Source organism: Gymnoscopelus braueri (genome assembly GCF_963280865.1).
Source record: "Gymnoscopelus braueri genome assembly, chromosome: 19".
NCBI lineage: Eukaryota > Metazoa > Chordata > Actinopteri > Myctophiformes > Myctophidae > Gymnoscopelus > Gymnoscopelus braueri.
In genome coordinates, this window is record NC_137621.1 from 18,130,503 (window position 1) to 18,200,626 (window position 70,124).

Below are 70,124 nucleotides of genomic sequence, written 5' to 3' on the forward strand. Positions count from 1 at the left end.
TCAGGGCACAAGGGAGGTGTGCAAGCGCTCCTAAAAGAAACCTTTCCGAGCGCAGTTTATGTACACTGCAATTCTCACCGGCTGAATTTAGTGCTATCCGCTGCCGCCAAAGCATCCTTGGATATTAGCAGCTTTTTTGACACTGTAAATCAAATTTTAGAGCGCCACCAGGAGGCTGACTTTTGTAAAGCAAATGTTTTCTTCTTACTCCTTCAGATTCTGTCCAAAAAACACGTAAATCGGTACACAGTATCTCTATAGTCATGTGATCAAGATGGATGTGTCCGATATTTCATATTCCATCCTACTTGCCTAACATTGCCTTACAAAGTTTGCAAAATTCCTCAAATCATGAGCGCTAAAATGAAATTTTGTACGCACATTCCCACTAGGCCGAGGAATAAATGCCCCCCTTTTCACATTGGCCTGTTGTAGCGCCACCAGCAGGTCTAATTTAGCACACCACATTTTTGGAACAAAATCATGAATGCAGTGTCCGATTGCTGTGAAAAGCCTAAGAAGAAATGGAAACATTTTCACATTGGCCTATTATAGCGCCACCAGGAGGCCATAATAACCTACCTGACCTGGCGGAGACTTGTGCTCCGAGGAGCACTTTTTCTAGTTGTAACTGTACTGAACAGAGCTTATTATAATTTGGATAGCATATTTTATTTTGTGGTAACCTCATATCAGTTTCATTATACTCCTACTCTTACTCTTACCTACCCCACCTGTGTTTCATTCTCACTTCTGTTGCTGCTATGATACTTGAATTTCCCTCCGAGGGTCAATAAAGGTTTACCTTCTCTTATCTTGTGAAGTTAGAAATGTTATCACAAAAGTTCAAGTAGAAAAGAAACTATATACATTTATTTCTTGCAGAAATACAAAATGCATCACATCTTGTGATAGCTTATACGCCTATATGACATCATATACAAAAAGTATAAAAAACCATAAACATAACTGGGAGCAAAGATATGGTAACAGGAATAAATTTCACTATAATGTAAACAGTACATACAGTATGTGCATAAATGACGCCTGCGCCATTCAAGATAGACAAAAAACAACTGATCAATCAATGTACCACAAAAGGCCACAAAAATAAAAAAAGACAATCTGTGTATGTCTAATAATAGTTGTGACTGTGCCTATGGGCTAGAGAAATTGTGCATGAAAATTTGGTACATTTATTTTCCTGTGTAAATGTGTTAGGGTACGGTCACACCTAACTTTTTTTCTGCCTATGTGGCCGTGTTTTTGCAATGGTTTTCTATGGGAACGGACCGTTTTGTTTCCATTGCGTGGCTATCCGCTCCATGCCCATTGAAAACCATTGCAGAAAGACGGCCACATAGGCAGACTCAAAGTTAGGTCTGACTGTACTATTAGGATATGGTCACACACGTGCGACAGGCGAATGACGATCGCCTGTTGAGGCAAAATTCGAGCCTGGTTCCAGACGAATCTGCATTTGCAAAATTGCATCGCACTTTAGCCCTCGGCAGATTAGGTCTGGCCCCCCTCAATAGAGATTTCATTTCTCTCCCTCCGAAGTCGTGAGGGACCAATCAGGGCCCAGTATCCAAATGTGGGCGGGCTTATCACCTTATTTAGAGCAATGACGTACAATGCAGGAGACTCATTTTCAGTTTTTCTCAACAAAGATGGACGCCGCCATAGCATCGGTAAACGCGTTAGAAAATATTTATTTTCTAAAAGACGAACAAACAATTGCCCTTAAAGCTTTTGTTGGAAAGAAAGATGTGTTAAGAATAGTTTCATCTGGTTACCAGACTAAATACGAGTGGAGCTAGCTTTCGTTGTTTACTATTTCAGCACCGGCGCTTGTGTGTGACGTAGCAGGAAGCACTGCTCTGATTGGTTTTAGGTCTAACCAATAGGTTTGGATCTTTTTGTAACCACCCCTTGGGAAAAAATCTATCGTTGATAGGGACCAGACTAATATCCACGCAGTGTGTCGTGTGATATTGTCTGGCCACGCGAGGCTAGCAAAATTCCTATCTTATCGTGCTGAATGTGGACAGTGCAGAATGTGACATACACGGAAATCAATTCACTGGTTTGTAGTCCGTTTGAGTTGATGTGGTGGTTGGTCACACAAGAGCACTCACTTAGAAAACGGCAGCCAATGACAGCCAAGTGGGGTCATCCACACACACTTCTTTGCTATTGGTTGACGGGTCTAGATCTTATGCATCTGTGGTATGTGTGTGTGCAAATTACCGGATACAGTAGGTGGGTTCTAGACCAGATAAGATTGGTTAATGTGGCTTTCCACAGCTACTGCGGAAAGTGATGCGAGATTAGAATGAAAGTGAACAGGAGGAGAATATTTTATTCGCACATGTGTGACCGTGCCCTTAGCCCGTTGACTCCAGCTACTTTAAATTGACAGTGGGTGAAGTTATGTGACCCTGAATGACAACCACACTGAACAGCAAAAGAAAGAATGACATTTTTCAACTGCCAGTACAGTATCCGATCTCATGTGGTTTAAGGCCTGTGTTTCAAGGCAGGAGTGCTTAGCTGGGCCCCCTCTGTGGCCAAGACCTGGAGATAAGTGCTGCTTCTTGACTCTAAACAGAACCCGTGGTAAATGGTCACACTTTAAAGCCTGATTCATACTTAGTTGTGTGATGCCATCGTATGACGGAGCAAAATAAAGCATTACTTGGCCTCCAGCTGTTCCAGTAAGGGGTTTACTTCGCTCTCTGGGGTTTTGACGCTGTCCGTCCTGACAATACATGTGGGACGATGGCGGTTAAGCAGGACGATCAGCTGCTGACGCTCGTGCTTCAACTCCTCAATCTGGGCTTTGAGGTCAGAGTTCATCATCTCTAGTCGTTCTGACTCCTAACACAGGCAGAGGAAAATTATTATTGAAACCAAAGCCAAAAGTTATTTTAACCAATCGGTAGAGTTATCTAGTACATATGCAGTGGCTGGACGTGGTCTCCCCTATTATTTAATTGAGAAATGTTTACCCTGGCGTCAGGTAGGTCTACTGGTTGACAGGTAGAGTTGCCTAAAGCTCATAAGCTCAATATCTCCCCTGACCATGGGAATCTGACTGGAAATTTGGGAGACCCAGGTTCGAATCCCAGGTAGGACATAAAAGATAGATTCCAACTTTAAAGAGGTAAGAAAATGAAAAATAAATCAACAGGCAAATAAAGGCAGGTTAAAGAGGCAAAAGATTGTAGGCAGGAATTCAAAAACATGAATGTCTTACCTTTTGTAGATAGTCTGTCCTCTCCTTCTTTTTGTTTCGACATCGTGCAGCAGCCACCTTGTTCTTCTCTCGCCTTCGTTTCCTCCTATCGTCCTCCTCATCTCTCTAAAAAGAACAAATAAAATAGTTACAAATGTAATATATGGGTTGGATAAAAATTTCACTAAATGTTAGTCGCAATTCTCACTTTGCCCAGACATCACATCTCTGACAACAAAGACTTTAACATAAAACAGAATAACTGTCACAGTAGGCCAAGTTTACATAATAGCGTATTGCCTGTGTAAGAAATATGTAATATGGTATTGACATCGGAAACAATGTTCAATTCTATTGTGATTGTTAAACAAAAAAAGGTTAAGGTTAATTTTGCAGCCATGCCATGGTGTAACCCAGATTTTACTTATATTTCCAGTGTCCAGGCAGGGCTACTCTGCTACACCCGCTAGATGGAGTTGCAACTCTAAGCACTCCTCACCTCTGTCTTGATGGCCAGGGATCTCTTCCCCAGCTTGCCCAAGAAGTGCAGAGGTGAAAGCATGGTCCCCAATTCCTGGAGGTCACCGAATTTGAACTGGTCAGTCAGCGTAGTGGCTGAAATTCCAGCCAGAGGGCCCAGGCTGGGCAGAGAGCCAGCTGTTACAGATGGATCTGGGATTTGTCCTGGCATCGTGTCAGGCTCGGTCGTGACCACAGCTGGAGGGAAATGGGGAGAAACTCTCAGTAAGGCACTTAAAACCAGTAATGTGCCAAATTAAAAAGGTGTGTTCCTGCATGCTCTCCTCTGACTAACGTGTCACTGTCAAAGTTGTTAGGTACTGTGAACAATATTGTTATTGTACACCTTTATCTCTATAACATACATACATGTACATGGATTAGAAATGGGATTGGAGCCAGGTATAATCGGTCCCCTTCAACTTCACTCTGTTAAAGGGCTTAAAGGAGGTTCTTTCCAAGGTACACTCAGTCTTCCTGGCAGTCGGACTGGCCATACTCTAATGAATCGCTGTCCTGTTGTAGGAGCAGCAGGCAGAGGCTGTCTCCCATTAGGCCATTTCATTATTTTTGCCTCTCTTTTTTCTGGAATGGATGTATACTTCCATTTACAGAGATCTTGGCAGGGTTTACTATTTTTTTTTTATCCCCAAAGAGGCCCAGACAGAGATGTACAGCGCTGCACAAAAGTACACTCAGACAAATTCCCCTCTATCCCATAGAGGGCTAAAGCCGGTCCTTGCCAAGAAACACCCGTCACCCATGTTTTCCTCCCTGTGAGGCCGGCTCTTCATGTCAGGGAAGTGGAATGTGGCTGCTGGAATAAAGGATAATGGTTCCAAAGCATATGCCCTATATTTAATACCAAGAAATGAATATCTAACCCAATGGCACTTAGAGTTCATGTTATGTTTAGAGTTGTATTGAATTCAGTTCAACAGGCTCTGCTCAAACCTACACACATAATTACAGGATTTATAGCACCTGCTTAAACTTACACATAATAGGCCTACTTTATCTGTGAAATGCCCTAATTTCAAGACACTAATTCCTCAACCAAGACCAGAGACAGTGAGAAAGGTGTGTGAATAGAGGTAAACAGGATATAAGAATAAATTATGTTTCCTGTTTTGTAAAAAAAAGAAAAAAGAAAATCTTTAATGCAAAGCACTTTGAGCTGCATGTTTTGGTATGAAAGGTGTGTTACAAATAAAATGTTTTAAAATATTATTATAATTATTATTATTGTTATGATGATTATTATTATTATTATTACCATTCAGCGACTCTTGCGCTACAGTTACAGGGCAAGATGTTTTTTTCAAATATCACTTGATACACAACAAAGCAAATTTATCTTGAGTTCTTGTCCGATTTTGTTTTTATAATAGACTACTTAGATTACTTAGCTGTCATTAAGACTGAGATACAGACACAAATTATCTGACATAAATAAGTCTTTTTAAAGTTCCCCAAAATAAAGGTAAAGAAAACCCAGTGAAATCTTGGTCAAACTGGGTGGTGGGTGGGCAGGTTTTGAAAGATGTGAATAAGTGTGAAATTCGTAACAAAAATAAAATAATGCATTCTCTCACTCTCTCTCTCTTTAGCTGATTCTTGATTTCCCCCTAGCCTACTTCGGCTAATAATATTACACCTCATATGGTATCTTATGTTAAAAAGCATTTGTGGAAAGTAACTAAGTAGGCTACATTTACAATTTTGAGGTATTTTTACTTTACTGAAGTATTTCCAGTTTTTTTTACGTCTACTCCACTACATTTCAGAGGCAAATATTGTACTTTTACTCCTCTACAAATATTTGAAAACTTGAGTTACTAGTTACTTTGTAGATTTTGATTATTGTTACATTTACTTTTGAAAATTGTGAGCTTGTAGATCTGCTATTTTCAAAAGATTTTTATACAATTTAAAAGTTGTGAAATGGGACATTCAGCATTCTGAGTACTTTCTACTTTTGGTACTTTAAGACATTTTGATACCAATACTTTTGTACTTTTACTCAAGTAAATTTTGAATTCCGGACTTTTAACTTGTAACAGAGTATTTCTACATTGCAGTATTGATACTTTACTTAAGTGAGTACTTTTTCCACCACTGGACAAGACATAACAGTCCTATATAATAAGAATAACAGCACTATTGTAACGCGCCAGACTTTGAGTCATGGGTCAATTTCAAAGCGGAAGTTTTTCCTTCAGCGCTTGCATTCATCTGATCTTACGTAACTTTTAAACGCTCGCGTCGTACTTCGTCGCGCGCCGGTGTCGCGCGCCGAAAATAGCCGACCTACAAGCTCACAACGCGTCGCGGCAGCGACGCGCTGTGAGCTTGTAGATCTGCGTATTTTCGGCACGCGACACCGGCACGCGACGAAGTACAGATCGGGCTGTCTTTACCCTTGCGAGAGAGAGAGAGAGAGAGAGAGAGAGAGCTGCTCTGCAGCCATAAACCCGTCAGAGCCTCTTGTTTCGGGGGATTCTTTTTTTTTTGTCTCCTTCCCCCCGTGGCTGATCGCATCCCGAAAAGCGACATCCAAAAATACCACCACGACACATAACAACACATACACGGAATAAGAACATTGTGTACAGAATAGTGTGTGAGTCACGAATCTTGCACACATATATATAGGCTATTAACAGCATGCAAACAAAAGAAAATGCAACGCTCCAGCATGCTCAAGAACACAGCATGTTGGTGCTGCCGTAACGCCGAAAATCACATCGATCAGATTGATGCATTGAATACGAAAACAAGAGATCGGTGCTGTTTTTTTAATACGGGGCTCATTAGGACCCATGCGTGCCGTGGCGCGCCAACATGCACTGTTTTTTTCTTCTTCTCAAGATCGCAACTATTTTAGTTGCAGACAGTTGAAGTTGTTTTTTTTTGCCACCGACCTGACTTTGATCCCAGGTGCAACAGATGTCCTCCTCTCTTCTGGTCGGATGAAGAAGAAGGTCGAGAGTAGATTTTAAAAAGTGGAAATCGTTGCATCAGCGCGTTTAAAATGTGTGATCCCAGTCTGGGAGGATTTTTTGGGGAATGCGGAAATTCGGTTGTGTGTGATGCCAGCCAAACGTAAGAGAGAGAGAGAGAGAGAGAGGGGATGTTAAAGTACAAGAAGAAGTGGTGGGGGCAGAAAGAAAGAAAGTAGGGAAGTCCTACCGCTCCTCCTCCCATAGAAACACAAAACAAACGCACCCACATAATATGTGTAAGGATGAAGCCTCACACTTGAATGGCAGGCCTGCTGTCAGTGGTATACATTAATGCAGTGGTTGTCAAACTTTTTAAATTTCAAGATCCCCCAGTTTGATAAGCATTAGGCCATGGACCCCCATTTGATACCATTTTGATCTCGGGGACCCCAATCTGTACTACGACATCCTAACTCTGAGAGTGTACAAATGGAACCAAATGGGTCCATTTGGTTCCATTTGTATCAGAGTTACAGTTATGTAACTCCTCAAGGGCCCCTGGGGGTCCCTGGCTGGACCCCAGTTTGAGAACCACTGGTATAATGTAACGCTGCAGAGTGGAGTGAATGAATAGGCTAAGTAAACAAACAAATGAATAAATACAGCAAGATATAATTCTGTTGCTATATACCTAAGCTCTCTCTCTTTCTTTCTCTCTCTGCATGTGTGTGTGTGTGTGTGTGTGTGTGTGTGTGTGTGTGTGTGTGTGTGTGTGTGTGTGTGTGTGTTGTGTGTGTGTGTGTGTGTGTGTGTGTGTGTGTGTGTGTGTGTGTGTGTGTGTGTGTTATCCTTTGTTAGTCCAACTGTGCTCTAACTGTATGGCAACTCTTTCTAAGAATATTTCAGGTCAGAGATTGATAATGGCATGTTACAGTGCAGTGACTGGTTGAGCTCACAAGAAGATCCAGCACTTTTGTGACACTGTTTTTTGTGTCAATCTCCTAAGAGTTTTGAATTGTGATGTTTGTGATGTTGAATTGTGAATATTCATTAATAGCCAATATTGGGACCTGACAACAAGGTCTACAAAAAACGTGCATTGACACAATCATGTGATTTAGGAATTCTAATCTAGAGACTGTTATAAGCATGCTCACTCATGTCTCTGAGACAGTCTATCTGACTCTATCACATGTATGTAACCTGAATTCTGAACTCTGCTTTTAAATGGTAACCTGGTCCTTTTTCTTCACTCTGGGGCACCCTGCTCTTACAGCAGCCCACAATACTGCCAAACACCCATTCAGTCATGATCACTTACAAAACCAATCTTTCTGTCACTTATTTGTTAGCTGCCAGTTTGCCACATGTTTCATCACATTGTTACAGGCTGGCTGGGCCACTAGTCTGAAAGATCATATCCCAATACCAAACCATATGACAATTACATACAAGTATTTAAGTTGAAAAGAGCAACTCATGATATTGTTTGGTGATTTCAAAATAATAAATTGGAGTCACTCAACAGCTGTGTCCATGCTGTGTGTGTGTGTGTGTGTGTGTGTGTGTGTGTGTGTGTGTGTGTGTGTGTGTGTGTGTGTGTGTGTGTGTGTGTGTGTGTGTGTGTGTGTGTGTCAGCACCAAATTTTGGATGAGGACATAGTGAAGATGTACATGTAGACCTACAGTAAAGGCAAAATTTGGATGAGGACATGGAGTGAAGATGTACATGTAAACAGTAAAGGCATTTTTCAAGCTTCATGTGCAAAAAATCCCATCATAATAAATATATAACCTAATTTAATTTGGTTGGATTCCAAAAAAGGTTGTTTTGGGAAAAGGGGCAGCCTACCCACAAAGTGCACATATTGAGCACAGGTCATATCTGGTGGTTGTACAGCCTGGAAAACCAAGGTATAGACATATGAAGCTAGCATGTTCAGAAGCAGAGATATGCACTTCTTTGTGTGATGCTGAGAGACCTGAAGGACCCAAATTTAGACCCCTATATTTACCTTGCCTCTGAGATAAATAGTGGAGATGTACAGTATAAAGTATAAAGACACCTAAATACTCAAGTAAAATTGTAGTTAAGTATGCAGTACTTGAGTAAAATTACTTTAAAGTTACTTTCCACCCCTGAATGCCTGTTGCAACCTTTCCCTCGTAAGCAAGGAAATAACAATTTCCTTGTTATTATCCAGTTATATTCCAGTTATTATTCACCCAAATAGACAAGCTATATGGTAGATAGATATATAGGTATAAAGCTATAGAAAGATATGGATATACTGAAAGAAATATGTGTTTACATATAATCTATAGACACCAATATTTAACAACCGGAGGGAGGGGTACTGTAATTGCTGGTTCATTGTCCCTCCACCTATTACAAGTTTAAACAAACAGCATTTGGCTAAATCATCTATAATAGAATAGAAGCTATAATGAATAAAGCCTTTAACTGAAAAGGAGATCGCAAAGGCCAGCATCAAATGCATCATACATCACTCAAAATGATTTATTGTGATTATTCAGCATAAATAAGCAATCAATGCTCATTTTACATTTTTTGTTTTTGTTTTGTTGTAATTTGACAAATAAGTCAAAATCTGAAAGGTAAAAAAATAAATCATCATAAATTACATCTTGATAGATATAGCACTGGATGTTTTCATGGAAAACTCTAAACATTTGAACAATGAGGTAAAACCACAGTCGATGACATTGAGGTATGCATGTACTTAACATGGGTGGATACTTTAACACAACATCCACAACTATCAATATGCTATTGACATCAAAACACAAAACCATACTATAACATTCAATTCCACGATACAGCCTAGATCTCATAACAGATCAAATATATAGATATATGAGCTTTGAAAATTATTTGGAATTTCTCAGCATGCGATTAAAACCATAACTTATTTCAACCCCTTCTGTAAAATTAAAAGCCATGCTTTGAGCTACATCGTTCTGTATGTATCAGGAGAAAGTTTATACTTTGCTTAGTCACACACAAGACATTTCATGAATGTAATCCTTGAAGTGTTACAGCATACTGTGGCATATATGATCAATATAATCTCAAAGTCAGGAATCTGAGAGAAAAAGAGAAAAATAAATCACAGCGATAAGATAAGACCAATAGCTTCACTCTGTAAATTATAAGGCAAGGAGAGTTGGAGAGTTGAGGATATCAACAGATTCAGCCTTGCTACCTCCACCTCTATGACTGTCTAATTCCTCTGCGAGGGAGTCCAGTTCGGGACACGAAAATGTGAACACAGACAAGTAACTGCTACAGGTGGGGGTCGAGGTTACCACAGGAGTGCTCAGGGGCTCCAGATCCCCTGAAACAGACTTGTATAAGGTCTCCCAGTCCGAAACCCCGAGAGAGCTGCTCAAGTCTATGTCTGGGACTGACCGCGCTGTCTCCATGGGGGTTTTCTCCTCCACGCTGCAGGCTATCAGATTGTCCAGCAGACCCTCCTTCATGTCCAAAGAAGGTTCGAGGTCGCAAATGTTGATTTCGGCACTGGCACACAGCAAGATGTTTGAGTTCCCAGAGATTGCCGTGGACGGGTCGCTGGGGAGGTCCATGTCCTGGAGTGATGGTGCTTCCTGGGTGCCATCATCTGGAGGCTTGTCATCATCTTGATTGGGCTGAAGCTCTGGGGACCCAGTGGGATCCTGGAACATGGACTCCAGCTCTTCTGGTATTTGACACACAGGTTTGTGTGTGGTGAGGACGTACTCGAGCCTCTCTTTCTCTTTGAGGAGGTTGGCTATTTCAGTCTGCAGGGCTGCCTTTTCCACCTCAAGCTCGTCTGTCTCCTTCAAAAAGATTAGTATCCAAATTTAGCCAAAAGGGAAGTATACCTACAGTTCAGTAATATAAAATGACAAATAACAGCTGAACAAACAGCTTTGTTTACTTACAGTCTGCAATGTATCGGTGAGCTCTCTCCGTCGGTTGCGACACTTGGCTGCAGCCATTTTATTCCTCTCTCTCCTTACTCTCTTCTTCTCCTCCTCTTCTGGAGAGAGCTGGGAGGTTTAGGAAAAGCATCCAGTCATTACCTTGAAAGATCTGGCCATTTTGTATCTGTAGGTCCACCACATTCGCTGCCAATTCACCCTTTGAAGAGTGGCAAAAGCATCTTTCTCTGCAATGCGTCTAAAAATAGACCATTGTTGCAGACTTGCTGTGACCTGAATACAAATTGACTGCCTGTGAGGAAGGCACACTGCCAGCAAACAGCTCCTGAGGAGCATGCACACTTGCACAGGAAGGTGCTGCTGTACACACAACAAACTGAGACCATAACACACTGCATGTAAATGTGCTCTGTGGCCACTTATGGCCAACAGCAGGCTAAATGCTTCATGATGTGTGAGCTAAAACCTACCTGCTCTGCTTTCCCTTTCCTGGCAGTATTCCTGCCCTTGCTCCCGCCTGCTTTGGGTGTTGCCTGGTGAGTGCTCTGTGCTTCATTGGCTTGTTTGCTGCCCACAGACGGGGAGACAGATGTGATGATGGTAGGCTGGACCATCCACTGGAAATCTGGGGTGGAGGAAATCGCAGTAACCGTTGGGACAAAAGGGGCGTCCTGTATGTTCATAATATCTTGGCAGAGCTCCTGGAAAAAAAAAAGCAATTGCAGCATTCAAAAATATCACGGATCATTTAATCACCAAACTGTTGCTCCACAATTAGAGCGCTCATATAAATCCTATTGAAACAATAATACGATAATGACCCGAATCAACCTGCTAATATGTTAATCTCAATTTACATTGTCAAAGACGGGGTATAGGCTATACGGTTTAGCAGCTTAAAATACACCCATCCCAAAATAGCTTTCCTCCAGATCAATATTTGACTTTATCATAGTTTCTGACGTCAACACTGACGCAGAGATGCTGTGGAGTCTCCTGAATGGATTTATTTTTCTCAATGAACCGCTGCATCGACACGCTCCCGTTTGGTCCCAGGACGCTGAAATCACAACAATCCGAGCCGACATTTCCCCCCATATATACGTCTGTCCGAATCGATCATCCAATACTCAATAAACAACATTTAGATTTTTTTAAAAATGTATAAGGAAATTATTGTCATTCAGTCGAATTGTGTATTCGCACTTTCAAGATATATAGCATTTGTTATTCCGCGTTAATTTAAGACCAAAACAGGCCCAGCAGTGTACGTGCTACATGTCGATTTATATCTCTCATTGATATTTTTTAATATAATGATCCAAGCCATCCATACCTTTGCATTGCTCTCTGAGGAGGACGCTGGAGAGCTCGCGTCTGGAGTCAGCTGGCAACAGTCCCCGTCAAGAGATCCAACACTGCAGGTGGACACTGTATCCATGTCAGGCGTCAGGTTGTTGGGGTACATGGAGATGAAATGTCCCACCACTTAAAGGAATAATAATACTATCCTCCTCTTTTGTTAAAAACGGAATTATGAGGGTCTTTCTCCAGGTATTATACCTGGTAACTGGATGACAAGAATGCAAGCCCCTCCTTTTATACTCTGCTAGAATTTTATGAATGAACCGAGGCTGTACCATCTGCAGAGGGGGGCGTCGCATCATCGCATGAATGAAATTCTGAAATATCAGAAATAGGCCTTCATCCTGAGATGCAAGCTATTTTTTTAGGGGTACTATCACGTTGCACAAAATGTAGGCCTTTATATAGGTTATTTGCACAGTGTTTCCTAGCTAGAATTGTCTGTGGTGTGCAGAGGTGGAAGAAGTACTCAGAATTTTTACTTAAGTAAAAGTAGCAATACCACAATATAAAAATACAAGTAAAAGACCTGTGTTCAAAATATTACTTGAGTAAAAGTACAAAAGTATTTGCATCAAAATATACTTAAAGTACCAAAAGTAAAAGTACTAAAATGTTTGAAAACAGCTCACGTGTTGTGATGGGGCGTTGTGAGCTTGTAGATCGGCAATTTTCAAATAGCCTATGTAAAAAATAAGGCTGAAGTGTATGTTTTATAATATAATAATTTATATCTGCAAAGTAAGTTTTCAAATAATTGTAGTGGAGTAAAAGTACAATATTTGCCTCTGAGATGTAGTGGAGTAGAAGTAAAAGTATTGAAAATGGGAAATACTTCAGTAAAGTAAAAAATACCTCAAAATTGTACTTAAGTACAGTACTTGAGTAAATGTACTTAGTTTACTTTGGTGTGTACAGAGATAAAACACAAATTTCTTGGCTTTAGCAAAACTGCTGAGATCTGACAGCACCGTTCATTTAGTTGACTAAGACTTTAGACCATTTTACAATTCCAGAGGACTAAAACTAAATGGTGTGTGTTATTCAAAAGACTAAGACAAAGACTAAATCAGAATTTGCTGTCAATATTAACACTGTCTGACAGCCCATGACAACCATCAGGTCAGGAACAATCTGCTTCATTCCAAATGAAGTATGTGTGCTAAAAGGAACGTGGACGTATGAAAAAAACAAAGGTTTTCTGTTACCAATTAATAGTTGCTATAACGCCTGTTTTAGTGCACATTATAAATACTCAATGTAACGTAATCATCGAGTATTTCTACATTGCAGCAGCTTGTCGATCTGTTCTTTTTGACAAGCGACGCCCACTCATCCTCGTGTGGGCGGTGAAATCACGTGATATAACCCGGAACTGTAGTGTGTGTGTGACACACTGCCAACGCACAGATCTGCTACTGACAACAATACAGCGATGGACAGCATGTCGAGCAGGACGTGTGTGTTGATGTTGATTCCTCTGCTTCTCTGTGACTCCGTGCTTCCCATCACGTTCTACCTGCCGGCCAATGTTCGGAAATGCGTGCAGGAAGAGATCCACAAAAACGTGCTGGTTACCGGGGAATACGAAGTGAGCGAACAGCCAGACACAAGAGCCAATCTGAAGGTAACACGTCGCTCTCTCCCAGTACATCCACAATATATCACTCAATATACCACAATTGAAGGTTGACTGGTTTGGAACTTTGGATTAATATGAACTGATGAGCTGTTATACGTGTTGATGCGCTATAATAACAGACTGTTGCTCGTTTCTAGTGGTGGTAAAAGTACTCAAATGTTTTACTTAAGTAAAAGTAGCAATGTAGAAATGCTGTTACAAGTTAAAGTACCACTATTCAAAATTCTCTTGAGTAAAAGTACAAAAGTATTGGTATCAAAATATACTTAAGTAGCTACTACAAGTAAAAGTACTCATTATGCAGACAGTCCCATTTCACAAGTTTCCAAATGTGTAAAATCCTTTGAAAATAGCAGATTACAAAAGCTCACAATGCATCGCAAGTGAGCTTGTAGATCGGCTATTTTCAAGTAGCCAAAGTATATTATAGATCTGAACTGATTAATGTATGTTTTAGAAAGTAACTAGTAACTCAAGTTTTCAAGAAATAATTGTAGTGGAGTAAAAGTATAGAAAATTGGAAATACTCCAGTTTAGTAAATGAACCTCAAAATTGTACTTAAGTACAGTACTTGAGTAAATGTACTTGATTACTTTACACCACGCTCGTTTCCAGATAACTAACAGCTGTTTTCTCCTCCAGATCACAGATTCAGCTGGCCACACTTTGTATCACAAGGAGGGCGCCTCAAAGGGGAAATTTGCCTTTACAACAGAGGATTATGACATGTTTGAGGTTTGCTTTGAAAGTAAATCTCAAATGGGTGGGTTTAACTTTTATATAAAATGTTTTAGAGCTCTTCATGTGATTCAAATGGAATTCAACTCAAAATGGCACTAGTTCACTTCACAAGGTGCACAAAGGAAATAAAACATGCATTTTCTATTGGTGGCACACTGGAGACTAGAGATGTTACTGAAATTGCAGAGGAAATGTGATATAGGCTACTAGACTAATAATGTCATAATTTCTTGGCATCAGGCATACTAAAAGGTCCAGACCAACTGGTCAATTTGGACATGAAGCATGGAGTGGAGGCCAAGAACTATGAGGGGGTAAGGGCGGATATCAACAGTACATTTAAGTTTTATGACTAGTCATTCTATATTGGAAAAAGAAACAATTATTATAGAAATAATAGAACGCTCACACGCTGTAATTAAAAATCAGTACAGATGTTTTGGGTGCAATAAAGCAATTTATCGTTAGAGCCCGTACAGTGGGCGAGCGTTTATTATTTCTATAATTCTTCAATTTTTCCTGCACTGATCGTCGCCCAGCACCTGGGATGTGCATGTTTGTCTTCTCTGTCATTCTATATTAACATCTGGGGTAATTAATTGATCTCTCTCTCTTGTTACATCTTTATTAGATTGCAAAAGTAGAGAAGCTGAAGCCCCTGGAGGTGGAGCTGAGACGTCTTGAGGATTTGTCAGAGTCAGTCGTAAATGACTTTGCCTATATGAAGAAGCGCGAGGAAGATATGCGAGACACAAACGGTAAGTGGTTCTTAACATGTCCAAAGCGATCAGGATCAATAATGAATAAACAGATGTAGATTATCACCCCGGGCTTTCATTGTTGATTTAACACAGAGGGCCTGTGTGACAAATGCCAGATGATAAGTTTATTACATACCCAGCCTTATTTACAGACAACAAGAAAGTTTGGTCAACAATTTAAATGAATAAATAGATAAACATTGCGGTCAATAAGCAGCAATACTGCTGTGATTCCCCGCCAGAGTTGGGAGGGAGTTGGTTAAAAATGCCAGCCTCAACCATTACACAGCCATTCTGTGAACCGTTGAAAGTCACTCTTTACTGCAGTATGTTCTGGTTCCCTTTGCGCTTGGATAAACTCCAGGGTCTTTAACTATTGTAATGCCCATACTTGTATATTACTGCTTTATGGATGATAGTAAACCTATAACTTAAATGGTCAGAGGGGACAAAAAGACATGAAACACAGGTCTTCACTTGGAATCAAAGCAGGGATGTTGTAAATATGTGGTTGACGCAGTCACGCACTATCCAGTCATCTAGTGGTGACCCAAGGTTTACTGATATTTAAGGTGTCATTTTCTGTCTGCCTTACAGAATCCACCAACACCCGAGTGCTGTACTTTAGCGTCTTCTCTATGTGCTGCTTGATGGGTCTGGCGACATGGCAAGTCTTCTATCTGAGACAATTCTTCAAGGCAAAGAAGTTGATTGAGTGAGATAGAAAGCCAAGTGGACTGGAAACATTTTAATGGACAATTTGAGCCGCACCTTTCTATTTTTCAGACCATCCATCCCCTTAAACCACCTTCAACCTGGTGTCCCTATTTAGGGCTATGTTATAATTATTGGTCAAACTAAATGGCTAATCTACAGGCTCAAAATGTGTTGCAATGCAACACGTGAGCTTGTAAATAAGCTATTTTAGCCATTTCTGAAATACATTTAAGTGGTTAAAAAAAGAAAATCAATGTAATTTATTTCAATGGTTGCCTGTTTTATTCAGTGAAGTTGTATCATTTAATTGTTTTGACAGTTTATTTTGTACTTAAAGGCAATAGTGTATGCTGAACAACACAATGACAGTATGCAATTCTCCTGTTGTACAATGGCAAGAATAAGATGTAATTTTGTATATCTACCAAGTGCATCAATTATCAAGTTATTTAAGTGTAAAATAAGATTCCCATTGATTAAAAAAATATTCCTAAATATTATGTGCCAGTCTGAGTTGTCTACTCTAAATCAGTGAGGAAAGAGTTTGTAACAAGTTGTCTCATTTAATGAAGGCAATTTCTTAATAAATTAATCTTGACCAGACGGTATATAAAAAAATATGCACACTACATTTTTTCTTTCATTCCATAAAGTTCCCACGCTCTACACATTCTTCTCAACTTTAGGAGGTTTGGTTTTGGTAATTCCTGTGGGGACAAGAATGCGTAGTCAAAACAAAAATAAATAATTCCATGAGTGTTACATGTGTTATCTTTTGGACAAAACTGAGAAAAACTAACTTTGCTGTGGATGTTGCACCTACCTCTGTTATACTTTATTAATGCATAGTTGCGTGCCAAAAACAGCCGATCTACAACGAAACGCCTTTTAAGCTTGTAGATCAGCAATTTTTGGCGCGCAGCTATCAGCCTTTAGTTTACCTCAGAGAGAATCAGAGTTAAGCTAGCACTGAGGTTGTTTTACGTGTGTACTTGTCGATGATGGTGATACCTTTTGATCGTTGTCCAAGTGGAGGACATCCACCAGGGGCACGATGGACGGACGGCCATGTGCACACTGGAAAGGCAACTGGCAGGAGGACAAGGATCCTATCAGGCTGCAACACTCGTCTTTACTCAGACTGTGGTTGAATTTGATAGCACCTGTTCCAATACACAAGCATAGCAACAGGTTGTATCAATATATGTACTGTACACAAGCTGTGTACTGAATGTCACGACATAAAAGATGCAATGAGTGCTACAGTTTGTAGTCTTAAAACTGAAGTGAGTTTGCAATGGGTTCCCTCATCAGATTGAGATTTAGGGTTTTCAGTTTATGCTGAAAATTTGGTTTGATTAACATAACATATGCCTCAAGAGAACATAAATTACATCCACGGACTCAACCGTGAAGCTGCTAGGTGCATTTTAGTGTGTGTGTGAGGTAATAATCATAAATTGTGTAGATTTGTGGAAGTTGAGCAAAAGTGAGCATTACAAGCACTTATTTGCTACAGAACAAATTTTCTTTGTTTCCAAAACTGAATGCAAATTCACTAGCAACCCATGGTGGGAGTAACTTCAATTTAGCCTACAATAATACGTTATCTGTAGCACTCATTGGAGGATAGCGAACCCTACCGTGGCATGCCAGAGAGGCGAGGACTTTCAGGACTGTGAGAGGCAGTGTTCCCCTCACTCTGCCAGTTGAGCTGAGAAACTAAGAGAAATAGGCAAAAGAATTACCCAAAGAACATTACCCATATCTGACCAATAGACATTTCTCTGCACGTAAAGAGTTAAGTGAGTAAAGAGAAGTCACTCACCTCAATCTGCTCTTGAAGATACTCCTAAAGGGCATTTGTAGAGTGCAAATAGTATATTTAAAAGACAATACATTTGTTAGACCATATCATGATTCATTGATTGATGAACACTCCTTAGCCAGGGGTTTTCATGTGACTTACCTCAACTATGGACTTGATGACGGACGGTCTCGCTCGCTTGAGTTCATTGCTCTCTTTCTCTATGAAACACAGAGGGACCTTCCCCACTAGCACCTGTGGACCCCCGATCTCCGTAAAGCCCACCTCTAGGCCTAGCCTTCTCAAACAGGACTGGAAAGACCTATAAACACAATACATTACTTGGTAGATTCATTCAGCACAGTGCACATCAGTGACATCTGCTGGTGAAATTGATGGATTTTAGTGCAGTCAAATGAGCTCCGATCCTGGGTTCTTTTGGCTGTGATGCACATTGTAAGTTTGAATTTCTTTGTTTGAGAGAACTTGAATTTGTCAGTAATGTCTGAAATAATGTTTGTGAGTTAGCAGGTCTGAATCTGTAGGCTATGTTTCAATTTCTTAAGCTAGATTAATTGACCGACCAACTGGGAGTATCACATTTCTAGAGGTCTAAAACCGCTCTCAGACTCAGAGCAATGGTTATAGCTTACAGACAGTTCAGTTAGAAACACCTGTGATCACTGGGCTTTATGGGACTTTCCCATAAGAGATTCTTTTTTTTTATATAAACAAATGGTTATGATTAGGTATTATTACAGATGGTCAAGTTTACATATACGGTTGAAAATGTTTTTGTTTATGTTAGAGATGGTTATGTTACGTTGCATAATAATCAATAAGCAAAAGTAAAAAGAAAATAGTAAAAATTGTAGAAAAGTGTTGCAATGTATTAAAAGTGATAAAAATACAAAATAAAATGAAATAAAAGACGACAAGTATAACATAAAATCAATAGCTAATGAAAGCAAGTCTAAACAAGTTTTTAGAATTGCTTTAAAAGGGGATGCTGAATCTACTAGCATAATACCTATAGGCAGTTTGTTCAAAGTCTAGGAGCCCTGGTGGCCTTTACTTAGGAATTTAGAATCCCAGAAAGGCCATGCCAGGTATATGTTAGGCAGCACTCCAGCTCATAAGGGGTTAAAAGGGTCTGAGATATTGGAAGTGGTGAGACTGAGACGTGCTTTAAAAGTGAGTAAAATCTTGACAATAATTCTAAAACTAACGGGTAACCAGTGATGGGAGGTTAAAATTGGGGTGATTACGTGCTCAGCCTTTCTGGTTGTGGTTAAAAGCCTGGCTGCTGGCATTCTGGAATAATAATCAGGAAAGGTTTCTCTGAGAGCTGTTTGGGTTTCAAGCTAATGTGATTACGTGACAGATTTTTTGCTTAATTGACTGAAGCAGTTTGAAATGGGCCTCTTACAAGAAGGAGATTATGTGATTACAGTATACAGGTAGAGTCAGCCAAATTAAATTCACCTTGGGAGCAAAAAAAGCACTGCTACGACACACATCCCAGAAGTTTCAGGTATTCAAACTATCCTGCCAGATTTTGTAAAGCTCTACCTGTCAAACCAAACCAATGCTGTGATTCACTGATGGACTATTTCTGCACCAAAGCAAGTCTCTGCACACTGGTTCAGATACAACTGCAACGTTGGCAGCATGCCTCAAAGATTTGGCATCAGACACAAACATCTGGACCCTTGCTCTAATATCAGAGCGCTGCAGTAATTATATTTTAATTGGAATTGGTACAGAAGCCAACAAACTCTCCCGTCTACTGTCGGACGTCAATAGTATTTCCAGCTGAGAGTTCAGTTTGAGAGATTGATCAGCCTTTTGTCATACTGCTAAATGTGTACAAAACCTACAATAAGACAAATATATTTATACACAATAGGTATGTTTTCTAGAGTAAAACCCTTAAATTAATTAGTGCACAGCAATGAATAGGATATTTTTAAAAAGTCCAGAGTCCCAAAACTTAAATCATGCTCAGATTTGACCATTACTACACATACAGTATTATAAATAGTTTATTCCCTCTTCTTTAAGTCATATTATATTTTCTATGTTTCGGATGTTTGTCACAAACCTGAGCAGTCTCAGCTCCTCCTCTGTTACACTGATCTCCAATGGAGGCAGAATGTTTGACGAACACAGACGTTTCTCCCCCGGTGCCTCTGGGTCATCCTCATAGGAATCTACAGTCAACCACAGACAGTCAGAAGTTACGACTTGATACAGCTAGGAGCACAGCAGCGGTGTGACTGTCCTCAGAGACGGCGTCGTTGACATTAATAATCCATGGTCTGTGTTCTGCTCTTTTACCTGCGACTAGATTCTCAAGTCGAACCCTCTCATGGGCCGCATGTTGATCCACCAACACCAGAAGATTTCCTAAAGTTCAATGGATATGGGCACATCTTTTTTTTTATTATACTGCACATAAAGTGTGGGGGAACAGTTGATGGTGCATTGTGAACAACATAAACGTACCTTCACGTTCACTGTTTGTTGTAGGCCCTTGGTCTCTCGTATCGATTAGACAAGCAAGGAACTTCTGATCAACTTGATTAATAACCTACAAGGTAAGACGTTTTTTAAATATAAACTATATGAATCAAAGCTAAATTGTTTGAGCCAGAGCTTTAAAAAGAGAAATGTACTTCAAACTTGCCTTCATTGAGTGCACCATAGCCTTAGAGAAGCGATATGGAAACAGGATGTTGTGGATCTTCACTGCCAATCCATCAGCTTGTTCGCTTGATATATTCACACCAACCTAGAGAAACAATGACCCATGTTACTTTTATTTAATGATTCGGCCCATTAAAAAGCACCATAATTTAAATAAATGATGTAATAACAATGTAAGTTACTTAAACAAAAAGACAAAAATACGAGATATTTTACTTACCATAGGAGGTCGGACGAACACAGGGTTATTCCATTTAGAGTACATTGAGGAAAGCGAGTTCACAGTCTGAGCATCATCCTCTGAAGAGACATAACATAAAAACATTACAAATACAAACATTCACATGTAAATGTATTCATGTTGTACTGTGTGTGTGTGTGTGTGTGTGTGTGTGTGTGTGTGTGTGTGTGTGTGTGTGTGTGTGTGTGTGTGTGTGTGTGTGTGTGTGTGTGTGTGTGTGTGCGTGCGTCTAACAGTGTACCGTGTACTGTAATTCTGATCTAATACACCTGTTAAGTGTAGCCTGGTGAACCACCCCCCCTGGAAATCGTATTGCAATGCGATTTCCAGGGGGGTTGTTCACCAGGCCATGCTAAGTGTACCTCTGATGTCAGGCCCTGTACTAATCACTCTTTCTGCCCTGGATTTAGGAAGGAAGGGAAACACTAGATCCATCTGAAAAGGGTAACACCTATATTCCATCCCTACAATGTAGGAAAGAGAGCAAGGAAGGCACTTACTAACATTCACCACACAAAACAATATTATCCACTGTGTAGGTTCAGTTTGGCAATCATCTACAGACATTTTATGTTACCATCAAGTCTCCGTAAGCACAAACAAACTAGAAGCAAAGCATCACTTACCTGTTTTAGAGATGACACTGACGGCCATGTTGGTGATGTCTGATGTGCAGCGCACCTGCATTTCTTCCACCGATGGGTCCTCATATCGGCTGAGACCGGTCACTTTGTTAACATAGACCGTTTTCCCCACAGAATCATCATAATGATGCAGCCAGTCTCCCATTGCTGTGAGCTCTTCTTCCTCAGCCAACTGAGGACTCGCACCGTAGCTTGTGACACCCTCAGACTTCGATGCCGTACCACAGGCTTGTTCATTGTTGTTGCCATCTTGGATATTGTCGTCTGCATTCGTGAAACAAACAACATTCACTGATGTGCTCCCTGAATGGTGTTTAAGTCCGCTTTGAGTGACACCGGTCTTTTGTCTCTGTGTAAATTGACATAGTTTTGATGCCAAGGATGCTCCACTGTCTCTCTTCTGATCTGCGATTGGCTTCATCCTGGTGAACATAGAAAGAGACGGGGGGCTTTTTAACTCACTCTGTTGTTCTTGTGTCTCTGTGATATCACTCTCTTGTTCCTCTTCCTGGCTGACAGGATTACTCTGGGGTTTCAAAGGCAAATTGTCTGTCTGTGGCACTCTGGGATGAGGTAGTGAGCTACTGTAATTAGCCTCCTCAGAGGATTGTTTCAGTTCAGTTGACTTTCCATATATTCTTCTGAACTGGTCCAGACTCGAATTGCAACTTGTTACACACTCAGCCTTTGGTGCCATACCACAGATTTGATCATTGTTGTTGCCATCTTGGATATTGTCGTCTGCAATCATGGAACAAACATTTTTCACTGACACGGTCCCTGAATTATGTGTAAGTGCACTTTGTTTGACATTGGTCTTTTGTTGCCGTTTTAAATGACAGAGTTTTGCTGCTAAGGATGCTCTACTTTGTCTCTTCCGATCTGACATTGGATTTAGCCTGGTGAACATAGAAAGAGACAGGTGGCTTTGTAAGTCTCTCTGTTTTTCTTGTGTCTCTGTAATATCACTCTCCTGTACCTCTTCCTGGCTGACTGGAACACTCTGTGGTTTCAAAGGGATTGTCGAAGGGAAGTTGTCTGTCTGAGGCACTCTGGCATGAGATAGAAAGCCACGGCAATTAGTCTCCTCAGAGGATGGTTTCAGTTCAGTAAACTTTCCATATATTCTTCTAAACTGGTCCAGAGACCCTGATTCTGTAGATAAAGACAACCTTTGACCCAATGTGACCTTGGGAATCTTGGAGGTCATGCCAGGTGGAATGTCCTTACAAACTTGTTGAGCTTCACTATGATTTGAGCCTTCTATGAGGGAGAATTTGCGTTTTGATGGTACCAAATCTTCCATTCCTTTCAATCCTGAAACGTGCTGGTGAAATCGTGGTCTACTGTACTGGCCCTGGTCCCGAGCCTGCAGAATATCATGCACATATGGATCTGACAAACTGATCTTTTTGTGAGCTACTGAAGTTTGTCCATGTCCATTTGTGTTCTGACAATGATGTAGAACTTGTGTGAAAGAGCTTGAATTGGGTTGAATTTCCTGTGTGAGAATACTTGTATTGCTCATTATCATCAGTCTGTCTTTATACATTTTCTGCTGTTCAGTTTGCTGTCCCCCGCTGACTGAACTAGGCATGCATCCAATACTTTGTGACTCTTCCCTTGTATCATGGGAATTTGACATATCTATGTTAGTAATGTTATCCTCAGACAAATGTTCCAAACCATCTGTTAACGTGACTAAATCATAATGCATCCCTTCCCGGGTAGTTTCCTCTGACTTTGATGCACGTTCCTTGTCTATATAACTATGATCTTGTTTCCTTTCTAGCTCCCTCAACGGGATGCTTTCTGCTCCAAGCCTTCCTTCTTCAACCTCTACTTTGCTCTCGATTTCACCACATGTCAGGCCAATGTTGTCTTCAAGAACAGAGTTTTCCTCAGGTTTGCGATGAACAAGTACAGATGCTACTGTCCTCCGAATATTGTGTTCCAACGGGGACTCTGCTAAAGTTGCTTGGATGCCTTGGTCATCATTGTCATGCTCCTCTTGCTCTGTGTCTGCTGTCCCAAACAGTTTTGGAGCTGCATATTCCAAATCCTCTGGTGATAGCTCACTCACCAAGTTCTCTCTGCTGAGGAATATTTTCACTGCCTCTTCGATGCAGAGTAAAACACCATCCCAGTCTTTGAATTCAATGAGAGTTTTGGAAGGATCAAGGCAAATGTCATACTCTGAGTAGGGGCATTTGATGTTGAGTACATACACACCATGCAAATCATGGCCTCTTGTGTGCTTAGGACTCCTGGTAGACGACTGCACATCTGGACTGGTATTCTTTTTAGTTGAACTCCTCAGTTTGCGAAGAAGAACATTCAGCAGTTTGTGGATCTGCGTTTTAAGGAGGAGTCTGTCATTTACATATAAGAACTGCAAACTGTTGTTGTAATGGCCCTCTCTTCCTACGTAACCGCTCACTTCAAACTGTCCATGAGTGTAGCTGATTTCTCCGAGTCTCTGTGCTCGCCCTAAGCCGTGTATTTGAACAAACCTGTTATAGGTGTCTCTAGCTTTGGACAGTTGCACCACCATGGCCCCTGTGCAGTCATTCTTCAGTGTGAAGGATACAGAAGGGTGCATGAGGGAGATGGCCTCCACGCGCTGCCTGATCCGCTCACCTTCCAAGACAGGGTCCATCCTCTTCCTTCTGACTGGCATGTTGTGGAAGAAGTTACAGATCACAATGGTGGTCCCAGAGGAGGGCCGAGTGGCGTCAGCCTCAAACACATCTAGGCCCTTGCCATCCTTGAAGACCTTCACGTGTGTTTTCACGGACAGTTTGGTCCGTGATGATATTTCAACAAGCGTTGCAAGAGAGACTATGCTGGCTACCGCCTCCCCTCTGAACCCATAGAATCTGAGGTTGTCCAGGTCTTCCACAGAAGAGCATTTGCTGGTGAAGTATCGGTCTCCAACCAGCTCCATGTCCTCCAGGTCCATCCCAGAACCGTTGTCAATCACCTGGACTTTGAACGCATCCAGGTCCATTCTCACGCCCACGCACGTCGCCCCTGCATCGATGCTGTTGAGAAGAAGCTCCTCCACACATTGCTGAAGCGAGCATATAGCGACTCCAGAACGAAGTTTCCCCTGTACCTCTTTAGACAGACGTTTAATCATTGTTCAGATGTGGGTAATGTCCTCTGTTAACAGTCAAAATGGTTTAAATCATTGTTCAGATGTGAGTAACCTCCTCTCTGTTACAGTCAACGGGGTCTCTGGCTGCCTGGCTCCTCCTTCGTAACGTAACGTTAACATAACGTTAAGTTAGTTTATAAAATAAACACTTCGATCCCAACCGACATAATTCGCCAACTATTTTCGTTGGTGTTGGACAGAGGAAGGTGGCAAGACATTTCGGTTGAGCTACCGGGCGACCGTAGTTGTACCCTACAGTATTTTCTACAAGGTTTAAAGAACCATTCTCCATGATCCCCACAGTGCTCCATCCATTGTTTACCTTCTGTTGAGCTGTTCTCTGTTACAGTCGAAAGAGCAACTTGTTTGCTTAAGATGCTACAGTTAGCCAGCACTGCCCCCCTCTGGCGCGGAGTGGTCATCAACGATAACACCAGTCAGTCATTTAATCTGAGCTCACATGTTTACTGCTGAATTCAATTAAAAAAATGCTATATTGAAACATGACAATGGTTTTATGTACAAAAATAAAAATCGCTTTACTTCAAAAGTGTAGTTACTACAGTAGTCATTTACCATTCCCAATACAGAATATTGCAAATTCTATACCCTAAAAAGATAGTCTAACCACTTTTAACCTGGGGGTCCTTATTTTGGGCATTACATATATATATATATATATATATATATATATATATATATATATATATATATATATATATATATATATATATATATATATATATATATATATATATATATATATATATATATATATACACACAAGCACCCCCAGTAACAGGTCATGTAACATAAATAATTATTTTTTTGTTTGCTAATTTTCTAATGGAAGTGACAGTTGTGTTATTTTGTCAAAAGACATTTTTAATAACAAAAACATTCTGCGCACATGGCGGCAGAGCTGATTGAGTCATATCCGCTCGAAACTAGTGTTGCCAGATTGTGTGACAGAAATAAGCAGCCGGGTCTATGAAAACAAGCCCTAAAGAAGCGACTAGGTCACATGAGCAGTTTGAAAATAGCCAATCCACAAGTAGGCCTAGATTGTAGATCTGCTATTTTCAAAAAAATAAAGTAAAGAAATTTAGAAGAATGTGAAATATTTTAAAAACACAAATCTTGTATGGGGGTCCCTGGCATAACATATTTTCAGATGGGGGTCCACAGAAAAATACATATTAATTTGGGGTCCTTGACATGAAAAAGTTTGAGAACCACTGGTTTAAACAACATCAGGAAACAAGCCCAAATAAGCAACTACACTTTAGAAACAAGCCCCAAAAAAAACCACAACTACCAATATTTACAAGCAACTTTACAGAAAAACAAGCCCAAAGTCACTTATATTAAGCGGACATGGCAACGCTTTTCCTACCACTCGTGACTCAGAGATCCAACGATCTCATTGGTCCTTTCATGAATTAAAGGGCATTTCAAACTATGTTTTCACACATAGCTACTTGTCAGTGGATCAGAGCGCTTTGGTTGGAAGGACGTACCATTTTAACCAACCACTTTCAGGTAGGTGGTTTTGAATGCTGTACGCATTTTATCTTCTACCTGCTAAAAATGTACATTTATACGTTGTTGTATAACACCGAAAATATCTGATCTTGATCTAGCCTTAGAGGGCGCGTTCGAAAATACAGCACTGAGCGCACTGGCCAATACAAACTAATAGGCGAGTGTGCTCCGGTGCGTAATTTCCGAACGCACCAAAAAGACTCTCGTAGATCGATTTTGACTTATTTTTTTCTTTCTACGAGAGTCTCTTAGCTACCACCCCCCCCCCCCCCCCCGCCAGATTGCCCTTGAATGTCAGCTCCAAAGCCCGTACTTCTCCAAACATGTAGAAATGTAAAATATAAGGGGCTTACCCGCGTGTCCCAAATGTTCAATCGGTGTCTGGCGTGTTTGTGCAACGTATTAGTCGATATTCTTTAACAAAGAAGTGTTTTAATCCCGTTTGTGGACGAACGCTATTCCCCCCCTCGTTTACTTCCTATTTACATTGAGTATAATTCTGGCTTTCGCCGGATGCGCCCCCTCACCAACGCCCCTTGGGAACTTCCGAAAGAATCGTCCACAAACGGGATTAAAACACTTCTTTATTGAAGAATATGGACTAATACATTGCACAAACACGCAGGACACTCGAGTTAACATTTGGGGTACGCGGGTAAGCCCCTTAGCCACATATTTGTTTTACATTAAATTAAGTCTTGAAAGTTTCTGACGTAAACTCGACGCCTTTGCCGTTTGTCCACGGAGAAGAGATTGAAGATTAGCATAGCAGTCAGCCCATGATCAGCAGTTTACTAGTAAATAAAACCATGGAATCGAGAGTAAGTCCTGTCATTCAGTGGGTTCACGTGTTCACTGATAATCATTTATTGATCCCCACCCTGTAATTTTACAGGATAACATAATAGGGAAAATGTCAGGGAAAACATGACGTAAACACATTTGATTCTATATCAAAACATATTTGAATATTTCATTGTATTATATACTATATTTCATAATATATCTTTTTCTTCCAAATATTGTTTCTAACACAGAATCAAATGTTGTATGGTCATGATTCACCAGAAGCCAGCTGCCTGGATGGATTGGTTCCAGGCTTCAAATAATTAAAATAAATATTCTCATTAATCTCTATGGAAGAATGAATGGGCTTTCTATCTGTGGCACCACCAAATGTTGCAGCAGATAAAGCCAATATTACACTAAAGGGAAACTAAGAAATGCAGTGGAATTCAACCATTGCGTGATGCTCACTTGGTCTCCAGTTTATTGTCAGTTGGACCCAATTGTACTTTGTCCTCAGGGTTTAGTCAGAAGTTCAATGCATCCACTTAGCTCTCCATCTCCCTTAAAACAGGATGACGTCTGTTGTGAATGATGAGAACCAAGGGCCCTGTCCTGAAGCGAAGCACATCGAATCAGTCCTGGACATCTTTGCCTTGGATCAGCCGACCGGGAGACCCTCCATTCTGCGACAGTCAGAGAACCTGCCCAGCAAGACTGTAGAAAAGTGTGAAGTGAAGGTACAGAATTGAGTACAGTACCGTATCATTTTGATTTACCTTAACGTTTTTTTGACCTATCTTACTTAAATTATGGTCACAGGTTGTGTACCCTTATCCTACAACTATTAATATTTTGTTAGTCTTGAGCAGTGAGGTGTATTCATATTTTTTTCGAGAGTGCATTGTTTACTAAAGTAGTGTTGACATTTTTAATGAGAGTAATGTGCTGCTTTTGGACATCCGTCACTAAAGTGTAACCATATAGATTTCACACTCCCATTAGAAGGATGATTGCAGGCAACACACCATTTTAGACTTAAAAGTTCCAGTTAACCAGCTATACAACACTGACCATAGTATTTACGTGTATGTATGTCAATCCAGGTTTGTTTTCAGACTCCAAGAAGAGACCCAGTCACCAAAAGAATTGTATCTCCTTCAAAGACTGGCAAGATGACAACCCTGGATGAGTGCACAAAATCCATGGAGTCCTTACAGTTGAATAACACAAGGTGACTCTTCAGTTCCTTGTGTAATATTGTGCTGACAAAACTATTAAGATGGCTTATCAGTTCTCTTTTGTATCTTATAGTACTTTGCCTCAGGAGGTCACTGAGCCAGTTGACGGGCACAAAATTGGTAAAACATCCAAATATGAATATCCTAGCATTTGCACCTCTTATTTAGCTTTCAGAACTGCTTGGCTAATGAAGTGCATCCCTTGTTCACTTTGTCCACAGAGTTGACGCCTAATCCTGATGACATGCCCATACAAAGCAAGGGTGGCTACAACTTTGATTTTGACAACTTGGATGCCATAAATCCATTTCAGGCGTCCATTAAAGTGCCTAACTCTCCAACCAGGCCTGCTCTCGAAGACATTCCTGCAGGAATAAAAGTACCTCAATGTGGCACCCCAGAGACTGTGTCAGGGGAGATTGCTCAAACCAAAATGGTACTGGATGATACAGGGGAGATTGCTCAAACCAAAACAGTACTGGATGATACATTTCCTATCACCCCCTCTATGGAAAATTCACTTGCTAATATGTCTACAGACATGCACTCCACAGACAGCAGTGTGGTCATAGTGTCAAAAGGAACGGCTGACAAGGAACCAGATTCATCCTCCAATATAAACGATGAGGAAACGCCTGCTGCCATGTCTTTCACTGTCATTCCAGAAGAAGCTACAGCCAATTATTCTGTAGAAGATGCTCCTCTGCCACCCAAAGGCTCTTCCAATTTAGATTTTGACAACTTGGATTCAGTCAATCCTTTCATGACGGGAGGATTACAAATTCAGAATTCTCCTCCGGTTGGGGAGAAAGTGCCATGCAGTGACCCACCAGTTAAAGAGTCAGTGGCAATGGATATGGAAAGCATAAACAGAGTAGATATGCCTGCAAAGTTGGTGGCCACAGTGGTATCTAATACCCCTAAACCAACGGAGGACGAATTCGTGTTCCAATCCACTGATGCTCCTCTTAGCGAAGGCCCAGTGAAACTTGAGTTCAATTTTGACGATGGTTGTAATGTCAAGCGGAAGACACCACCCAAAAGGTTTAGTAAAAAAACGCCTGGTCTGAAATCGTCAGAGAGACAGCCTGCACCTGAAAAGAAGGAACCCACCCCACCAAAAGAATCTCCAGTCAAGCCTGCGGCTGATGTCGATATGGCTCCTATTCCAAAGTCTTCTTACTCATTTCAACTTGACAAGTTTGATGACCCAAACTTCAATCCTTTTGGCACAAATGCAAAAATGAACACTTCACCAACATTTGGGGAGAAGTCCAGTCCTGTGGGCAAGGCACCAACTCCAGTCAAAGGGATTCCCCCTCCTGTGTGGTATGTTGGCCTTTTTTAACTCTATAAAATTCCTCTGACCAATGCAAGTTTTAAAGCACAAAATGCTATGTTTTTAACCCTGTTAACAGTATTCCAGCTTACGTGTGTGTGTGTATTTGCTCTCTGTAGTACTGGAGATGGGAAAGATGACATCCAAAAGATTGATGGACCCGCTCCTGTTGCCTTGAAAGAAGTAATGAAAATGATCTAAACATCAATTAGTTGAATATTTAGTTTTTGTCTCCTTGCACACTTAGTTCTGAACTCCAAAGATTGAGCACCTCTAGAAGTCTTGTCCAGCTGTAACTACTGTTACAGCTGGACAGTCGAAGCATTATAAGCAGTGGTGGACAGTAACGAAGTACATTGTTTTCAGTGTCTGTACTTTACTTGAGTATTTGTATTTTGACTACTACATTTCTAGGAAAGGAAAAAGTAAAGTACATTATAAACCACTTAGCCCTATTTAAAATATAGTGAAAATGGCATGATTGTATTTTCACTTGATTTAAATAATGCAGCAATGCTTTGATTGTATAAAGAAAATGTACTTTTGACTTCTACTTTTGAGTACTTTAGTTAAAGTACTGTAGTGCATGCTTTCATAAAGTACAAATTTGACAGAGCAACTTTCACTAGTTGAGTAATATTTGACCAGGAGTATCTATACTTTGACTCAAGTACTGGGGTTGAGTACTTTGTCCACCACTGATTATAACTCAAGATTATATGCTTTATTTTTTCTTTGTAGAATAATGTGACCACCAGTGATGAGAAGACAGAGACTGCCCCTGACTTGGGCTTTCAGCCTGAGACTGAGCAACCTGTGTTAAGTGCTCCTGATTTGATTACACTGTGTCACCTTGATCAGAACTCACAGACTGGGCTGCCAGAACCCAGTGAGGATTTTGTCCCTGGAACCATGTGTAAGTCAGATGGTCTCACATTTTTGGACACTTGTATTCAACCTACAGACCTTGAATGTTTACTATTTTTTGTTTGTATATTCAAACATAGAGGTTAAAACCTTTGTGTATCATCTATTTTTCTCTACCATACATTGAATTGAATATAAGCTACATGAATTTGTCCTCTTTAATTTAATATTGGTCTAAGGATTAAATCCATCTGAGCTTTACTTTTATTTTTATTATTCCCTAGTCATGGAAAATCACTTTGATGGTCAAATGGACTACCTGGAACAATGTGGGACTGGCAGTGTGAGTGTTGCCCTCATGTTTTAGTTTTTTTCCCCCTTTTTTTTTTTGTACAATTTTACATTGTGTTTTTTGTTGTTGCTAATCTGCTGTTAACAGTTCAAGGAATCTGCACTAAGGAAACAGTCCCTCTACCTTAAATTTGACCCCCTGATGAAAGAGAGTCCAAAAAAACCAGTTAGCCCTGGTGCACAGACGCCTATCCCTCGTCTAGCCCCTGATGGTCAAATGGACTACCTGGAACAATTTGGGACTGGCAGTGTGAGTGTTGCCCTCATGTTTTAGTTTTTTCTTCATTTTTTTTGTACAATGTTACATTTACATTGTGGTTTTTGTTGTTGCTAATCTGCTGTTAACAGTTCGAGGAATCTGCACTAAGGAAACAGTCCCTCTACCTTAAATTTGACCCCCTGATGAAAGAGAGCCCAAAAAAACCAGTTAGCCCTGGTGCACAGACTCCGATCCCTCGTCTAGCCCCCTTTGTTTCACGGTATGTATGTTGCACCACCCTCACCCTCCAGATGCCCTAGCTCGACTAATGTGTTGACTGGAATTTGGTGGCTAATTTATGCTGAGCATCAAATAGTCTTTACTTCAATAAAAACAGTCAATTAAACTGTTTGATTTCTCTTCAGTTTGGAAGCTCCACAGATGGCTGATACAAAGGTTGCACAATCAAGAGAAGAGGATTTCAAGCTAGTTGACGTCATAGCAGCAGTAAGTCACCTCTTTCACATTTGCCATTGGTAATACTTGAACCAGCAATATATGCAAGAGCCTGCTTTTCTGGGCCATCAATCACTGAACTTTTTTTCTTAAAATTTACATCACTAAAACTGTCTACCCCCCCAGTAAAAACACTTTAAACAATGTTTCTGCTAGCCACCAAGGAATGTGAAAGTAAAGGTCAGAGGGAAGCGGTTTAACCGGGTGGAACAGAAATGGGAAATAACATCAGTTCTCCACTGCACAGCATACTGTAATTTTGGAATTCACTTTATTTACAAAAACTTTAAAATGACAAATTTGTTAAAGCCTAAACAAAATTGAGTATTTTTACTACAATAATCTCAAGCTCTGAAATTCATGGGCTTGTAGTGTTAAATGGAGTGCTGATTTGAGTTGCCCCAAAGCTGTTGAATGTAAGCCTCAGCTTTAAGCTGTGTGAACTCTTCTCATTTGTATTTAGACTGTGGATCCATTTGTCCAGAACTCTGAAATGCATGTGTGCAGAGTCGCTCCTCTTCCCCAGCCAACAACTACAGAGGATGCAATTGTTGAAATGTTGAAATACAGTCAGAACGACATGGATCAAGCCATTGCTTTGATTCAGATGAAGGTAAGTTCTGAGCAGTGTAGTTTTGGTGGATTTGATTCTCATTGCCCCTGTTTATGTATTTTTAGTGTCATGTTAACCCTCTTGAGTATTACCGGTAAAAGAATTGGATTAATTAAATTCAGACATGCACTGATTCTAACAATATATTTATTCAACAGGCAAATGAAAAGGATAAGCAATGGAAAGCAAAATATGACAAGCTCTTTGAAGAATGGGAGGACAAGAAGTAAGCCATTTATTACTGTTATTTGCTACTTTATCAATTAATTTTATTCATGTCATTTTAAACTTCTTTCTTTCACAGGAGAATAATTTCTGAACTCGAGAGCTCAAGTGCAAAGATGAGATGTAAGTTATTGAAACCAAATGTATATTTGATGGCAGGGTTCTGTGAATGTGTACTAGCGCCTATCTTTATGGATCATTATTGTTTGTCAATCTTGCCTCATTGCCTCATTCTATCAGCTGCACAAGAGAAAGACCGCCAGAAGACTGAAACAAGCCTCGGGGAGGCCTTGAGGGAGGCCTTGCAGGAAAAGGAACAAGTGCAAACGGAGCTGAGCAACTTGGAGAAGGCTTTCTCAGAGGTCTTGAAGAGGGGGTACAAATATAAGGAGGCCATTGCAGGTTCCAGAAAGGTGAGTACTCATCACAGCATGACTTGGAGGTCATGCTGAACATATCAGGTGTTTAGCGTAACATGTTGAAGATCTGACGTAACACTTGCACTTGTCTTATGTCAAGAGCTAGCACTTGAAAATCCGCTCCAGCCTGTGTAAAGCTTATCGAATTGTGTCGTTTTACATACATTAGGCTGGCATGGAGAGCAAGTTCTTAACGCACAGAACACATTTGGAAGGGTTATCAGATTTGCACATGTCTTCCTCCATAGGCTGTGTGTGTGTGTGTGTGTGAAATCACCTCAAATGTGTTTCCAGTTCAAAACTGCTGCAGAGCAAAAACAAACAATGCTTTGGGGAAAATGATCCAGAACAGGAAATGGTATGCCACCTTCGAGAACCCCTGGACTAAAGATATGCACAGAGCCAAAGAATATGATTATGGGTGAAGTTTGCCTGGGGTGCCCCGGTGGCTCACTAGTAGAGCGCATACCATAAGGCTCAGTCCTTGCATAGCCGGCATGTCCTTCCCAACTCTCACCTTCCCCGATATCTCTATTATTACTATCAAATCAAGGCGAAAGTTTTTTTTATAAACTAACGTGTTGACAATGACTTTTGTTTTATTATCTGCCTAACTAGAATGAAGAAACTCTTAAAGCATGTGCTCAGGATGCCCTGGCCAGGATCAAAAAGGAGGAGAAGCGCTATCAGACACTGAAAGCCCATGCAGAGGAGAAAATTGAGATGTAAGATTTACTAGATCCTACCATTCTGTTTATTGTATGGGCCCTGCCAAGACACTGGTTTTGTAAACTGACTGCGCTTGTGCCGTATGTTTTCTGTTTTCAGGGCAAATAAACAGATTTTCGAGGTGCGGTCAAAGTTCAAGGCTGAGATGGGGGGACTTCAAGCCCAGCTACGCATGGAGCAGCTAAAGGTCCAGTCTATGGAAAAGAGCCTTGACCAGAAAGTAAGTCAACATTGTGAAGCAGAATAAAAATCTACTCTATAATCTGTTGGTAATATTCTGAAGATATCCACTTATTTTTTCTCACCATTCTCTGTACCTCAGGGGAAAGAATTTGAACAGCTTAGTAAGGTCTGTGACGACCTCATCGCAAATGTTCAGAGGAGCTGAAAACGGATCATCATATTGTCCTGCTGCTTTTGTGATTATGTCATCTAAAATGGTCAGAGAAGCTGAAAACGGCACTTTGTTTTATTGTTGTCCTGTCCTTATTGATGTATATTCTGCTTTTGTTGCTGATTATAAGATTTCATGTAATTAAAGTTAATGTTTTGATTAGATGGTTTAAAATGTCTGTTTATATTACCCATTATTAATAAAGCTGTTAAACATAATTTTGTTGCGAGTTTAAAAAGAAAAGCATATGAACATAACTGGCTTACAAATTAAGTGGTAATGTGTTTGGTAAGAATTTAATCTGTCCTTTGAAACCACATGAGGGCAGTGTTGATTTAAATCTTCACTGTTAACTTGTGGATTATTTTCTTTAGCATTCAAAGCATTTTAATTCAAAGAATTTGGGCTATCGTGGTAATATGGCTTGTTTACAAGGGTAACAGCAAAGTGCAATACTGTGTAGATTGTTTAGGTTCTATGAATGGGTGTTAAATATATAATTTACTCATCTGTCTGGAGCCAATGCTCATCTCTTCCTGCTGTGCTTATAACAAAACAAGAGCTGGCTCAATGCAATGCTACCCTTCTTTTCGGAGCAATCACAGGGTCTCTTCACTCCCAGAGCAGGACGATGCACTTCCCAATGGTGAAAGGAAATCCTACCTATATATGAGGTGGTAGTGTGGAGCAGAGGAGGAGTTATGAGGTGGTAGTGTGGAGCAGAGGAGTTGAAGAGGGTTTCTTCTTTCTTAAATGGAGATGATGCTAGTAGTTTTGCAGGGGCCATCACTCATCTAAAAACGTCAAGTCCTCTGTGTCCACACACTATTCAGTCAATTCATGCCATCAGCTACTGTCTGAGCTGGCTGCCCTCTGTGTCACCCTCTGTAGTCAACTAGGCTCTTCTCGCCATGTCGCAGGGCAGAAAGCTGACCTGCCTCTGCTGGGGCTTCCCAATGGTCCAATATCCATTAGTATGGGTCCATCTCATTCGCAAGGATTCTGTTTCTTGATCAGCAGGTGGTGGTAGTAGTAGCGCTGCTACAATATATTATTTCTATCATCAAACTAAGTTCAAGCTTACCCCCCCTATTGGTTGAATAGGCCAATGTTTTGGGCAAAGCAAGATGCCACACAAATTAGCAAAATAAATTAAATATTCATGATTGAATTTTAATATGAATGACTACAGCTTCATAAATTGTGGCTGGATAAGCTTGCAGTCCAAAATACACATTTTCTAGTTACAGTACCAATAAGAGTATATGTGGGGAAGCATTTACCTGACTAGTGCTGGGAACCTCGAAAAAGACTCCAATTAATATGCAACACGGAAACAATTCTCCCATTCGTTGCAGTCTTTGGTAACTCCAGACCAAACAGACTCGTCCAGACTATTGCAGAATAGGCAAGGTTTCCATACCTCAAAAGGGTTAGGTTAGGCTTTCTGGTCTACGTATGTCTTACTCTACTGAATGGCAAGTAAGATAACTGAAATGAAGGATAGTGGTCAGTGATGTAATGCATGTGCATTCCAAACATGTGACATTAAAACAAACGAAGGACTACCTGTATAGGAGCATTAATCCAGCCCTTTTGTAAATCATCAGTACCGCTTATTAATAGTGTTAATCAAGAAATCACTTCATATTGTTGGCCATTTGGAAACACTTTTTATAATGGTTGATGTAACTATAATTGTTCCACATTTATATAGTTTTTATACAGCTGACATGTCAGCATGCTTGTTGATGTTGATATTTTATCTATCACTGAGTTATGGGTGTCCTTGAAATTAAAAAGAGAACCACTGTGCTAAACTAAATGGAACAGAGCCTTCATTAGAATCATTGGTAACTTTAACACCTGTGAAGGAATTAAGGTTCAAAGTTTTTCCAAAATGGCTGCTATGAATAAAGCCTATGACTCTTCCAGGTTATAGCTTTGCATTTAGATCTTCACACAGCACATGTTGTAACTCATCACTGTGCTGATATAATCACCATCATTCTTAACAATAATTTTGATACAAATAACTGCGATCATATCATTTTGTTGTTTGCATTCCACGTGGGAACACAAATAAAAATGTCACTTCTGTTTGCCTTTCAGACTTAAACAGAAAAACAAACAGTGCAGATATGACAAATATGAAAAAAACAAAACAAAGGCACCGTTAAAAGGCTTTATTATACAGCCTGGTTCCTCTTTGAACAAAATTAAAAAACAAACCAAAATGTGCCTTCTGCCAATGGTTTTCAATGGGAACGGAGCAGAAAGCCGCGCAATGGCAACAAAATGCTCCATTCCCATTGAAAAGCATTGGCAGAATCCGCCGCATTGGCAGAATCAAACTCTGGTGTGTCCGTACCCTTATGGTCTTCTTCAGGGCATGCAGAAAAGATCATGACAAATAACATGTGTACTTCATGTGTACTGTATGCAAAGCCTATTACAAAATAAGTCTTTCAGGTGCTTTGCGCTTGCGTTTAGATCTTCTCAGCACAGGTAACTCCTCATCAGCTGTGCTGAGATCCTCACACATCTGCTCAGTGTCTCGATTGTGTTGGAATCTTTGACTTGGTAAAAAACTTCACAGGGACAGAATGATCAGAAGTTGCAATGAGTGGAAAAAGAGTCTCAGTGAAAGTGTGTGTGAATGTCTGTATTAGTGTGTTGGTATCAGGATCAGAGAAGGACAGCGTCCCTCCATTCCAGTCCAGTCGGACTCTGATCCTGCGAGGTTTCTGCTGCACTGAGAGAACAGTGGTCTCTGACCCCAGAAGATGGGTGCCTGCTGCGTATTCACCATAATCTAACTTTATATCCCATAATGGACCACAGCAATCTCCCAGCCTTTCGAAAGACTGTGCCATCACCCCTACTGTCCAGTGTGCATTGTCTCCAACCTCCACATCCCAGCTGTGAATTCCAGAGTCGAAGCCCTCAGAACCCAGGACACGGTAGTATCTATCAAACCTCTCTGGGTTGTGAGGAAGCTGCTGTTCCTCTCCAAGTGTCACACTGGTCAGCTCATCAGACAGGTTTGCCCCTGGACAGGCAGTGTTGGGGTCCAGAATGACAGGAGTGTGGGAGATAATGTCGTTCATCTTGTCCCAGACACTGAAGCTCAAGTTGCCGAGGTGTTTGGCCACATCCATCAGTGTTCCCGAGACCAGCTGTGGGTCCTGCGGTGTGAACTGGACTCTTTCCACTGTGGTCTTGTAGTTGTTGAGGAATGAGATGGGTTCAGCCCGAAGCTCCTCCTCTGTGGCCCTGATCATATTTGTAAGAGTTGCAATTTCTCTGTTCAGAGCCTCAATCGTCTCCTTCATCGTCTGACTCTTCTGCTGCCTTTCCTCCCACAGTGCAGCAATTCTAGCCTCCTTTTCCTCATGCAGAAACTGATGCAGCTTCTTAAATTGTTCATTAATGCACCTCTCTGTTTTACGGGTCTGGACATTAATGTGTTTCAGTGCTACATCACAGTAAGTTTTAACTTGTTTCACATTATAAACTTTCTTGCGTACTAAGACAAGTAACTCTTTGACTTCCTTCTTATGATGCAGTGCGGCTTTAGCGATGGGGTGTTTGACTGCATCTTGACACACACGACACACTCCCTGATGTTTGTGCAGTACGAAGGCCTCACACAGGTTCTTCAGTACCAGGTTACAGGGTGGTGGATGATCTATCGAGATGTTCATACAAAGTGGACACTGCTTCATTTCCTTTGCTCTCCACCACTTATGTACACAGACTTCACAGAAGCTGTGGCGACACGGCAGGAGAACAGGGTCTTTGAAGATGTCACAGCAAACGGGACAGGAAACATCTTCAGAAAGGGACGACTCTGGAGCCATCTTAGCCCGACTGTATCTGTGGAAACACAAGATCAATATTTGATTGTATGTCTTGTCTTACACTTTTTAAGCTGAAAATAAAGAGTAAAAAAAACAAAAAACATATACTCTACCATACAGATTGTACATTAAAAAAAAGTGACATAGTGCCGCTTTAAGTTACTTTGAACGTGGCATGGTCGTTGGTGCCAAACAGGCTGGTCTGAGTATTTCAGAAACTCCTTTTCTGCTGGGATTTGCATGCAATCTCTAGGGCAATGGTTCTCAAAGTGAGGACGGGGGACGGGGGGGTTCCAGGGAGTCCCCTGCGAAAGTAGTTAACATAGCATCACAATCATTTTAACCACTTTCCAAAATAGCAGATCTACAAGGTCACACCGCGGCACTTCGTGCCACACTGCGAACTTCTGCTATATTTGCTATATTTTTTTATTTTTCCTTTTTCCACATTAAGTTTTCTGGCTAACCACCCCAGGTCGATGTGCACGTAGTTATGAGTCTTTTGCAGGGCTACAGCTAACACTTATTTTCGTAGCAAATCGATTACTTTTCAATGAATCTAATCAAGAAGTGTGTTTTTTTTGTTATACATCAACTAATCGATTAACCACTCAAGCCCACTTCATCTCACAATATGCAAAGAAATTATGAAATTAGCATATCTGGCTATTATTATTATTATTATTATGCAACCATGCCATGTTCAAAGTCACTTAAAATCACATTTCTTCCCCAATCTGATGCTGGGTTTGAACTGCAGCAGATCATGTCTACAGGCCTAAATGTATTGAGTTGTTGCTGCCATACAATAGGCCGATTAGAAGCTCACAACGCTGCGCAAAGCTACACATTGTGAGCTTGTAGATCTGCCATTTTCTCTAATTTGGGTCTCGGCCAAACGTCTAATTTCTCTTTTGGGTCTTGAGCTGAAATGGTTTGGGAACCACTGGTGTACGCCATTGGTTCTAAAAGTGGGGTCCGGGGACCCCCAAGGGTCCTTGGTGGGGTACCAGGGGGTCCCCAGCTAAATGAATATAGCGTCACAATCATTTTAACCATTCTTGTTTACTTTGGCTATTGAAAAGTAGCAGATCTACAAGCTCATAGCGCGGCACCAAGTGCCCGCTATAAACTTGTAGATCTGCCATTTTTGAAAAATCTTGAAAATGTGCACAAATCTTTGAATTTATATTTTTTTTTTTAAAGCCAACATTTGAAACTCAAATCTTTGCTTCTGGGGGTCCCTGGAATGAAATATTTTGAGATAGGATCCGAGGCCAAATACATATAATTTTGGGGGTCCTTGACATGAAAAACTTTGAGAACCACTGGTGTACGGTATATGTGTACATTGTGACTGACCTGTGGTGATCTTCACCGTGGAGCAGATCTCTTGTCCTGCAAGAAACAGTCAGTAAGTGTTAAAACAAGTTGACAGTCTGGTGAAATAATGTAAACACAGATAAGATGATCTAGTGTATCAGAACTATAAACAATTAAACACATTTGAACATTCAACATTCAAGTCATTAAAAAAAAGTAGTACTTATATTCAAATCATGTCAACAATTCAAATAATATCTCGTGTCTTTGAGGTGTGGTGTATCTTGTAGACCATGCCCATTGCAAGTTGCTGTACTCTACCCTGAGCCATCCCACTCTAGCAAAGTGAGCAGGGTTTAGATGAGTTGTAGCTGTAAGGCCAAGTAGTAGCCTGACCAGTTTGTTTTGGGATGTCTGGAGCCTTGTTTTTAAGGCCTTTGTGGTGGTGCTATGATACCATGAGGTACATGCCGAGTCATAGTGACATTGGATCAGTGCTCCAGCTAGGTCCTCAATGTATTCCAACTGACCAGAGAGGAGATCCTGTACAAAAATCTTGTTCGTTAGGGTTATTGAACAAACTATTTAACACTTTTTGAAACCAGAGAAAATCACTTATCCGCTGTCTTTAATAATGTGAGTGAACAATAAGAAGGCTGGCTGGACTTTGTTGACCAACGAAATTAACCAGTTGACTCACAAACATTTACTCCTGCATCCTGTCTTCAAACCAGCAGTGTGCAATGGCTAATGTGTCCCCCTTACAACATATGCACTATATAAGCAGTTCCGTGCACTTCATGCATTTTTGTCTACTCGGTGTGTGAGGAGGGCTCTGGACAGTTCAGAATTCCGCCTACCATTTTCATTATCGGTGGGGAATCCAAGCTAATAGAAACGGCAGGTTTTCTATTCCTGGAAAGTTACAATGTTATAATAGAAGCCATTGTTCTCGACTCTCGCGTTAATACAAATCTAAATAAAAAATGTGAAATCTTGTTTGAAAAAAAAAAAAGAAATCTGTCTAACGATGATGTCACTGTCACTCATAGGAGGACTGTGGACTGTCCAGAAACCAGCCTGCTCTGGTTTCTGGAATTTCCACAGTCCTCCTATGAGACACAGACCGAGTAGTAAAAAATGGTACCATTTTATCATGAGCATTAGTGAGGACCAATTATATGAAGATAGGTTGAAAATGGGTGAATGGTCCTTTAAGTAAAAGTGTCAATTCCACAATTAAAAGTCTCATATTCAAAATGTTTACAGTGGTGAAATACATTTTCCTAATCGCCTTACTTCAAAATGTGTGTTACTACAGTAGTCATTTACCATTCCCAATACAGAGTATTGGAAATTCTATACCCTAAAAGATCACTTTTAGCCTGGGATCCTTATTTTGGGCATTATGTGTGGATTTTTATTTTAGGTGGAAACAGTTGATCTAGTTCGGCTATCTTCACTATGAATGTGTTGCCTTAACTTTTTTTTACTTGCCCATTGGTGTGCTGTTCTTGCTCACGGACACTTTGACTCAGACTGGGCACAGTGGGCAGGCCCTGGATCAAACCAGGGACGTTACGTTTGTTTCCCTTGTTATGTGGGCCCGCAGAGAACTTTGAGACTGTAACATTAATTAGGGACTATACAAATAAAGTTGAGTTGAGCTGTGAATTAAAGATGTTAAAATGTAAACTACTGTAAAGACCATTCTGAATAAGTTTGACATACAGTAGACAAATGCATGAATTGGGGAAAGGTTACAAGATTGAAGTGTTTGGAGCAAGTGTTAGGATCAACCTACTTTGACATATTGATGCAAAAAAAGGGATGAGACCAAGGCCCTCTTGTGACCTTTAAAGTCACCCTGATGAAGGCATTGTTGCCGCAACGCTTAGGTGTATTTCTTATTCTTGCCATGCATTAGCCAGACTAAAGGCTTTTACATTTTTCCACAAGAGTGCCTTGGTCTCATCCCTTTTTTGCATCAATTGTGTCACCCATTGTACCAGAGACCAGAGAGCACTTTGTTGAAACGCTCCTCTCTCTCTTTTTTCTACTTTGACATTGGTGGTGACAGCATCATGCTGTGTCCACCTCCCCTTTCTGTACACGTCTGGTGCTGTGATGTTACTGTTGTCAGTTGTGTCTGATGTCTCTTTGTTGCCACGGTAATGTATATTTTGCACAGAAAATACATTTCGCTACAAGGACAATAAAGTCAGTAAGGTAAAGAATGTTCACCATTCAGCAGGACAATTGTCCCAAGGCCAAAGCAATTGTGGCTCAAAGTCCTAAACTCCATCCTATTGATTCTCAATAGGACATTCTGCCAATGTTCACCTCAGAATAGGAACGGTATGGTTCCTACAGCGTCCCTATTCTGGGGGCGAACATTCACAGAAAATAGTAGCTGTACAAGCTCACGTCACAAGGCGAGCTTGTAGATTGGCTATTTTCGACAAAGAGATTTGATGTAGATGGAAAGAAGGAGCCGACCAAGTATAGAGCCCAAATTATGCATTTATTGATGTATTATTTATTGCATTTAATTATATTTCATTGTATTTACCCCCCCCCCCCCCGCCCCCCATTTCATGTTGGCTAAAAATACTGTAATGTTCAGCCAATGTGATACAGTACATTCCATTCAATAAAAAATAAATATAAATAAATAAATAACATAAATAAAATCTAGCGAACTATTTTAAAGGTCGAATGATCAAGAGCTTGAATTTTCTTTTCATTCTTGAACTCTGCTTTTGTGATTTTGGAGCTCGGACTCCCAGTGGACCTCAGCCATTCCTGCATCTGTTTCACCTTACAGCTTGGGCCTTGCATCTGCCCTTGAACGGTTCCCTCGTCCGTATTTTGCACCCAGCCAACCAAGTCCAGCTTTTTTGCTTCTGCCTGAAAAATCAAACAAAGTGAATTAGACATAAAGATCATTAGACAGATGGACCTCTTGACTGGGATGTCCTTTTTGTCTTTTTTTCTTCATCAAGCTGAATTAAAGAGGTTTTGTCCCAATGACAAGTCTAAAGAAGGTGGAACTAATCTACATGTTTCAGTCATGCTTTAACTCAATATGTGTTTGTTTGTTTGTTTGTTTGTTTGTGTGTGTGTGTGAGAGAGAGAGAGAGAGAGAGAGATAACTCACTTGTGTGTATTTTCTGAAGAATACCCCTTGCACTCTACCAAATATTTCATAATCCACTGAAATTAGGTCTTCATCACAGGACATAATGGACCTAAAAAGAGAACATAAAACAGGAATGGTGTGTTTAAGCTGCTGATGGTGTGATAATGTGTGTTTTTATTTTTATTATTCTTACAGAGCAAAATACATCCAGACAGACATCAGGAGGACCCCCCTCAAATATCACATATTTAAATACTCACATATTAAATATCACACTTATGAATCCACAAACAGATAATAATAATACAATAAAATAAAACAACAACATAGACATAATTAAAGGTATTTTCCTTTCACTACTGTTAAAAATCTAAATCTAGAATCTAGTGATAATAGTCAGTGAGTGTGATAAAAAAAAAACTATAGATCATCTGACAGGTTACGCTCTATCACAGGCTATGCTTTGCAGTTTGCATTAGCCATTAGCTATTTGATTACCCCCTACATCAAATGACTCGAGAATAGACCACTTAAAATCACTTCAAAAGTATCCCGAGCTAAAGAACAAAGACTTTGTATTCATTCATGAAACAATTACATTTGGCAACATGAAACAAATCCTTACCTAAATGTGAGGAGTAAGAACAGAGTAAGCTGTGTAATGACCATCCAGCTCGTTTCTCTTGCTTCTATGTTCGAAACCGGTGTTGCCAGATCTTGCGACTTGCGAGACAAACAAGCAACAAGGTCTAGCCAGGTCTATGAAAACAAGCCCAAAAGAAGCAAAAAGATCTTGAACTAGAAAAAGTGCTCCTCGGAGCACAGGTCTCCGCCAGGTCAGGTAGGTTATTGTTGCCTCCTGATGGCGCTATAATAGGCCATTGTGAAAAGGGTGCCCGTTTCTTCTTAGGCCTTTCACGACAATCGGACACTGCATTCATGATTTGAGGCATTTTGTTCCAAAAATGTGTTTAGCTAAATTAGACCTGCTGGTGGCGCTATAACAGGCCAATGTGAAAGGGGTGGCATTTCTTCCTCAGCCTAGTGGGAATGTGCGTGTAAAATTTCACGGAAATCGCAAGCTGAGTGCATAATTTGAGGCATTTAGTTCAAAACTGAGCAATCCTGCAAACTTTGGAAGCCAGCCTTAGCCAATGAGGATGGAATATGGGAAATCGGACACATCCGTGTTGATCACATGACTATAGAGATACTGTATACCGATTTGCATGACCTTTGGATAAAATCTGTAGGAGTAATATAAAGAAATTGGTTTTGCACAAATCGGCCTCCTGGTGGCGCTATAACAGGCCCATGTGAAAAATTTGGGGCAAATGTTCTGAATTGGCATCCAGGGAGTGTGTGTGCACAGTTTCGCAGCGACCGGGCCAACGGTGCCAGAGATTAGCTGGTGACAGACGGACGGACGGACACACGGACACACGGACAGGGGGTAAAACATACTCTCTCGCCATGCCCTCTCTCGCCATGCCTTACGGCCTGGCGGAGACAATAAAATGTGAAAAATGTGGAATATTTTTACACAAAGCTTGAATTGTTCCTGGCACAAATTAATACATATTAATTTGAGGGTTGACATTAAAATGTTTGAGAACCAAATGTTTAAACAACATTAAGAAAAAAGCCCAAATGAGCAACTACGCTTTAGAAACGAGCCTTAAAAAATGCAACCAGCGCAACCACCAATATTTTCAAGCAATTTTTTTTTTACAGAAAAACAAGCCCAAAGTAGCTTATAATAAGCACAGCAGACATGGCAACGCTGTCTGTCACTCTTCTACGTTTGAAACATACGGGTCTCTGCTACCAGAAGTCACGTAGACCAATCAGAGGACGTTATTACAACGCCTTGTTTCTAGGCAACGAACGTCAACAACATAGGACAGGTTGTTGCAGTTCATAAGCAAGCAGTTTTTTTTTATTCAGCACATTGCAATTAACTGAATGTTTTGTATTTATTTATTTCCTAATGATAATCATTGGATTGTGTTTAACAGTGGACTTGGAGGCTGAATTCTACACCTGAGAACAAGTAAGTGTCAGAGGGAGAGCTGTAAGTAGATACTGAAATTTAATGCCTATTGTTAGCTACCAACTAGCTACTTGATTTGTTGTGACATTGTGAATTTATCTATAACTAACAACAAGCTAACAGCAATAAGCCATGTCAAGTTGGAAATGTCTGGCTTTGGACAAAAGTACACATAGATAGATAGATAGATAGATAGATAGATAGATAGATAGATAGATAGATAGATAGATAGATAGATAGATAGATAGATAGATAACTATACTGACTGACTGACTGATCTTAATTGATCCACTTGGGGTAATTCCACTGTTATAGAAGCAACAGCAGTAATAAAGCTGAAACACAGGATAGGTATATGTAAAGGCCAGTCCACACCAATGCAACTGCTTGCAACTGCTTGCAACTGCTTGCAGCCATTATCCCCAAATGGCACCAGTCTGCAACTGGTCAGTCCAGACTCCAGACCGCTGCAACGGTCTCTAAAACGGTTTTGTTGCAAGGAATGTGCTGGTGTAAAAAATAAAATAAATAGACTTAGAGTTAGAGTTAAGATAGAGTTAACATGTATATTATATCAATAAATATAAGTATAAATGTACGATCTATAACAATGAATATACGCATGAAGATATAACTATTGCCTGCCCTATATGAATGGATATATACAGACTATCACCAGTGAATATGAGACTGATACATGTACGGTGTCAGCCGGCTTTCAACAGTGTGTAACTGGATAGGCTGTACATCAGTAAATATTTTTTTCTTCTTTTGTCTGTAGGAGTGTTCCTGGAAAAACTCCCAACAGTCACCTGAGTCCAAAGAGGGCTCAAGTATCTCCTGCCAATCCATGGAGCACCTGGGCAGCTTCATCTCGGATAACAGACACCAAGAGAGGATGGGAAGTAAAACATGGCAGCAACAGCAAACAGATGAGAGGTCTGATCAGTCAAGTTCCAGTCGTCAAAGGCAGCACAACTCTGTAAGACAAAGCAATGTTTCCACAGAAGTACCAGTTCATAAAGACAGAGTCGACATGCCATTTCCAGTGAAGCCTGTTTACCACAGAAGAACTCTCTGCCTCGGAACACAAGGCTCGCTCAATCCACATCAATTAGAAAGATCCTCTGCTCCACAGCCAAGAGGCATTAATAATGAGTACAGTGGCAAACACTGCAACAAAAAGCCCTTGGAATGGGAAGGAAAGCTTCTTTCAAATGACAGAGATGTTCCTACATCCCAGAACAGGTTGTCTACTGAAGAAGAAATACTTAACACAAAGGTCATAATGTATGAGAAGCTATGCCGAATTGGGGGGAAATTGAGAGAAAATATCCAAAGGGAGAGAGCTGCCTCAGGTGAGGACTTAAAGAGTGAGAGGCACAACAGCGGACAACTAGAGCAGGACAAGGAAAGGCAGAAAAAAACCATGGCACCTCCTGCTGAGAGAAGGAGTAGAGAATCAGTCAGAGGCACAGAGATGACCAGATATGAGAAGACGCCAGAGGACTTGAGACAGCAGAGAGAGAAGAAGCAAGTGGAGAGGAACAAAGATATGAATAAGAGTGTACGTGAAGAAGAGTGGGACAGGCGAGGAGGCAGAACGGAGAGGGTCACTGTGAAGAAGCAACAGCCGACAAGAGACAAGAGAGCTGAGGACGTCACTGGGGGGCATCAACGACAGCAGGACGGCGAACCAGACAGAAGAAGGGAGACAAAGCGCAGAGATGCGGAAGAACAGAACAGAGAAAGTAGTAGGGGGAAAGAAAAAAGTGAGGTAAGGGAAAGAACAAGAGATAATTCACACAGTGGAAGACAGAAAACCAAAGGCAGAGGACAAGCTGAGAGGATATCAGAGGAAGACGAGGAGGACATTGAGTTGAACAAAGAGAGGAATCAGGAAAGGTCACGGCACCGCACCAACAGAGATGAGGTGGAGCACAGCCTCAGAGAGAGACCAGACTCGTCCAAGCAGCCTGTGCTTGTCCCTTGCGGAATCTGCAGTAGAAAGTTTTTGGCTGAACGATTAGAGAAGCACCTGACAGTCTGCAAAAATCTCCAACAGTCTCAACGCAAAGTTTACGACATGCACAGTTACAGGGCCAAGGGAACACAAAATGAGGAGTTCTTGAAGAACAACACAAGAAGCAAGACGCCAGAGGTACTGTTAGGCCAACAACCTTTCAGCTGCAGTTATTGAACATACATTTCAAAATCTTGTGTTTAAAATGTTCTTTCTTTCTATCTTTCTATAGGCTATTATATATCCTTTATTTAACCAGTTTAATACCACATTGAGATTTCGATCTCTTTTCCAAGGGGGCCTGGCCAAGAGGGCAGCATACACTATATAAGTTTACATAGTTTCAAATTTAAAAACGTGTCATTTGTTTTCCATTTAATCAATGCCTTCCAAAGCTCAACCTTCAATTTCAACCTTGATTCTTTTCCAGATGAAGAGCAAACGGAGACAGAAACATCAGCCCGTAGCCCAGATGGCACCCGACTACGTGACCTGCCCTCACTGTACACGTCGGTTTGCCCCACACTCAGCAGAGCGACATATTCCAATGTGCCAGAACATCAGAAGTCGCCCTCCACCTCCCCGCTGTCGCAAATAGTGTTTTCATGTCGGTTACGATTCATTTCAGTTATGAAGTTTTTTATTTTGCCCCACATTCTTCTTTGGTGTGTTTGTGTAACTTGTGTAGCCTATGCCTCGATCAGCGACATTATGTTTTCTGGTGTGACCATCCATTCGTCCGTCCGTCCATCTGTCTGTCTGTCTGTCCGCCAGCCGACAACCTTGTCCCAACGTGATGTCAGAAACACACACCTTGAGGAAATTGCATGATATTTCGTGCAAATGTTCACTTTGACTCAAGGCTGAACTGATTAGAAGTAGTAGGTGGTCTAAGGTTAAAGGTCAAGGTCACTGCGTCTGTTCCAACCTTGTGAAGGTGATATCTCATCTCAGGAACACCTTGAGGGAATGTCATGACATTTGGCACAAACGTCCACTTGGACTCAAGGATGAACTAGTGGTCAAAGATCAAGGTCACTGTGACCTCACAAAATTATGTTCATTAAAGGGATACTTCACTTTCACATAAAATAAACATTAAAAAAATATATTTTAAAAAAATGAAAGAAGTTATGGCAAAATAAAGGCCCCCTCACACATTAGTAGGACACTCTAATGCGTGAGGGGGCCGTGATTTTTCCATTACTTTTTTCATTTATTTTTAATATATTTTTTAAATGTTTATTTTATGTGAAAGTGAAGTATCCCTTTAAATGACTTCAGTCTTCATTCACTACATATACCACGAGTCTGGACAAACACGGACATAAACCCCAACTAGTTGGTGGAGGCATACAACCATGATGTGGTATTACTAGTTTAGAACCTATTTTAAGGTCAATATTGTATAATATATATAGTATATAGTCCCTTTGTTTCCATGTGTACATACTGAGGATTTTACTGAGTACTTAACTGTCTACATGTTACAGTATTATTGGTACCTTGCAATTGCCTACAGCACTGTACTTGTAAGGTTCTGTCTGTTATGTTTCATGGTTATGTATAATGTTCTGCTTGACTTCTGCAAACAGCTGTTCACTCTGTACATAAAGTCAAATTCCTACTATATATGCAAACACATCTGGCAAATGGCAATAAAGATATTTCTGATTCTGAACGACAATCAATTAATCTGACACAAGCAAATATGTGTTTTTTTATGTTTTTACTCAAAGCATATAATAACAGTGTGTCTGTGAAATGGCGATCATATAGACAACTGCAACATATACTCAATATTTGGTTTAAAAGGAAATGCTAAGGCTGAAAACGAACTGTAAAAAAACATTCATACATTGCCATACTTGCACTAAATTGTTTTTAGTTTCAATGGGATGATAAGGCACTTTGACCATGAATACATTTGCATTGATTGCACTGAATGGAAAAATTGCCAGAGTTCTAGTGTCTGATATTACAGCTGTGAACCAAGACATGATAGCTTATAAAATACTGTTTCAAAATTATTTGTTATAATGTCTACACCCCAAATAAGCCTAAAACCAAATAATAGACACTGAAAAATACACAAAATGTGATTAATACTATGGTTTCCCAAATGATGCAAAAAGGCCATAACACATTTTTCAGAAACATACACAAGTACCAAAGACAAATAACATAGTAAAAAAAAAAACTTGTGAAAGTCCACACAGTACAGAAACATGGTAGACCACAGTATACCATGTCTCACAAGGCACCGTTTAGCACAGTCTAAGCATTATTCAAGTGTTCATACAACATGTCACCAAGAAGACATCATTGATTTAAAACACTAATCAAGAATTTAAGGCAATGATAAAATGAGTCAGAAATTAGTCAGTAGTCTTATGCTTCACATAAACGCCTTTTGTAAATATAGCAACATGCAAAAAAGTAAATATCGGCAAAGGAAAGTTAAAATATGGCTTTGTATCGAAATAGGCTATATTTAATATCAATACAAGACAGTTTGTAAGTCTATACTGTATTTGGCATCTTGACTCATCACATTAATTGTTAATCCAAAATAAAGTGATTAAAAAGGTAATATTTTCACATTGAATGACGGCATTGACATGAATAATGAGATAAATGTGAACATTATGTCGGTCACCCAAGCTTTTGTCATTCTTATAGCATGATAAATCATTCAGATTTCAAGAGCCGAATATAATAAACCTACACTGTATTAGCCTATATATTAGTAAAAATGCTTCCCCTGCTATTTTGATATGCTGTACTACCCTGTTAAATTCACATTGCTAAGTAACACTATACTGTAGTCAGATTGCCTGTCACAGTTGTCAGGGTCACTTGAATTAATGTTGAATCCAGCCAACATCTGTCTGTGAAAACTACTGCATAGCCAGATCACTGCACCCATTTCTATTGATGTGTACAAACGAGACATACGTACAAAGTATTGTCTTAAATAAAAAAATCATGCATTGAGTGCATAACAAGTGTGTACGGTGTAACACATTGTGAGTGGACATGAGCCTACCTTGTGTTAAGTAATATTTGAGTACTGAGTTCTGCATCTCATCTCCGACATCCCTAAAACATGGCGACTTAGGGCTAATTTATAATGTGCTTCATGGCACGACCTTGTCACTCGGCGAAAACAACGGATTTTCAATGGGAAAAAACAAGCTGTGTTCTTCAAATCTGTCATATTCGTCAAGCTACACAGTCACTCCGTATAAATTAGCCTTTAGTCCTCCCCAGACTGAAGCCCAGTCTCCACCACCCAACAGGCATATCCTGTGTGGTGCAAAGAGCTCTGTCTTCCTCTTCAGTAATCAGGACATCTGCAGGTTTAAGCTCACGGACTAGCCCCTGCTGATCTTCCCCCATGGTTTGTAAATCCCCCTCCTCCTCTTCCTCCACCATCATCAAGCGCACGACCCGAGCGGTACAGCCCGTTACTGTCCGATTCTCTCAGCGTTAGATTGCCAATGGCTGCCCAGAGCCTCTCGTTTTCCTTGAGTTGGTCATTTACCTGTGCGGAGAAAAAAACACACATACTATGGTCATCCAGCCGACACAAAATGGGTCAAAGACGGTTTTATAGTAGCATTGGAGAAGAACATCCCACCTGCTTCTCAAGCATCTGAATCTTGACTTCTTGGCAACTGATTGTTTCTCGCAGCTGTAAATCAATAAGGCATAAACCTGTTAACTCAAACATTGTACTAGTTTTGGTGTTTGCGTGTACACATACACATACACATACACATACACATACACGTAAACACCAAAACCAGTGTGTGTGTGTGTGTGTGTGTGTGTACATAGTGTATGCATGTGTGTACTTGCGTGCATTCGGAAAATACGCTCTGAGAATCTGTTCCAGTCATAGTATAAAAATGTTTATTACCTGTTTTGTTACACGTAGATGTGTGTTGAATACTGTCTAGACAGAGTACCAAACACGCTGCAACCTTCTCATTTTGCAATGACAAACTCTGCCATTGTTCAGACGCTCGGAACAACCCGGCTTTTCACTCAGAGCAGTCAGTGTGCACTCTGGGTGCTCCCAGTGAGCAGCGCTAAGAATATTCAAACCGCCAGAGAATGTATATCTGAACGCAACCTCCGCATGTGTGTGTGTGTGTGTGTGTGTGTGTGTGTGTGTGTGTGTGTGTGTGTGTGTGTGTGTGTGTGTGTGTGTGTGTGTGTGTGTGTGTGTGTGTGTGTGTGTGTGTGTGCGTGTGTGTGTGCGTGTGTGTGTGCGTAGAACAGACCTGTGCTACCACACTGCTTGCTTTACAGCAAGACATGGATTCTCCTTTCCTACAGCCTCCAGCCTCCTCCAACCCATTGACCTTATCACATTCCATTCGTTTAGTCTGTGGACAAAGTGGAGAAATGAAACATTCTTAATGCAAGTTACACAGCATACTGAAACATATGGTGATATCAATAGATAAGAATATAGAACATTACTATTATGGAAACATGGATTTTTGTACTGGTCTGGTATAGTTGTCCAATTTACAGTCTAGACTTAGGTTCAGACCTTCTTATCCATATTTACTTATATGATACTGACAGCTACGTACGGGCAAATGTCGTACAATGTCATCAAGAAGATGAGAACATAATAAAAGCATCAGGTGTGTTAATATTACAGAGAGGCCTTTCTCAGGGGAAGCTGCAGCTGCTGCAGCCTTCAGTTCCTGAAGCTCATCGTAGGGAAGAGTCACACTCTCTTTGCATGAAGAGAGCGGGTCTTGTGTGAAGCCCCGGGAATCCACGGGCATCGGTATGAACTCTGCATCCTGGAGTTCCTGTGCAGGGAAAGACAGTGGAAGATAGTCAGACGTTAGAGACCATTATTTAGAGACTAGATGTTAGAAACCTTTTTTTAGACCAAGAAAATAATTTAATTTTAATTTTAATTTAGAGTAGCCAATTATTTTTTACCTCCTTTTTCTCCCCAATTTAGAAGTCACGCCAATTCATTCCACCCCACACACATTACTGTATTGTCACTGCTGTTGTATCCTACTGACTCACCTGCCAGTGAGGAGCCCCCGCCGGGAGGACGTAGGGCCTGCGTCCTACTTCTCCCGCCCCACACACTCCCTGCCCCGCCCCAGCCCGTAGGAGTACATGCAATGACCGATATCACCCCCCCTGCCCGGCTTCCCTCCCCCGAACACGGGCCAATTGTGTTCGCATAGACAAAGCCAGATGCACCATGGTGGATTCGATCCCACAACCTCCGTTGTGGTGGGCAGGGACTTTTTAACCACTGCGCCACCCGAGCGCTTTGTTCACATGGTGTCCACTTACATCAAACTCAGGCAGGTGGTGTGAGTGAGACATAAGAGCAAAATGGCAGTAGTCAGAATCTGGCCAATGATGTCCCTGTAGATTGAATTAAGCTTTCCGAAATGGCATTCTGTGGTTTTAGGGGAACAAACCTTTCTAAGCCAGAGGGGACAGGAGCTGTCCCCAGTCTTTCCCAGTGACATCATAGAGGTGTCCATGCGGAGCCCCTCAGTGTCAGCCTCCATTGTGCCCCCTAGAACCCGGTCACGGCACGCTGTCGCTGCGCCCGGCTCCATGTCCAGATCCACCGTGGATGTAGATGCTTCCTGGCCCACTCCTGAATAAAACGCAACCAGGCATATATACATGTGCGCCCACACACACACACACACACACACACACACACACACACACACACACACACACACACACACACACACACACACACACACACACACACACACACACACACACACACACACACACACACACACACACACACACACACACGAAAATGCAGACTAAGCTCAGTAGATTATTTGGCTCACAGATAGAAGCATTAGCAGCAATACACAAAGTGGTGCTCATTGAAAATTATTTGCAATTACCTATTGAAATGCCGCTGCTGTTAGAGCGAATAGTCTTGGAGTTGAGAACTTTCTCTGTAAAGGGGAACAAAGATTACCGTTTATATTAAACAATAAGCTGCTAGCTGTGGCCAGCTTTCTGCAGTAGGGGTGAGTGGAGGTGATGACTTACCCATTATGATAATGGTGTGCCATGCACGACACGAGAGGTCTGGAACATAATGAAGAGAACCAAAGATGGGCCTGGGTAATGCAGGGCAAACCTCTGAGCCAAAGCCTTTGTCAGCGGGCATCCCCAGGCGGCCATTTCCTGCATTCCCCCACGCGAAGAGCTGATTGTCTGCCAGGATGACACAGAAATATAACTCATATTGATCCAAAGACACTACTGTCACAGGGCCAAAACAGCATCCCGGGGACACAGACTGTTTTCGATGTCATCCCATTGCGCCGTTTCACTGCATAGTGAAATACGCCCCATAGTGTCTGTCATTCTACACTGTTGAACTGACTGTGCTCCTCAGCAAGCAATGGGAGACTCCAAATTCTTATGAAATGGGCACAGATGCAAAAATATGCAGGTTTCAGATGATTTATTAACACATTCCATGCCAGAGTTTAATCTCATAATGTACTCACCAGTGCCAGCGTTTTATTGTTGTTTTTTTCATGTCGCCACAGACCTCGCTAAATAAGTTAAAAGTGCGCGTTCATTTGGTTCTAAACACACAGCGGATCTGTGAGAAACGGCCAGCGAAAACAGTTTCCAAATCCGAGCCGCCATCTTGAAGATACAGCGGATCAACGCTAAACAGTGATCAGCGAGGAGAAAAACAACAACCGAGAAAATCGAGTTTTAAACAGGATCCCAGACAGGAAGCGGATACGATCGAAAAAACCGGAACCCGAATAATTTGGTTTCCGGTCCTCAAACCGGAAACGGAAATGGATCAAAAAAATTCTGAAAGTGCACCTGGGGAAATTTCAATGGGAATCGGCGGTTCGCGTAGATCTACGCGATTGGCACGCTGCGGCTTTAAATAGGTTCGCGTAGATCTACGCGATTGGCATTCAATGTGTTAAAGTAGCCCGAGATGAGTGCGTTCCAGTCTAATATCCTTCATCAGAGACTGATATTAACCATGTCAGAGTGTACTGTATTGTTGCTCTGGAGGTAGTCTCGCATAGCCAGACCTTTCACAGCACCGCCCACTCTACTTGAGAAAGGCAGAGAGTAGGCAGAGCTGCGGAGAGGCTGGCTATGCAAGACTACTCTGGAGGCTACAGGGCCATCCATAGGACAATACAGTTTGGAGAAAGTACAGTGAGACTGTTGTGTTGACTTGCCAGGTTAGTTCAGGGTAAAATATTTTTTTAGCAATTTCATTGCTGCCTCTGCTTCCACCTCCAGAGAGAAGGTTCAGCAACCGTGAGCTGTACATGGTGCACACATGAATTATTGACAGGCCCTCAGGGTTGGGCAATGTGAATTTACAATGTCCAAAAAAAATCACGCAGCGCGACCCGTTGTGAGCTTATAGATTGGCTATTTTCACTGTTCGTCCTACAAAGAAGTGTATAGGGCTTAAAAGTGGTTACAAGAAAGAAAGAAAAAACTAAAATAACATTATATCTAACCCTCATCGGCTGCAATGGTGAAGCCGTCTCCACAGGACACTTTGGTCACGACCTTCCCTCCAAATGGTCCCACCAGGAGCTGGACACCCTGGTGTTTCTTGAAGTCCTTCACTCCCAGCTGGCCAAACTTGTTACAGCCGAAGGTGATCAGTCGACCCCGTTCTGAAAGGCCAAAGATCATATGGAATTATTATTCATCACATCAAAATGTCACTTCCAACTTTACACTCCGGAAAAAGAGACTCCCTTTTGCAATACCGTCGATAGCGGCAGTATGGCTCTTCCCCGGGGAGATGACGAGAATCTTGAACCGGGCTAGTTGCTTTACCAGGGTCAGTGTGGTGGTATACGGGATCGCCTGGTAGCCCTGATGGAGCAGAAACATATGTTTTAAGAAATGGCAATTCTGACTTAACAAGGTCATGGTTGTGACATTAATCTCTCTTAAAGAGATGGATTGTTTGTAATTATAATATGACAAAGTACCTCTCCAAGTTGGTTTTTGAGGCCAGAAATACCCTGATTCAGGCCAAGCTTGTTGAATTCATTGTTCCCACAAGCCAAAACCTTCCCGGCCTCGGTCAAAAAGAAGGTTCCATCACTGCTGCATGACACAGAGGACATGATGGCTCCTTTAGGGAGCTCCACCTTGATGGAAAAATACAGTCCAAACGTAGGACATCATAATGTAGAAAGAACAAATATGATTGTCTTGGCTACACATGTTTTTCCTCTTTTTTTCAAATAAATATTATAGCAACATAATAGCAATATGAACATGGTCTTACTTGCATGGGAGAAGAGAAATCGTCCTCACAGTCCAGGCCAAGACGCCCTGTGGCAGAAGATCATAGAAATCAATAAAAGATAACAACCAAAAACAGTTTGTGGATCAGAACTTTCATTGTACATCAAAAGGAAGGAACACTGGCTCCATCTGCTGGTTAGTGCCAGTACCACAAAAACAGAGTTTGGCAGAGTGTAATCATTTAAAATCTGCATGCAGTTTTAACCACTTAAGCACAAATAGTGAGAATAGCTCATCTACAAGCTCGTAGATGATCTGCTATTTTTGGAAATCTTTGAATTTTTTTGATATTGTTTGAATTTTCTTGACTATAATAACATGCCCAAAATAGGGACTGGGGAAATAGCCCTGCTCTGTACCATGTTCTCCACAGCCCCAGGAGTATATATCTCCACTGTGAGTCAGGACCACCACGTGATTGTCTCCACACGACACCCAGCGAACAGGACGCTCCTCAAAGAACTCCAGAAGGACCGGCTTCAGAACCTCCATGCCCTCCTCATTCTCCACTCCGATGCAGCCGTAGTAGTCCGATCCGAACATGTACATCTGATCCTCATCTACAAACACACGCGGATTTAGTCACAAACATTGGCCTTGTTTGATTAAATAAGATTAATCTCATTTTGCTGTATTTGCAGCTGCCATCTGATGCTAGAATAAAGATTCCAAGGATAAGACAACAACATCACACAGAAGTGTGTGTAGCCTGTAGTTTCATGGGCCCCTGAGAATAAGGCTTAATTTATAATTTTGCTGTTTTGCTGTCTTTTTTTGGAGACACTTGTTTTAGTTACAAATGTCTGTTTTTTTAACCAAATAAACCCTACTTCATTGACCGGGGTCTTCCAGGGTATATATTCGGTCCCCTAGCAGTACTACACATTTGTGGGACATCACCCACAAACCTTTCTAATATTTTCTCTCTACTTTAGTCACCATCCAGACGCCCTATCACTAAGGAATTTATTCTAGGTTACTCTAGTTCTCACTCACCAGTGACACAGGCAGTGAAATCAGCCCCACAGGCCACCTGTCGGATGGCCTTCCCCTGCAGGCTCTCCACCTTCCTTGGCTGCCGGTACGAGGCCTGGTCTCCGTGACCTAGCTGGCCCACCATCTTGGTCCCTCCTTGGACATTCTGACAACAGAGAGCAGAGTAGGAGCATTTTCAAGGACCCACAAACCGATATTTATTAAGCCTCGGACCTCGAACATTTTCATGAATGTTCGAAAATAGCGAAAATAACTGATCTACAAGCTCACAACGCGTCGCATCGTGACACATTGTGTGCTTGTAGATTGGCTATTTTCGCTATTTTGACGAAGTTGTTAACAGTTACTCATTTTGATGGCGACCCTCTGGAACCCCTCAAGGAACCCTGTGGGTCCCCAGAACCACTGATTTATACCACCATACTAGCACCTGTCCAACAGAGATGGATCAATTCACTCACAGCCCAGGTGTAGAGCTCTTTTTCCACCGTGACCACTGCAAAGTGACTCTCTCCTGCGCACACATGCTGGGCAATGCTTCCCCCTTTGAACGAGTCCATTTTCTGTGGGGTGAACTTCCCCCCGCCCCAGAAGTACACCTCCCTGGAGCGGGTGGTCACCACGGCAACAGGGCTCTCTGTCGCTGTACTCAGCCTAGAATGCAGGTAAAGAACATTTCCATAAGGAAACAACACACAACACAGTGTAAATGTTGACTTAATATGATCACCAGTGTTGGGGAAGTTACTTTCAAAATGAAATATATTACACATTACATTAAAAAGACATAATACAGATTACAATACTGTAATCTGTAAGTAATGTAAGTTTTCTCAAAACAGACTCAAATTAAGTGCAAAAGGACTAGACATAATATTAAATGGAAGAGAGTAGGCTATATGAAATATCAATACCACAATAATGTTGTTGGTATTAAAATGCTATTTTAGAAGCCTACATTTCAATGTCATGATGAAACACAAGTAACTCCGAATGGTAGGGTTGCAAATTGTAGACAAACTGCATCGTCACTAGTTTGAATGAAACATGAATTCATTAGAAGCTTACAAAGTATAAATAAGTGTTTCTGAAAGCAATGCAATACTTGATATAGTAACTATAATAAAATACCCAATTTGTAAAAGTAATGCAATACTAATGCAAGTCATGTTATTACTTATCTCTCAATCTGTCAGCACCACTGCCTTAAACATGTAGTGTTGTTATTAGTAAACCCGAATGGGTTCCCAGATTGTGTTATTATTACATAAAGTGTTTTGAACTCATTATCCTCAACAACACTGATGGTCCACTGTAGAAGTCAACTTACTTTGGTTTCTTCATTGCAGAATTAAGCAAGGCAACTCGTTCCTCTAGCTCCCTGTATGAGGGATTGATGACAAACAATAAGCATGTCAACATTATTAATTGCATTTCAACATAATTCATTACATTTTCACAGTTAAAGCTGCACGAGGCAAGGTTTTTTAATATGATTGTCTAAATCACATGAGGGAAAAGCTATTAAAAGGTAGTGTAAGTGATATTTATAGTTGAAACACAAATGTTTTTGTAAAAAAGTTGAAGCTCCTTCAGATAGTAATCATTGCTGTAGTGTGTGTTCAGTAACAGGGGTCTCCCTGTCTGTCCTAGTCAAAATGTGCCGTCGCGGGCACCCACGAGACGTCAAACGTTTGCTGTTTGGTCAAATCTGTCCCAAGCCGTCACCCGTTTGCCGTCTTGGGAGCGCTTATTTTAACAAAAATATTTCACTTACTGCACCTTTAACTCAGCCCATCGACCCAAATGAAATGCTGTGTATTTACAGCAATGAACTTCAGTGATTTGGTACGAGTAGTGTAAAAACACTTGTGTTAAGTGTGAATATTCTGCAGTGCAGCTTTAACTGATGTTAACCACATTCTCTCCCTGGCAACCAACTTACTGTTTGCAGGAGGAAATGATGGGCTGGTCCAGAATCTGATCAGCTGTGGGTCTCTGTGCAGGATCCTGGGAGATGAATCGATCACAGTCACTTTACATGGGGGTGCAACAGTTCAGTGAAGCAATCGATTTAATCGACTATTAGAAAGAATCTATACAATACAAAATAAATAAAGTGAAAATAGCAGATCTACAAGCTCACAACGCATCACATCATGACACGTTATGAGCTTGTATATTGGATATTATCACCATATTTGCCATTGTACTACGGTATATAAAATAGGGCTTAAGCGGTAAGTCTTTTTTTTTATCTTCGAAAAACGTGCTTCTCGATTATTCAATTAATCGAAAAAGTAATGGACAGAACAATCACCAAGGAGATAATCGATAGTTTCAGCCCGACATTTTACACTGTTAGGTTAACTTTTGCGAAGCATTATGTTAAACATCAGCTTCAGCTCATGCATCGAGCCGTTTATTTCTCAAAAGTCTGATTCACTCACTTGATCTAGGCACTTATATACCAGCTTGATAAGTTCAGCAGAATAAACATTTGAGTCCACTTCCATAGTCCAGTTGCCTTGGACTATTTTCACACACAGGTTTAGAGGATTCTAGATGGACAGAAACAGGACAATGAATACATTATAACAATACCGACAATAATTTTAAAGTAATTCTATGAAATTATCAGTCTCAAACTCTACTAACAAATAAAAAACCCACCGTTGCATCAAATGTTCTGGTTAGAGCTAAGACTTCAAAGATGACACAACCCATGGCCCAGATGTCTGATTTGAAGCTGTACTTCACACCCTGGCACAGTTCAGGTGACATGTAATATGGGGTTCCCACGCACTACCAAGACAAACAGAAAGAAAAAACACTCAATTAATCTGAATTAAGCAAATTCACTACAGACTCATATAGTCCTTCTGACTCGCTCTGTTGTAATCCTTGTGGGTCCTCATCAGACCACAATAGCACCAAGCCAAGGCCACAACAGACAATTAGAAACAGACAGTTGCTGACACTTCTAATAATGTGCCTCCTATCAGACGGGGTTCCTACATAATATGTTCATGATTAGGGGTGTCACAATTCTCCAAATCCATGATTCAATTTCACTTTCAACTTCAACTATTTTTTAAATCACACTGCAGAAATAAGAGGACAGTTCTAATCCTGGTGCTTTTTACAGGTGAGTAAACTGAAGCTGTTGTTACAAAGTATCCTTCTGCCATCTAGTGGCTCTTCTTTTAACTGCAGTGTGCACAGTGCACATTAAGACAACAGATGTCATTCAAGCTCTTGATAGCAATTTGACTTTAGATTCTTGCTCAGTTTGATGGATAATTCTCCATTTCGATTGATTTTCATGATACCCCTAGTCGTGATGAGTGGCCTGCACTCCATCACCACTGCTATGTTGATAGCTGGATTTATTCTATTGCTCAAGTGATTGGTATAACAATTAAACTGTGCAATAATCACTTAGCCCTTCACAATACTAAACATGTAACCTATTCGGGGTGATGTGGGTGGGCTTAACATGCATGGGCCAATGTAAAAGGGCCTGTTGTAACTTGTAATTAGTCCATACTTCACATATCGTTGCTATTGGGCAGAAACATTATTTCAACTTTTTATGTTTTTCGTAAATTAACATCATACTGTACAGTGTCATACAAAAGTAGCAAAAATGGCTGATCGACAATCTAGTTTTGAAAAACTTGTGGGTTTTACAAATATTGAACCAATGAAAAGTATTAACAAGAGCTTGTAACTAAATAAAAACTACATTGGAACACAGGTTATTTTTTCCATTTCCTGAAAAGTAACAGTTTTGGACATATGAGGTTTTTACCTGACATGTTTGATTGATTGATTGATTGATTGATTGATTGATTGATAAACCATTCCACACGTTTAATTGTGTACTTAAATTATCTTTTTAATGAAAAACGTTGAAGACCCCTGTACTACAGTATTTCGTGAGACATCTCACAATAGCAGATCTAAAAGCTCACATCGCGTTGCAATGCGATGCGTTGTGAGCTTGTAGATGGACTATTTTCGCTGTTTGATATACAATGAAGTATGAAGGCTTGACATCAACCGCTCTGCGCCCGATGACCTAACAACAACGAAAAGGATATATTTTCCTTGCTAATATGGGCATTGGGCAACAAATCTAAACTTACGGTCTCAGCCATTTCAAACTGGTCTTCGAGCTTCTTTGCAAGTCCATAATCACCCAACTTGATGAGGTCGGTCTTTGTCAAGAAAATATTGAGCGTTTTGATATCCCTATGAGATAAGGGAATGGGACAGAAAAGTGAGAAAACATAGTGGTACCAGCAGGGGTGCAATGCTCACTGGACGGCCTTGCACGCCGTGCCGGAACCTATTTGACCAGGAGCACACGCAGGCACACGCATAGATTTAAAACTACTTTAAATTCGCACCTCAACAAAGTTTTCAAAGGCTCCCGACTCACACCTAGCGAATTAACATAGGAATAAGCCTAGATGCATATCAATTGTCCGTTGTGTGACTTGCAGTGTAGGTGTTAAGCGACGTGCGCGTCACGTCAATGAAATAGAGTGCATTTGAGCATTGCATGCCTGGGTACTAGGCCAAAATACTACGGGCTAAGTCACAAAATTATCAGTGGGGCAAATATCATAAAAACTAACACAACTAAAAAATGATCGTAATAATATAATAAAAGAATAATAAAAGTACAAACTTAAAACAGGGCATGGGCGGTTTACCTGTGCAGGATCCCAGCCTTGTGAATGTGGGCCACGGCTGAAACAACCTGATACAGGTACCATATGACCATCTGAGAACCATAAGAACAATGATGAAGACATATTGTATTACCAAGCATTGATGTATAAAATACTTGTGTTGTACAGTTCCATACCTCCTCCGAGAAAAGCACCCCCTTCTGTTGGGTGATTTTTTCATACAGATTTCCTCCTGAAAGGCAGCAGTCATACAATAACTTTTACACTTGTTGTGGAACAACGAAGCTAATCGCTCAAATAAAGCCGAGATATGGTTCATACCATTGCAATATTCCAACTCGATGAGTAGGGTGTTCTTATCCATGAAGTGGTTGAAGTAGGCTATGATGTTGTTGTGTTGGAGGATGGACAGGATGCTTATTTCGTTCATAACATCTCTGCGCTCCTTCTCCGAGAGGGGGTTCAGATCCACCTCTTTCCAAACCACCAGAGAGTTGTCCTGGGAACATTACATAGAAGGAATTAACCTTAATGTCTGATATAGTTTATATAGTAATAGTGCATAAGTAGGCTACACCATAAATCATCAGTGTTAATGTTAATTGTGTTAATTGTGACTCAGAGTTGCGATTAAATTTAGGATTTTACTGCTTAGGCTACAGCTGAGCAGCCTATATCTGTCTTTCTAGCCTTGGATCAAGACTATCATAGATGTATTTTATCGAGTCTGACTTTTACTTTCGTATCATAGATATGCAAATGTCAAAATCAATAAATGTCTAAATCAATAAAATACATCTATGATAGTCTTGATCCAAGGCTACTGTCTTTCAATTGAAGGGAGGTATTGAGGGTGTCATTCATCTCGCTCTGACACAAGAATTTCTCACAAGGATATGGAACAGAAAGCCACTGCAGTTGTTGTCAAATGCCAAATCAGTCCCAATAATATTGGCACATGCTTCTTATTTGGAAAATAATAGAACTTTATTATACAAACACAGCTAGGAAGAATCACAGTGGCCTCACCTCATGCACAACAATGAGACAACATACTACAGCAGGGGTCTTCAACAGGGGGTCCGGGACCCCTAGGGGGTCCTCAGAGTTACTACAGGGGGGCAGAGAAAAATTGCAGATCTACAAGCTCACAACTCCTCGCTGTAAGCTTGTAGATCGACTATTTTTGGCAAAGAGGTTTAGTGTAGAGGGAAAAGGGAGCAGACCAAGTAAAAAAATTAAGTTTAATCTGAAACACAATTTTATGCAATATAGAGGGGGTCCCTGCTTCATCTCTCTCTCTCTCAGCTAGGGGGTCCTCCTTGGCCTGAAAAACGTTCAAGACCCCTGAACCTGTACTACAGTATGTCGTGAGACAGATCTTTATGATATCAAACTGAACTATTCTTACCTCTGTTCTCCTGTAAAGGGTCGCTTCCCCAAACGACCCTCTCCCCAGAATCCGGATAGGAATGTAATGCAACTTCTCCTCTTCGCCGCTGTATACAGTCCCAGGCGTGGTGGATCGTCCACTGGCGACACAATCACTACCCAAATCTGAGTTTAGCGACGCATAATGTCTCTCGTAATCCTCAAGTGACATGTCTGCATAAACTCTGCAACACTGATTATGATATAAACAAGGCCTGTAAATGGCAACTATTTCTTGAAAAACCGCTATAGTCGCATACGACAACGCATGAACATAAATGTCAATTCTACTCAGTAAAATCGCTGTTTTCTATGACATAAACACGGCATAACGCGTTCGAGTCTCACGAAGAACAATGCAAGTAACTTCACACACAACAGTCACAATGTTGCCACTTTAGATCGTCGCACGCAGAGCATTCGCGAGCTCATCCCGTTCGAAACATTAACATTGTTTATAATAGTAATAGCCCTGTGTACTGTCACGTTACTATGACAACGCAAAAAGCAGATAAAGTTATACCGCTGACAGCGATAGACAAATTTAGTGGTTCAACCGGATGACAATGGACCTTATTCTGACCACAGATACCAAGTGAACACGGCAGAACGTTACAGTGAAAGTCCACCGCAGTACAAGAAGGACTCCATCTTTTCTATTTCCATCATGCACACAGACCCGGAAACACTCTCACGTTACATGAATACATGTCATCTTCATGAGCAGCAATAAGGAGCTCGTTCATATTCAGTGGCGGAAAAAGTACGCACATGTTTTACTTTAGGTAAAAGTATCAATACTGCAATGTAGAACTTACAAGTAAAAGTCTGGGAAATACACATTTACTTCAGTAAAAGTACAAGAGCACTGGCATAACAATTTACCTAAAGTACCAAAAGTAGAAAGTAGGCCTACAAGTTTTCAAATGTATAAAAATCTTTTGAAAATAGCAGATCTACAAGCTCACAACACGTCACATCGATGTGTTGTGAGATTGTAGATCGTCTATTTTCAAATGGCCAAAATGTATAAAGGGGTCCTTGGGTTCCATGAGGTTGATGATTGATATCTGCTATTAACTAAAAGATTGATATTATTACACATGATGCAAGCAAATACAGCAAAAAATTACAAGAATGGCAGAGTTTCACTGTTAATAGGCCTAAAGGAATTCTGGGCCAAATGACAGACCAAGAACACCATTGAACCAAATGTAATAAATATATAGCGTATGTAGCTACTGATGTAATCAATTATTATTATTATTATTATTATTATTATTATTATTATTATTATTATTATTATTATTATTCACTTATTTCCTTGAAATGTGCTCAAAACAACATAAGTCATTAAAAAGTAAGGGACACATTAATGGGGATTTAAGGGTGGTTGAAGCACTAATAATTAAGGGGTTTTGAAAGCCTTTTTCCACATGGATAGAGGGTTATTAATTAGTTATGGGAAAAGCCCCATTAAACCTCTAAAATTAACTAAATTATCTCTAAGTATTACTTTAAATTGTGCTAAATTTGTAAGGTAAATATGGAAACCACTTTATTATTATTTTTGTACGTCCCAAAAAACCCTATATACCCCATACAACCCCTCAGTTGTTCAGTTTGGAACACCCATGCAGTTGTGTACCCAAAATACATGAAGCAATAGCTACAAATAATAAAGAATTGTAAAATGTTCATTTGCACAGACATGAACTTTTTATGCTTATTTTTCATGTTTTATGATTGTCTCACAAAGGAGGACATCTCAAAATGCACAAAATAACAAGAAACACCCCAATGGAAATGGCATGCAAGGAATACAATAAAATAAAAGATATTTAACACACATTTTGAGTCTTTATTGGTGCCTATTCTTTCTGAGTGTGTATCTTTCACTTTCACTTTCTTTCAGCACTTTCTCTGGGTCTCTCCTCCCATCTCTTGGATTTGATTCGGTGTTAGTTCCCTCCTCGACTCTTTCTTCTCATCTTTCACCTTTTCAGTCCACAAGTATCCTCCTGAGTCCCTTCCATGTCCCTGTTGTTCTGATGAACAAAGGCCTGGGTCAGAGTGGGTCAGGTTTGCTGGTGACATCTGCTAATTGTCCCGGTGGGCCTGCCTCCCTTGTACTTTCAATACCAGTGCCTCTGTGGGCATCTATTGCTGGGAGGTCACTGGCAGCTGGCACTTTACACCATCTTTATGGCTTACGACATGGTTATTTACCCCCTACTGCCCCTCTGCTCCGCCAATGTTGAGGAATTGGCACACTTCAGTGATTCATGAATGTATGACTTGCCTTACATGGATCTGACTGAGACTGCTGCTCTCATTTCAAAATACTACTGTTGGTTTATAAAGTAGCCTACATAGTTTAGGGCCAAAATACATTTCTGATCTTGGGTTACATCATGAACCATCCAGACATCTCAGGTCATCATCTGCAGGTCTGCTTTATGAACCAGTAAGGTACTAAAATGTGGAGAAGCAGCATTCAGTTCTGAAGACTTTTCTTTTAGCTTCTGCCTTTTTATTTTCATTTTCATTATTAATTTATTGTGCTGCATCTGTTTTGTTTGAGCTTATCTTATTTTTTACTTAACTCTTTAATAAGTATTTTTTAATTATATTTAAATGTACTTTCATAATGTTTTTCATTAACATTTTGTCTTCATGATCTTAATGTTAAAAGCACTTACTGTAGAATTGCCTTGTTCTTAAACTTGCCTTGCCAACACACTCTCAAACTCCTTAAAATATAGCCTTTTTGGAGTAACCCATGAAACATGTTTGAATCATGGCTTCACCTTCATTTTGTGTTAGTTTTGATTGCTAATGATTATTTTGATTCACTTTGAAGCACAATCAGTAAGCTTCAGCTAATAGTTTTAATGCTTATGTAGCAGACCTATCACTGCTAGCCTACACAAACACCCTCAGCAACTGTTTCTTAAATGGATCCCTGGCTAATAAGCCTTTTATGCTTTAATAATACATTATAACTGTCCCCTATAACTAAAATTAGAAACACCCTACATATTCTATTTTTAGAAATAGTTCATATTTTACTCAAAGGGAACGAAGCCCATTGCAAGTTGATGATGTCATTTGTCCATGTGGTCCAAATAATCGTACTTAACCTAAACATAACATACAAAAAAAAAAAGTAATACATCCTAAGGTTAATATGAGCATCAAAACAATGTGAATTCCATACATTCCATAGGGCTGGACCACACATGGACAAATTACATCATCAATTTGTGATGGGCATTGTCCCCCTTGAGTAAAATATGAACTATTTATAAAATATTTAATGTGTATTTTTTTATTTGAGATATAGAGGGCAATTATAATGTAGTAAGGCATATAGGCTTATTGGCCAGGGATCTGTTTAAAATGAAAGATACAAATTAAACTTGTGGCACATGGGTGGCTTGGCACAGTGGGGAAAGTCGCCACTGATCAGATGGGCAATTACTCCAATAAACTTGTTAGTGGGATTCAATAAACCAAAGTGCTTTGTGATTATATTACACTTACACTTATATTACCCGACAAATGGAACTATTGTAATTCTATTCAGACGCAAAACGAGGAGCAATAATAGGAGCCCATACATTAACATCACAATGAGCGTTCACGTGTCTTACCACCGTAAAATCGCATGTTTGCAAATAATGACAAGACAAACAACAAAAAGCTACACGACTGTAAAGAAAGGGGAACATTTTAACCAGATGCCCTGTAATAAATAACAGAACAGTGTCTCCCCAGCAGAGCCCTGTGCAGGGGTTCTATGAGGCCGGAGCCAGCGTTGCCATGTTCTTCTATAGAAATAAGCAACCAGGCCTAGGAAAACAAGCCCAAAAGAAGCGAGCCCTTGCCTTTGCCCTTTAAACATAATACATTGGCTATTTGAAAATAGACAATGTATTATGTTTGCAGATCTGCTATTTCCCAAAATAAATCTTGAATACATTTTGAAAATGTTGGAATATTTTTTTGAAACATTTTAACAAAATAAATCTTGTATCTGGGGGTTCCTGGGCCCTGGCATAAAATATTTTTCAGATGGGGGGTCCGCAGACAAATACATATTAATGTGGGGGTCCTTGACATGAAAATGTTTGAGAACTACTAAAGAACTACTTTAACGGCAAGCCCTAAGCAACTACACTTTAGAAACAAGCCCAAATAAGCACTTTAGAAACAAGCCCAAATAAGCAACTACACTTTAGAAACAAGCTCAAATAAGTGACTACACTTTAGAAACAAGTCCAAATAAGCAACTACACTTTAGGAACAAGCCCAAAAAAAACGCAATCAGCGACTAGCCGACTACAGTACCAATATTTAGTCTACAAGCAACTTTACAGAAAAACAAGCCTAAAGTCGCTTATAATAAGCGGACATGGCAACCCTGGCCGGAGCGTGTGGAGTGTTTGTTTGCACTGGAAGAGAACCTCGTGCAATTGTTTCACAGATGACAGATCATCTGCATAATGGTTCATTTGTGAAAGTTTTTAACCGAAATGTAAATGATATCCTAGTGGTCGTGTGTGCTGGACGTGTAGCTATAAAAGCATGGCCACATCGACACAGGGTGACAGAGAGGAGCACAACCAAGACCTCACTGTCTCTTTCGTTTTCACAAGACACTAAGATGCAGTCTTACAATTTACCACATATTATGAAGCAAACGGCTTTTTCTGTTGCTGATATATTGGACCCCGCAAAATTTACACGAAGACAACAATGGACAACTGCAGACAACGAGCTGGCAATGGCATCAGGTAATAGATTGATAGGCCTATAAAAAGGTATTTTTCTGTTTCATGGAGTGCATCCTTCCTAATTAAGGAATTAAGCCGGAATAGCCTATCACCACACAATCAGAGGTGTAAAGTAACTTTTGAGTTTTAGAATTTTTACCTTATTGGAGTATTTCCCATTTTCAATACTTTTACTTGTAGGCTACTCCACTACATCTCAGAGGCAAATATTGTACTTTTACTCCACTACAAATATTTGACAGCTTTAGCTACTAGTTACTATCACAAAACATACATTAACCACTTCAGCCCTATATATATTTCGGCCATTTGAAAATAGCCGATCTACAGGCTCACAATGTGTTGTGATGCATCACATTGTGAGCTTGTAGATCTGCTATTTTCAAAAGATTTTTATACATTTTGAACTTTTGAAATGGGACATTCTGCACAAAGAGTACTTTTACTTTTGATACTTTAAGTATATTTTGATGCCAATACTTTTGGCCTACTCAAGTAGACATACTGTATGGGCCATTAGGTGGATTAATGTATAGCTTAATGCATTATGTGTTTATCACTTTAATATTGCAACATGGTAAAGGTATAGTGTTGGGTAGCTAGATTTTATTCTGATCAGTTGATGTACTACTGTGTGTTTTGTATTAATAATCAAAATCTAGTAGCTAACTACTGTCAAAATAATTGAAGGCAACAATATTTGCCTCTGAGATGCAGTGGAGTGGAAGTATAAAGTATCAAAAAATTGAAATACTCAAGTAAAAGTACCTCAGAATTGTACTTAAATACAGCTACTCTTTTACGGTTAGATTTGTTTCCACTGTCTGCTACTGTACATGACTTATAGACCTTACTTATAGACAAGCCTGTAGACCTGAACAAAATGTGAAATGTTAGTTTGTCCCATCTTTAACACAATACATTTTATTTCTCATGTTTAGGTGCTCCGAGTCAGAAAGATGAACCCAGATCAGGCAACACATGCCTCAGCTCAGAGGAAGTTGAAAAGGCTTCCTCCAAATGCTGCAGAAAAGTTGAAAGATCTTCTGCCAAAAGTCGTCGGATCCGCACAGCGTTCTCATTGGAACAGCTCCGGATTCTGGAGTACAGTTTCCAGAACTGTCATTACCTGTCTGTGATCGATCGCATTACAATTGCCTCGACCTTAAAGCTCTCTGAGACCCAAGTCAAGATATGGTTCCAGAACAGACGCACAAAGTGGAAGAAAGAAGGGGGGAAAGAGTCACCGGAACCAGAGCTGTACCAATATGGCTTCACACATTCATCACTTCCAGTCATCTACTCATCATCAACCTTATCTTATAATCATCTTTACTGTCAACAGCGCTCACCAATTCAGCTGCTTGCATCATCATTGGGACCATATCACCATTTAGGCTACTAAGCATGATGCTCTTACCAACATGACTGAGGACAAAACTATGTAACATGGAAAAAACGTGTATATTTATTTAAAATGTATATTTATGTTTCATATTATTATGTGAACTGTTAATGGGCCAAGAAATGACAGGCCTATACAGCATGAAAAAGTGACAATTAATACATTTTAAATATTTTCTTACCCCCCCTCCCCCCAAAAAGCTGTTAACTTATTTTGATACACAATAAAAATGTTAAAGATCACATTGTTTCAATGGCATCGTTTGAGTGGTGTCAATATGCAGTCACACACATTTTAATATTTGTATTTATGTCAGGTATCAATATCATTGAACATACTAGTAGAAATGGTGGATAATCCTGAGTATATGAGGCCACCTTTGGATACAGGAAACTGCACCTCCTTCAAATGCGGAGACTGAGAATTGCAGCAGACAAGAGAAGAATCTTGCTAGTGTTTTAGTTTTTGACTTGGGCATTAATGGCAACCATATTGTCCAGTGCTGTTGTTGTAACTTTACTAGATACTGTACCACTGTGCATTGGTTGCTAAATGATGTTCAGCATTAGCATCAATGAAAGTATAGCCTTTTCTGAGACTCTTTCCTCACAAACTGTGAACAGTCTTTGAATCACACTAAACACATCCACTTGTACACTAGTTCTTGCACAGAGGTAATTATGGTCAGGCTAATTTGACCAGACACCAAAACCATAGAGCGTATGGCCAACTTGCCATTGGGTTTCCTTCCGAAGCCCAGGAGACTTCACTACAAATTGGCTCACACACACGCACGCACGCACGCACGGACACACGCACACGCACACACACACACACACACACACACACACACACACACACACACACACACACACACACACACACACACACACACCCTGTAGGTCAGACATATGGTCTTGAGTGTCTTGATTACACCCCCATGATAAACTCTCTACAGTCCTCAAGTTCATCCTGGACTAAGAGCGCATGCCATTTATCTCTGTTAATTATTTTCTCTGAACTTACCCATAAATACACACAAACATGTATGCAAATTTGCAAGCGCGCACACACACACACACACACACACACACACACACGCGCACACACACACACACACACACACACACACACACACACACACACACACACACACACACACACACACACACACACACACACACACACACACACACACACACACACACACACACACACTTTTTACGGTAGTAATGTTGACATAGCAGCCTGCAAACAGACAAAAGAACAGATAAACCTCAACTGGTCACAAACAAGTGATGTGACGCAATGGTGATTTCAAAGTAAAACTCTGAACACCCGAAGAGTATACAAGTATGCCGTTCTACGACAAATACCGAGCAGAGGGACATATATTCTATCATAGTGCAAGACAAACAGGTAGGCCTACACAATTTTAAATTGCCGTCATTGACACATCACAAAATGTTTGCTAGAGAATGACCTGCACTCCATTTTAAACTAAACAATTGATTATCTTTCCTTGGTTCCTAATCACAGTGAATGCTGGATGGCATATTTTCCCACACAGTCCTTTGGTTATTCTTTGTCTGGCACTGTTGAATGCTATTCTACTCATAGCTGCTCTTTCTCTGGGATTTTATTGTAAGTTCAAGTGTCAAGAAAACTACAATTTCACCCCTCTACATTTCATATATTGGATTATGTCCTGGATTATGTCCTTTTCACTAATGAGTCAGTAGTGATGGTTTCCAATAGTGGCCTTTGGATTAATGTTATTTGTTCTTATGTAATGGTATATTAAACATAATGAAATCATCATCAGATGTATTAAGCTAATAAGCATGATCTTATATTTCCCCCAATATCACTTTTACATTTGAAGTAGATGTTAAAATTGTATGTGGCTTACATCTGTCTGCTGCCCACAGGTGGCAAAGTCACTGAAGCATATGCTCCCCTACATCAAAATGCAACAGAGCTGTTGAGTGAGTTGAATCATGTTCAAGCCCAGCAAGTTATTCTGATCAAAGCCCAAGAGGTGGACCAGAGTGCCTTAGAGACAGAGGTCTCCAGCCATCAGCAAACAAAGCTGGAGTCGGAGCAGCAGAAGAGCATCAATGATGGCCTTCAAAGCCAGATCCAGATCCAAAGACTGGAGAAGACAAAGCTGCTGTCCAATAAATCTGACATTAGTGAGACAATATTGCATTTTTATTTCTCAATGCACTGGTTCTCAAAGTGGGGTCCAGGGACACCCAGGGGTCATTGAGTGGGTTCCAGGGTGTCCCCAGCAAAATGTTCAACAGTTCAAACACTTAAAGCCTTTTTCAACTATTCAAAAATAGACCATCGCAATGTGA

General features: G+C 40.6%; 8 protein-coding genes across 10 annotated transcripts; 2 read left to right on the forward strand and 6 right to left on the reverse strand.

Annotated features, from left to right (window-relative positions):
- Positions 1-845: 845 nt before the first annotated feature.
- On the reverse strand, positions 846-6,853 carry LOC308074014 (jun dimerization protein 2-like). Its single transcript, XM_080413350.1, has 4 exons — positions 6,685-6,853; positions 3,741-3,958; positions 3,263-3,367; positions 846-2,883 (listed from the first exon to the last, which is right to left on the reverse strand). Exons 1-4 carry the CDS (start codon positions 6,779-6,781, stop codon positions 2,698-2,700), a joined length of 606 nt encoding a protein of 201 aa, XP_080269476.1. The 5' UTR covers positions 6,782-6,853; the 3' UTR covers positions 846-2,697.
- Positions 6,854-9,360: 2,507 nt separating this feature from the next.
- On the reverse strand, positions 9,361-12,296 carry LOC308074571 (protein c-Fos-like; the record flags this gene model as incomplete). The annotated part of the gene is given in 6 exon segments (XM_080414067.1): positions 9,361-10,548; positions 10,654-10,761; positions 11,124-11,354; positions 11,990-12,123; positions 12,126-12,152; positions 12,155-12,296. Coding segments are annotated over 6 exon segments (1,314 nt in total). The 3' UTR covers positions 9,361-9,876.
- A 1,114-nt stretch (positions 12,297-13,410) lies between these two features.
- LOC308075065 (transmembrane emp24 domain-containing protein 10-like) lies at positions 13,411-16,375 on the forward strand. Its single transcript, XM_080414657.1, has 5 exons — positions 13,411-13,645; positions 14,304-14,424; positions 14,643-14,716; positions 15,034-15,160; positions 15,761-16,375. Exons 1-5 carry the CDS (start codon positions 13,454-13,456, stop codon positions 15,880-15,882), a joined length of 636 nt encoding a protein of 211 aa, XP_080270783.1. The 5' UTR covers positions 13,411-13,453; the 3' UTR covers positions 15,883-16,375.
- A 68-nt stretch (positions 16,376-16,443) lies between these two features.
- Positions 16,444-24,744, reverse strand: mlh3 (mutL homolog 3 (E. coli)). Of its 2 annotated transcripts, XM_080414655.1 has the most exons (12): positions 21,264-24,744; positions 21,000-21,101; positions 20,617-20,696; positions 20,377-20,481; positions 20,196-20,280; positions 20,028-20,096; positions 19,792-19,900; positions 17,850-18,009; positions 17,709-17,732; positions 17,524-17,602; positions 16,892-17,043; positions 16,444-16,587 (listed from the first exon to the last, which is right to left on the reverse strand). In XM_080414655.1, exons 1-12 carry the CDS (start codon positions 24,421-24,423, stop codon positions 16,507-16,509), a joined length of 4,206 nt encoding a protein of 1,401 aa, XP_080270781.1. In that variant the 5' UTR covers positions 24,424-24,744; the 3' UTR covers positions 16,444-16,506. The 2 variants fall into 2 exon arrangements, with proteins under 2 accessions (XP_080270781.1, XP_080270782.1); XM_080414656.1 differs by lacking the exon at positions 21,000-21,101.
- Positions 24,745-27,347: 2,603 nt separating this feature from the next.
- LOC308074997 (transforming acidic coiled-coil-containing protein 3-like) lies at positions 27,348-33,732 on the forward strand (the record flags this gene model as incomplete). Of its 2 annotated transcripts, XM_080414573.1 has the most annotated exons (17): positions 27,348-27,512; positions 27,879-28,006; positions 28,087-28,133; positions 28,235-29,342; positions 29,472-29,535; positions 30,094-30,268; positions 30,504-30,562; positions 30,659-30,820; positions 30,919-31,049; positions 31,195-31,276; positions 31,749-31,898; positions 32,057-32,124; positions 32,203-32,246; positions 32,364-32,536; positions 33,161-33,267; positions 33,371-33,491; positions 33,594-33,732. In XM_080414573.1, the coding sequence occupies 17 exons, from the start codon at positions 27,348-27,350 to the stop codon at positions 33,657-33,659; spliced, it is 2,850 nt and encodes a 949-aa protein (XP_080270699.1). In that variant the 3' UTR covers positions 33,660-33,732. The 2 variants fall into 2 exon arrangements, with proteins under 2 accessions (XP_080270699.1, XP_080270698.1); XM_080414572.1 differs by lacking the exons at positions 27,348-27,512; positions 30,504-30,562 and having other exon boundaries at positions 27,883-28,006; positions 30,094-30,280; positions 30,774-30,820.
- Positions 33,733-34,277: 545 nt separating this feature from the next.
- Positions 34,278-37,528, reverse strand: LOC308074691 (E3 ubiquitin-protein ligase TRIM35-like; the record flags this gene model as incomplete). The annotated part of the gene is made up of 2 exons (XM_080414196.1): positions 34,278-34,328; positions 36,575-37,528. 2 exons carry the CDS (start codon positions 37,526-37,528, stop codon positions 34,278-34,280), a joined length of 1,005 nt encoding a protein of 334 aa, XP_080270322.1.
- Positions 37,529-41,356: 3,828 nt separating this feature from the next.
- acyp1 (acylphosphatase 1, erythrocyte (common) type) lies at positions 41,357-42,708 on the reverse strand. Its single transcript, XM_080413727.1, has 3 exons — positions 42,619-42,708; positions 42,012-42,102; positions 41,357-41,761 (listed from the first exon to the last, which is right to left on the reverse strand). The coding sequence occupies exons 1-3, from the start codon at positions 42,660-42,662 to the stop codon at positions 41,546-41,548; spliced, it is 351 nt and encodes a 116-aa protein (XP_080269853.1). The 5' UTR covers positions 42,663-42,708; the 3' UTR covers positions 41,357-41,545.
- Positions 42,709-47,781: 5,073 nt separating this feature from the next.
- nek9 (NIMA related kinase 9) lies at positions 47,782-62,221 on the reverse strand. The gene is made up of 23 exons (XM_080413726.1): positions 61,538-62,221; positions 60,448-60,625; positions 60,303-60,358; positions 60,148-60,218; positions 59,575-59,680; positions 58,097-58,228; positions 57,874-57,984; positions 57,369-57,433; positions 56,754-56,804; positions 55,885-56,077; positions 55,424-55,568; positions 54,787-54,987; positions 54,408-54,454; positions 54,106-54,267; positions 53,878-53,986; positions 53,620-53,781; positions 52,154-52,321; positions 52,003-52,056; positions 51,547-51,731; positions 50,749-50,907; positions 50,362-50,466; positions 49,713-49,766; positions 47,782-49,616 (listed from the first exon to the last, which is right to left on the reverse strand). The coding sequence occupies exons 1-23, from the start codon at positions 61,727-61,729 to the stop codon at positions 49,440-49,442; spliced, it is 2,883 nt and encodes a 960-aa protein (XP_080269852.1). The 5' UTR covers positions 61,730-62,221; the 3' UTR covers positions 47,782-49,439.
- Positions 62,222-70,124: the final 7,903 nt, after the last annotated feature.

What these genes read in the sequence shown, in the direction of transcription:
- mlh3 (XM_080414655.1), bottom strand. Translation starts at nt 24,423, where the DNA reads ATGATTAAACGTCTGTCTAAAGAGGTACAGGGGAAACTTCGTTCTGGA. An exon ending in CTATGGTGCACTCAATGAAG is followed by an intron (nt 20,281 to 20,376) that starts GCAAGTTTGAAG and finishes CTTACCTTGTAG; the next exon opens with GTTATTAATCAAGTTGATCA. An exon ending in ACTTGAGAATCTAGTCGCAG is followed by an intron (nt 19,901 to 20,027) that starts GTAAAAGAGCAG and finishes GGTTGACTGTAG; the next exon opens with ATTCCTATGAGGATGACCCA.
- acyp1 (XM_080413727.1), bottom strand. Translation starts at nt 42,662, where the DNA reads ATGGTCATTACACAGCTTACTCTGTTCTTACTCCTCACATTTAG. An exon ending in TTCTTACTCCTCACATTTAG is followed by an intron (nt 42,103 to 42,618) that starts GTAAGGATTTGT and finishes TTCTCTTTTTAG; the next exon opens with GTCCATTATGTCCTGTGATG. An exon ending in TCTTCAGAAAATACACACAA is followed by an intron (nt 41,762 to 42,011) that starts GTGAGTTATCTC and finishes TTGATTTTTCAG; the next exon opens with GCAGAAGCAAAAAAGCTGGA.
- LOC308075065 (XM_080414657.1), top strand. Translation starts at nt 13,454, where the DNA reads ATGGACAGCATGTCGAGCAGGACGTGTGTGTTGATGTTGATTCCTCTG. An exon ending in TGAAAGTAAATCTCAAATGG is followed by an intron (nt 14,425 to 14,642) that starts GTGGGTTTAACT and finishes TCTTGGCATCAG; the next exon opens with GCATACTAAAAGGTCCAGAC. An exon ending in AGGCCAAGAACTATGAGGGG is followed by an intron (nt 14,717 to 15,033) that starts GTAAGGGCGGAT and finishes CATCTTTATTAG; the next exon opens with ATTGCAAAAGTAGAGAAGCT.
- LOC308074014 (XM_080413350.1), bottom strand. Translation starts at nt 6,781, where the DNA reads ATGCAACGATTTCCACTTTTTAAAATCTACTCTCGACCTTCTTCTTCA. An exon ending in GCACCTGGGATCAAAGTCAG is followed by an intron (nt 3,959 to 6,684) that starts GTCGGTGGCAAA and finishes ATTTCCCTCCAG; the next exon opens with CTGTGGTCACGACCGAGCCT. An exon ending in CCCTGGCCATCAAGACAGAG is followed by an intron (nt 3,368 to 3,740) that starts GTGAGGAGTGCT and finishes TGTTCTTTTTAG; the next exon opens with AGAGATGAGGAGGACGATAG.
- nek9 (XM_080413726.1), bottom strand. Translation starts at nt 61,729, where the DNA reads ATGTCACTTGAGGATTACGAGAGACATTATGCGTCGCTAAACTCAGAT. An exon ending in ATCATTTCCTCCTGCAAACA is followed by an intron (nt 56,805 to 57,368) that starts GTAAGTTGGTTG and finishes TCCCTCATACAG; the next exon opens with GGAGCTAGAGGAACGAGTTG. An exon ending in CCATACTGCCGCTATCGACG is followed by an intron (nt 53,782 to 53,877) that starts GTATTGCAAAAG and finishes TTGGCCTTTCAG; the next exon opens with AACGGGGTCGACTGATCACC.